Here is a 72089-nt window from a genome sequence, read left to right as displayed (position 1 = left end):
CATTCTGAACTACATAAATACATGCAGTTGTTTGTGCAGTTCAAGAGCTTGTCTTGTTAGACCATTTTACACAAGCATCGCCAAACATATTCAATCAGCCCCCTCAAACTGACACTGTCACCAAAATTCAATCAATACTTCTTGTGAGATGAGAATAAGTATTTTATCTAATAATCAACTTATCTGAGATTCGCAGTGCTGGTTGCTATTACCAAAAGGCATTTATAGATTATTTACATTTAACTGTGCATTACTTTGATCTTTTTATCAGTTGCATTGAGATAAAATATGAGCTTCTAATTTAATTTTGTTTCGGATTTCCTTTGACACGTCTATTGAGGCCAATTGCCCAGGAGGAAAATACCATCAAGTATAAGAACAGTTATGGAAAATACTTATTGAGTACTTTTACCATGCAGACTCTGGGCTCAAACCATCACCAGGATTGTCTAATCTTTGGGCAAGTCTACAAGGAAGTCGTGATCAGTATTCCTATTTTAGGGCTGACAAACCAGGGCTGAGACATTATGTGTCACATTCCTGGGGTTTGACCCAGGCAGTCTGTCTTGAGAGGCCTGCTCCTAACCACTGCACGGCTCTACTTCTTAGTGGGCTGAGTCATTCTAAAAGGAGATGCCCACGATTCCTTTCTTCTGTGAGTAATAATCAAATAAATAATCAGAGTCACACAGATGCCACACAACTGACAGATGACACAGGCCCTGAGTAAGGCCCAGGTCACTTGTTCACTGTTCTCTTGGCTGTGGTTTCCTTTAAAGTATTTGCCCCTTCCCTAGGAGTGCCGTACAAGAGATGGAGCAACAGTCCATTACATTCTTTAGACAAAGGGCATTTTCTGAGGGAGAATAAAAGGGGAGAAAAGGAACATGTGGATATGTACAGCATGTGGGTGAAGAATGCCTGTGCAAAAATCCCAGCCCATCATCTGTTAACTGATAAAGGTCCTGATAAGGGTCAAGCCTCTGTACCTCTGTTTTCCACTTGTAATATGGGGATCAGTATACTTATCACAAAGAACTGACTCATTTGAAAAGACCCTGATGCTGGGAAAGACTGAAGGCAGGAGGAGAAGGGGATGACAGAGGATAAGATGGTTGGATAGCATCACCGACTCAATGGACATGAGTTTGATCAAGTTTCAGGAGTTGGTGATGGACAGGGAAGGCTGGCGTGTTGCAGTCCATGGGGTCGCAAAGAGTCGGACACAGCTGTGACTAAATTGAACTGAAATATGGGGATTGGTCATCACTCCTCTGCAACATGAGGTTAGGGAGAGGGTTATAAGAAACAGTGCCTGTGACGACTTCCCTGGTGGTCCGGTGGCTAAGATTCCATGCTCCCAGTGCAGGGGGCCCATGTTCAATCACTGGTCAGGAAACTAGATCCCACATGCTGCAACTAAATGTCCACATGCCTAAAAGCCTACATGCTACAACTAAGACCTGGAGCAGACAAATAAATATATAAATAATTTTTTAATGAACATTTTTTTAAAAGTACATGTGAAGCACTTGCCACATGCCTGGTACAGAGTATGTGTTCGGTTCTGTTACATGAGTCATGATCACCTGCCAGGACCCACACCACTACACCCTGCGTGGCGCCTGCTCTGAGACTTTGTTTATATACACCTTCCTTCTCCACTGCATAGATTCCCTCATGCTGTGGATTGTCTTCATTCATCTCAGGACCCCTAGCCCTCAACAGAGTTTCCAGCCCAAGGCAGGCACTCATGGATGTCTGCTGAGCAAGTGAATGATTGCATACATGCACTTCCTCCAAGGCCAGTTCACTGAAAAGACAAAAGAACCGAAGCTCACAGTTTCCAAGCCACTAACTGAGGCCACAGAACTGGATGGTGGCAGAGCTGGAAGAGGGATCCAAGCCTCCTGACTTCCAGTCCAACATCTGCACCCCACAGCTGAGAGTCTTAACTTTGCATTTTCTTAAAAAGACCACGGCCAGGGACTTCCCCAGCTAATGCTCCCAATGAAGGGGGCCTGGGTTCAAACCCTGATTGGAGAACTAGACCCCACATGCTGCAATTAAAGATTTCACATGCCACAACAAAGATTGAAGATCCTGTGTGGCACAATTAAAACTTGGTGCAGCCAAATAAAAAAATAAATGTGCAAATAAATATTTTTTTAAAAAGACCAAAGTCAAACTGATAACCAGAACATCATTACTATTATCAAACTAGGGACACATTCAGAATCTATTTTTCCAACTTCCTATAACTTACATGTCAACAATCCATCACACAAAATTAAAAAAAAAAAACAGTTCTAAAAATATAGGTCTAAACACTTTTTGCGTCTTGCATCTTAAGTAATTACACAGCAATACTATGATAATCTAATAGCAATTGACAAGACAAATATGCATAGTAATCATGCATTGTACCTGACACAAGCAATATTACATCACCTAATATCCTGCCTTTTACACAACTATTTCATTACTTGGAAGCTCCCTGGTAATGAATATGCTATTAAGCAGGGTTTTTTTAATTTGCATGTTTCTCTTACTTCTCTACTTCTCTATTGAAGTAATTCTTCAATAAATTTTTCTGACTTCCTTCATAAATATGTTTCATTATTCCTCATTATAAAAAAAAAAAACAACCACATTCTCCTTTTCTGAAAGGATAACATATATTAGATGACCCTCCTATATAAAATCATAAGTGAAAAAGGGCCAGACAACTTGCTGGCAAACAAGTAATCAGACAATAGGGCACTAAATAGAGTTGGGCAGATTATAAGGCATTATGGTAGAGTTTAAAGTCTGCAAAAAGAATATTTTACAAAGCAAAAAATCAAGAGAATCTAGTTTTACTACAGTGAAAGACAAACCCCAGCTTTTGCACAATTAATCGCCAATTTCTTCATTTTGTTGTTTGAAACATTCTTTTAAGACAAACTGGCTAACTAGTAAAAATTGTATACAATGCAAATGACATTTCAGATAAGTTTTATTGACTTAATGCTCTGATAATAAAATTATAACAATCAGTATTATTCTGATTTATTGCAATTTTTACTTTCACTTTGTAATGGACTTGGTGCCTCACAGAATTGAATGTAATGTTGCTGCCACCTCAAGGTCACTCACTGAAAATGAGATGGCTCACTTCTATCTAATGCACTAAAGCACGTGAGTAACTGAGGGCTTTATGGATGAAAATATCACATTTGCGGTCATGTCGCAGTAAATCTAAACTTTTATTTGCTGTGAAACAATGGGTTTTATATGTGATTTGCAACGAAAACATACTCTAGTAACGCTAGGACAGCATGGTGAGTACCAGGTCTGCAAGAAGAAAGGCTCTTATTATCACAGTCCAGGGGAAGAAATGTCAATTCATCAAGCTGAAGAGCCATCTGTGCATAACTGGCATATTGACAGGGCATAATCCAGATACAGTGGTTTCTTTAGGAAAAGAAATAGTCCTTGAGTTTATTTTTCTTTCAAAAGCTCACTTGGCTTTTTTCCTCTCCTTCTTAAATCTTTCCCAGTTGGTGACCTCTCTGAACCTGACTCTCTTCCAAATGGATTTATCAAAACTACCCTTAACATGAACGAACAGTTTACAGAGGAGGAAATGCCAAGGCGCCGACTCACTCAGAGAGATACATGTTTTGCCTAACAGATTGTCAAAGATCAACTTTTGATCCCACTGGTTTGGCAAGGTGGTACTGTAAATTAGAAAAGAGGGGAATGTGGTGATATTTTTCAAATTTTAAAATGCACATACCCTCTGACCAGCAATCCCATTTCCAAAGATTTGTTTTTCAGATACATACATACATGTGCACCAAGATGTCTCTGCAAGGAAATTTATTACTGCCAAAGATTGGAAACAAACTAAATGTCCATCAACAGAAGACTTGTAAAGTAAATTACAGTAAATGCATAAAGTGGAATACTGTGCAGCCTTTGAAATCAACAAGGCAGCTCTCTACGTACCAATATGGCACAATTTCCAAGATCATGTGGGGAAGTAGGGGGGAAGAAAGCAATGTGCAAAAGAATGTATATAGTATGCTTTGTATATATGTATTTGCATAGAATCTCTTTGCAAAAAAAAAAAAAAACCACAATAAATTTAACAATGGTTCCTTTGTAGAACTGGGGGTAACAGAGGTGGGGGAGACAGTTTTCCCTGTATACCCTTTTTGTCCTGAATTTTATACTGTATATATGTGTTAACTACTTGAAATATATAAATAAAAATAAAACATCAGGCTGTAATTCAAGGTGAAAGCCAAAATTATGAAGAGGAGATAAAGAAGGTCCTGAAAGGAAGAGGGAGGAAGGTCAGAGGAAGGAGTAGGGTTAAGGGAAGGTGTGCTGGGGTCAGGGCCTGCTGGAGGTGCCACCTTCCCCTAGACTCTTCCTCTGCTCTGATCCAGCCTGAACTGGCATCTCTTTTCTTTATTGTTGTTATTGTTATTATTTAGTCACTAAGTCATGTCCCACTCTTTTGTGATCCCATGAACTGTAGCCTGCCAGGCTCCTCCATCCATGGAGAAAACTGGAGTGGGTTGCCATTTCCTTCTCTAGGGGATCTTCCCATCCCAGGGATCGAACCTGCATCTCCTGTATTGGCAGGCAGATTCTTCACCACCAGGGAAGCATTTTTTCTCTAGTCTCCCCATTCTGTTCATTCTCCTCTGATTCTTCTCCCAGCTGTCAATTCTCATTTCAATTTCTCTGCAATTCCTTGTGTTTGGTCTCTCTCTCTAGGGATCCTCACTCCCTATAGCCCCCAGTATGAGGAGGCCAAGAAGCAGCCCTCCTGCTCGTTGTGCCAGTATGTGGCCAGGCTTGCCAGGGACATTCCATGCTCACTCTGGACACACACAACGTGAAGCAGCAGCATGGCAGTGGACACCTCCATCGACCACCTGCCCTCAACTGGAACTCAAAGCACAGCAGAGACTGTGTGCATTTTGATTCTTCTCTAAGCCCAGACACCACGAGGATGACCACTATATCTGCCCACTGAACAGTACTCGCCAGGATGCAGACGAAATGCATTTGGAACAGAATCTAGGAACCTGGAGATGTCTCGCAGTTTAGGAGGAGGCATTGGGTAGGGAGTCCACCCACCATTTCTTGAACACAGATCAGGGTCACCGGGCACTCATTGGCTGTCTGTGAACTATCTCAGTCGAGGTGGTAAAGAGAACCCAGCAGAGAGAAAACAGAGATGAAGAAAGGAAGCGAGTGCCTCCACCTGCTCAGCTCCATTCATTTACTGGATTTCATTTGCCTTTCCCTTTTCCCTTTTAATAAAGCAAATCTTGTGCTATTTCTGTAGCTCCTTTCAATGACACATCATTAACAGTGAAGCCAAAATTCTGTTTGACATTGCTTAATAATTCAAATTCCATCAAATATCTACCAAAACACTAAGCCACTGATATACTGATAGGCAGCATCTTAAAAGCACATACATTTTGAAACTTTTGAAAACTCCAGAACACTGTAGTATTCAAAGAATCTTTCATCCAATTAAAAAAAATTAAGTAGATAAATAACTAAAAAATAAAAGCCCATGCATTTCCCACTGAACCCACACTTGGGCTGTGTGATTTTCTTTCAGTTATTAATCTGAAGTGTCACGGTTCAAAGGATTAGGAATGTTCCTGCACTGACCCATGAAATGTTGCAAAATGTATCCACTTTGAAAACACCATTATTTTTATTATATTTGAAGGTTACTGAAAAAGTTAGAGGCAAAACAATAAACTGGGACTATTTTAGCTTAGAGGGACTACCTTTGTAGATTGCTGGTATAGATAAATTCCTCTCCCTTTTTCTCAGAGAGAGGTGCCAAAGGAAGGTACCATACTAAACCCTGCCTCATCATGTGAGGGGGATCCCTCAGAAAGGAGGGTGGTGTAGAAACTGGGCCCATGGCAGGACCAGTGAGACCCCGCCTCTGTTCTCTGGGCCCCATGGTCACACGACCTCATTACTTGTCCCATCTTGGAGATCCTTCCAGCCCTAAAATCCTATACCATTCTTTCTGAAATTAACAGCGATGGAAGAGAAAGAAAACAGGGACTTCCCTGGTGGTCCAGTGGTTAAGAATCTACCTGCCAATGCAGAGAACACAGGTCTGATCCCTGGTCTGGGAATGGCCCACATGCTGTAGAGCAGCTAAGCCAGTGTGTTACAACTACTGAAGCCCACACACCCTAGAGCCGGTGCTCCTCAACAGGAGAAGCAACTTGCATCACAAGGAAAGAGTAGCCCCCGCTTGCTGCCACTAGAGAAAGCCTGTGCCCAGCAATGAAGACCCAGCGCAGCCAGAAATAAACAAACAAAAAAGAGAAAGAAAGCAAAAATCAGAAACAATGAAAATGGAGCTTTGAACATTTAAATCAAGACACACTTAAATCTGACTCCAGCCAGAGTCAGAAAATAAGTTTTCTTTGTCTTTCCTTTCCCTCACACAGGGTTTTACACAGATACAAATTACAAGAGACATTTTACTGAGTACTTTTGCCTCCAGGTCCCTTCTTCCACCTTCTGTGCAATCAACAGCAATCATCTCAAACATATAAATAGACACATTTAAAAATACCCCCACCTCATTAGGTGTTCCCAATTCGGTTTTGAGATGGCGCTCCAGAAATCCAAGTTCTCCTGAAGACATAGGAGTGCCATAAGTCAGAGGAAAAAGGACCAGATTTGGTCTCTGAAAGTAATGGCAGGAGGCTCAGAAATTCAAGCCCTTAGCTGAACTAGCCAACCCAGGAGGCTGCAGAATAATGGCCCACAGAAAGGGAAGGCTTCTGAAGACGGAACCTGAGGCTGGGGGGAGGAATTCTCTAGAAGAGAGGCCCTGAAGACAAGGACTCCATGGCGGGGTGCTGACCTCAACAGCAGGGATGCTGAGGTGAGGGCCTGCCATGAATAACACCGGTGATCACAGATCTGATGGGTGGTCTCCTGCTAACTACATCCCAGCATTATACAAAAGTGGGTCGGATGGCATTAATGAGTACAGCTGTTGACGTTATAGGGTTTCGAAGATTTTTATTCCGCATTTAAGAGATTTACAGGAAATCTCCAGGCAGTTAAGGCAAGGGGCTGAGCTTGTCTCTCAGCTGGCCCAAAGCCAATCATTCGGCGGGTAACTTTAATTCCTGGGATATGGAGTCATACAGTCAGGAAGCAGACCTGACCCCTGTAAGGTCAGTGTCATGGCCAACTACCCTGGGCTCAATTTAGAGACATAACTATGGCAACAACTGTGCCCAATCGGTTATTAGAGGAGATTTATTGACGGATATGCTTGAATAGCAGAGCCATTAATTGCAATTACCAGACAAGACACTTTGTTCATCTCAGGGAACTGGATGCCAAAATGCCCTAACAACTTTAAAATCCCATTTGCTCTTGGGCTCCCGGCTGGCGTCGCTGCACCTGCCTCAGCTTCCCAGTACTGGGAGGGAGAGGAGAAAGGGTTCAGATGGACCTGGCACCAGCTGCAGAAAATGGCAAGTGCTGGGCACTGGGGCATGAGCTCTAGGAACCTTAGAGTCCCAACAATGTCCTTCCCAGCAGTCAGGGAGGAATAAGCAGCACTGCCCTGAGGGAGCCCTTTGTCTGGGTCCCACCAACAGAATACAGAAATGCCTTCCTCCTTCACTCTGCTGGTCCATGCCTATCATTTTCTTCAAGATTGTCTGGGTCTCCTCTTGGCCTTCCTGTGCTTGGTGTAGCTCAGTCCAGGCTCTGTTCACTCTGTGGTCCCCCAAGCCTGAAACAATCAGTTCCCAGATTTCATCCCTCTGGTCTGCCTCTGGGCAGCCTCTTCTGAACACCTCATTTGTCTATAACAGTGACTGACTCGCACCTCCCCTGTACTTTCTAACCTCTCATTTCGCTTTTATTTCTTCTTAGATTGCAGCCATGCTATGCTTGGTCTGCCTGTTGACCTGTGTGTTCACTGGAAGGGCTGTTGTGGAAGCTGAAGCTCCGATACTTTGGCCACCTTATGCAAAGAGCTGACTCACTGGAAAAGACCCTGATGCTGGGAAAGATTAAAGCAGGAGGAGAAGGGGGCAACAGAGGATGAGATGGTTGGATGGCATCACTGACTCAATGGACATGAATTTGAGTAAACTCCAGGAGATAGTGCAGGACAGAGGATGCTGGTGTGCTGCCGTCCATGGGGTCGAAGAGTTGAACATAACTGAGAGACTGAGCAAAAACACTAGATTATAAGGTGCACAGAGGCAGAGACCTGGTCAGTCCTTTCCACGGCCATATTCCTCGTGCCTCAAATAACACCTGGCACACAGCAGATGCTCAAGAAATATTTGTATTTTATTTACTTATTTATTTATTGGCTGTGCGAGATCTTAGTTGAGGTACAGGTGAACTTTGTTGCAGGGTCTTTCCTTGTGGAGCTCAGGCTTCCTCTAGTTGTGGCATGCGGGCTCTAGAGCGTGCAGGTTCAGTAATCGCAGCTTGCAGGCTTAGTTGCTCCAGGGCATGTGGGATCTTAGTTCCTTGACCAGGGATCGAACTTGTGTCCCCAGCACTGGAAGGCAGATTCTTAACCACTACACCACTAGGGAAGTCCCAAGAAATATTTGTTGACTGAATAAATGGATTCAGTACATTCTGCAATTGTGCTTACAGGGCCCTTCTCTCCAATTAGGTGATAACTTCCCTGAAATACCATCTTATTTAGCACCACACATACCTTAGGTGCTTTAAAACAAAACAAGTGGGTGAGAAATTGCAAACCACAAATTCCATCCATGCATTGGAATAGGTAAAAGCACAACTCCCTCCACTTCTCATACAGAGTAGTAGCTAAGGCTGAAATATGTTTTCTACCGGGGCATGTTTAAAGCACTCTCCAGGGTATTCAGTCATAAAACCCACATGATATGACTGTGAGATCTGGAATGTTGTTCTTTGAATGTTGAAAGCTAGGAATCAGGACACAATGAGTCAACGTGATGTGCCCAAGATTAGAGAGCTAGTGAGTGATGGAGCCAGGAAATAGACGCAGGCATGGCCCAGACTCTGTGCCCTTAAACTCTACGCATGCCATTTTTCTTGACTTTGAAATCTAGGATAAATACACAAACAATTAGGAAAATACCCCGAGAAAAGCCTTTGGATGCTAACACTATGTCACCCTGAGTTTACTCTTATTTTTTCCAAAATAGATAACCAATGACAAATCTCCGCTCCAAATTAAGATGTTACCTGATCATCTTTCCCTTAGAGATAAAACATTAAGACTATACCAACCCGAGGCTAGTGAGATTCCAACCTGAGGTTAGTGAGGCAAAAGATTTTTAGAAAATTCTTTCCAAGAGAGAGTGGAAGGAGTTCTTCCCTCAGGATGTGAGAATGCAACTCCCATTCTTGGACTCCGCCTGGGTTTGGATCCCAAGAAATCTCAACTAACATCAATGAGACTGATGCTGAAGCTGAAGCTCCAGTACTTTGGCCATCTGATAACAAAAATGGCATCACTGACTCAATGGACATGAATTTGAGCAAACTCCAGGAGACGGTGAAGGCCAGGGAAGCCTGGTGTGCAGCAGTCCACAGGGTTGCAAAAAGTTGGACACATCTTAGTGACTGAACAACAAAACATCGATGAACTTCATCAAAGCAAAACTAGTTATACCAGGTGCCTCTTTAAAAAAAGATTTTTTTTTTTTTAAATTTATGGCTGTACTAGGTCTTCACTGCTGCAAGGACTTTCTCTAGCTGTAGCGAGCAGCAGTTACTCTCTAGGGGCAGTGTGCAGGCATCTCATTGTGATGGCTTCTCCTGTTGCAGAGCACGGGCTCTGGGCACAGGCTCTGTAGTCTGAGCACTTGGGCTCAGTAGTTGCAGTGTATGGGTTTAGTTGCTCCTTGGCATGTGGGATCTTCCCAGACCATGGATCAAACATGTGTCCCTTGCATTGGCAAGTGGATTCTTAACCTCTAGACCACCAAGGAAGCCCGGGGTGTCCCCTTTTAATATCTTTTTTTTTTTAACATGGACTATATTTAAAGTCTTTATTGAATTTGTTACAACACTGGTTCTGTTTTACATTTTGATTATTAGGCATGTGGGATCTTAGCTCGCTGACTAGGGACTGAACCCACTCCCTCTACATTGGAAGGTAAAGTATTAACCCCTGGGCCTCCAGGGAAGTCCTCAGTGCCTCTTTATTGTACAGCATCTCACTGATAATATTCAGGAGGACCTTTGATCAATGAGACGACTCAAGTGATTAGGATTTTCTATATCAGCACTGAGACATGGTGAAATATTCATTCAAATCAAATTTTCCTCAGTGGGTCTTAGGACTTACATACATACAACCCACATTATCTACCATCTAGTTTTCTATTTTGTACAATCAAATGGAGTGCTGTAGACTGAATGTTGTGCTCCCCCGAAATTCACATGTTGAAACCCATTCCCAGTGTGATGGTATTTGGAGGTGGGATTCTTGGGAGGAACTTAGACTATGTGGGTGGGACCCTTGTGGATGGAATTAGTGCCCTTATAAAAGAGATTCCAGAGAGCTTCCTGGCTCCTTCTGCCATGTGAGGACACAGCAAGAAGATAGCTGTCTATGAATCAGGAAGTGGGTCCTCACTGGTAACCAAATCTGCTGGCACCTTGATCTTTGACCTTCCAGTTTCCAGAACTGTGAGAAATAAATTTCTGTTGTTTATAAGTCCCTAGTCTATGGCTTTCTGTGATAGCAGCTGGAATGGGAATGGGCTAAATCAGAGTGATTTGACACTGGATTGATGAAACTGAAACACTATAAGAATCTCAGTCATTTACAACAAACTCCACCATATTCATCATTCATTCATTCATTCAGTTTATTTCTTCACTAGCATCTATTAGTGCCAGACACTACACTAACATAACACGTTGGCTGATGCCACAGAATACAATGTTTATGAAGGGGGATTGACATGGAGGCAACAGACATACGATAAACTCCAGCAATGCCAAGAGTTGTGATCAAAGGAAGGGCACAAGGCTCTGAGAGAGGGTAAAAGGACTTAACCTGGGTGTGAAAGTTAGGGAAGGCCTCCCTGAGAAAAAACGGCTGTTTGCTGAGACCAAAGAAGAGTAAGAGATAACCATGTGAAGAGCAGTGGGAAGAGGCTGGAGGACACCAGGTATAGCTGGGAGACCAGAAAGTACGCCTGAGGATGGGCAGGTGTGATGGGACTGTGGCTGGAGCAGTGGCCAGAGGCATCAGGCCAGACCTTGAAGACAGGAGAAAGGTCTGGATCTCTATCAGGAGCCACCAGAGACTTTGAGGCACCATCAGAAAGGGAACTATTCGAGGACTCTTGGGAACGTGAAACTGACAGCCTAACAGTCTGTTCTATACATTCTGCTGGCTATGGCAGGAAACTGGACAAATAAGCTAAAGAGACAAACGTTCAACAGCAAAGGTTGGTAAGAAAGGATTTCCCGGCCCATCTTAAGATAATCAGAAAGTTAAACAATCGGGGTGCGCATTTCCAGAGGGGTACACTTGGGCCAGGTCTCCCAACCCTCAGCTCACCCTGTCGTTGCATGCGTCCTCAGTCGTGTCTGACTCTTTGAGACCCCATGGACTGTTGCCTGCCAGGCTCCTCTGTCCATGCCAGGCAAGAATACTGGAGTGCGTTGCCATTTCCTACTCAGGAGATCTTCCTGACCCAAGGACTAAATCCACATTTCTTGCATCTCCTGCATTGGCAGGCAGATTCTTTACCACTGAGTCACCTGGGAAGCCTCAGTTCACTCTGTACAGGTCTGCAAATCAGAAGTGAGCCTCACAGCTTGATAATGATGAAGGTCAGCTCCAATTTTGCATTGCTTTCACTAGAACATAAAAAAAAATCTATAATTCTTGTGTTGCTACCAACATTATTATGCATCAGTGTCACAGGGTACTAATTTTAATCTGCACAAAATCACAGAATTTTCAGGCTGAGAGGAACTTTAAACATCATCTGAATGTTTGTGAATTTTTCCAGTATGTTCATAGATGTTTTCATGTATAATTTATTTCCTATTAACATGTATGCTTGGTGTCCTCTAAACAAACTATGTTTTTTAAGGACTTAATTTAGGAGGATTGCTTTTTGGGCCCCTATCAATCCCACGGGACATACACACACACACAAACACAGGTGTGCACACAGGTAAGACTACCCAGAAGGTGCTCAATCAACAGTTAGTTGACTGACTCCCTGAAAACAGACCAAAAGCTCCCTCTGAGTCTGACAGTCAAAGCCCCAAAGTCAACAGATTGATGCATTAAAAAGAATCTGGTAAAATCATAGGGTAGAAAGAGGTGAACAATCAAAGAATGGAAAAAACTGGAAGGAGCTAGAACCTGTGGTCCCAGCCCCTTTCCAAGCAGGAAAGGCAGTTCTGTCACTCCCAGGAAGAGTAGTCGAGACTCAAGCAGGAGAATGGAGAAGGATGCTATTATATCATTAGTTAAAAGGTCATGGGGGAAATGAGTATTTTCAGTAAGCTGAGAGGTGCTGCAGTTTTAGAAGGAACTGGTTTTCTTAGATGAAGCAGAAGCCACTTCTGGCTCTTTGCTTACTTTGATCCATCAGTGTCTCTCTGGCCACCGACCAAGTTCACACAGTCCAGACACTTTGGATGGAATCAATGTGTGAGCACCCCTTTTTTCCCCAAAATGTAGAGGACATATATCTAAGATTAAACCTGTACAAACCAACCCCTAGATGTCATTGTTGCTGCTGAAATATCAAATCTTGAGTCTTTGAAATTCTAAATCTGAAGAAATAGCAGTGTTAATCTGAATAAGCCACTTAAATAATGCAAATTCAATTCACTTTCAATTTTTCAAAGCCAAGTCCAAAGTCTTCTGGACTTCTTAACCATAATGTAACAAAATCTTAGGGTGTCAGCACACATTCTGTTGCCAATAAAATCTGCGTTTAGGAAAAACAGGCTGGAAACCCATGTAGTCGTATGTGACATGACAAACAGGGCTAACAACTGATGCGCTGATTGCAGAGTAGCTGGCTGATTCTGGCCTCTTCTTTTCCGCGTGTCCTCTGACTTCTGTGCTTGCTTCTGTCATGGGTCTTGGAGCCCAGAGCTGTCTGTCCTTCCCACCTCCCAAGAGGTAATCACTTGCCCGCCACTTCATACCCTAGTTGCAATTAACCTCAAATGCTACATGTTCTCTGATCAGAGTCCCACCTCCATCTCTTCCTGCATATTATTCTAGTCTAAACCTTTGCAATAATAATACTTGTTTATCCATTGAGCACATCAGTGGTTCCTATACATTATGTCCTTTAAAATTTTTCAACAACTTCGCCAGATAGGTGTCCCTATCCTCATTTTCCAAATGAGGTAGCAGAGGTAGAGAGGTTAAGTTCCTTGCCCCAGATCACACAGCCAGTGAGTGCCAATAGGTCTGGAAGCTCAGGATGATACCCAGTCCACAGCCCGGATTCTTAGAACCTCACTGAGGCCAACTAGTTCCTGGACCCTCCTAAGCCCCTAGTTCTCAATTGAATGCTCCCCAAACACAGCTTTCAAGTAGCTCCTCAAATAAATCTCAGGTCTGGGAGCACATCTGCTGAATGAAATCACTTTTTCATTCAATCAACGAGTGTTTACTGAGTATAACTACATTCAGGGTCTTATTCTAGGCCACAAGGAATATTGATGCACAAGACTGGCAAGCTCCCTGGGCTCTTGGAACTCATTCCCTGCCAAGGTAGACAGATGCTGAGGCAGAGATTATGTAAGTAATTAATGATCGCTGAGCCAAGTCCACAAAGACGTGTGAAACAAGACAAGCAGAGCCCCTAACACAGGGCCCTACACCACGAGATCCCCCGACAGATGCTCGCTGCTTGTCTTTGCCTACGTCAGCCTCAACCCCAGTGTGCCTTTCAGACCAAAGATCTCCCTACTCCCCACTCCAATCCCTCTATGTCAGGCAGAGGTGTCCTCACAATCCAGACAGATGCCTGATGTTCACCCTCACCTCACACTTCCATTCATGTTGGTTCATATCCTTCCACATACCAAGACCTTAGCTCAAGCTTCTCCCTTCCCATCATCTGGGCACGGGATCTCCCTCTCTGGGGCCCAGAGTTGTAAGCTGAGGGAGAGATGTTGGTGCAAGAGAGGTGGATGACATGGAAGCCTGGCTCATGATGCTCACCTGTGCCCTGCATGAAGATGACATGGAAACTTGCTCATGAAACTCACATGTGCCCTGCAATCTCACACCATGCCTGACCCTGGATATGCCACTCCCATCTCACAATAGACTTCTGGTGGGTCCTCCCAATCTTACAGCTTGCTGGAGCCATTGATGACCAGTTCTGGCCTCATTGCCAGAAAAGGCATGACAGTTACAGTGTAGAACATCTCTGAGTGCTATATACTCCTTCATCCTGGGTCGGTGCCTGCAGAATGAGGAGAGGGGGCTGACACTATATGCATTTTCCCTTCCCTTTCTCACCCATGTCTTTTTCTCAAAGAAAGAAACATCCCAGAAGATCAAATAACATTCCTTATGCCTGGTCTCCCATAGTATATGAAGAGCTCAGACTGGAGGACCGTAGAAGGAGGTCTACTTACTGTCTGTGGTTATCCAGTTACTAATGCCTTAAGGAAGCAAGAGGTGACACTCCCTGCCGGTTTCTCCCAGTCTATCACCTAGAGAGGACCTGTCAAAATAACAAATGACACATCTGGAGGTCATGGGATTATCCTTTAGCCAGGCTCTCTTGGTTTGATTAGCAGCTACTTTTCCTCTTAGTGTCCTTCTTCATCTCCTTCTCTTCATTTTCTTCCTCTACCCCTCTCATCAATAAAGGTCACTGCGTTAAGGAAACCGCTTCTGTGAGAAGAATTTAACGGTGCCCTATTAGAATCACACTGTCTCATTCAGAGGCAGGTGGTATTATCTGTCAACAGGGTTGTGGACACGGCAAATAGCTGCCACCCAACTCGGCTGAGGTTCCTGGGCAGATAAAGTGGCCAGAGGAGACAGCCCTCCAGAGGCCTCAAAATCTCATTTTCATTCCCCTGGTGGAAAAGACTTTATTGACAAAGACGACTGAAAATTGCCTGAGTGCTCCAATAACCAGTCTGCATTGAAGCAGAGAGACAGTCTGGTGGAAACCAGCTCCCTGCTCCTCCACGCAGCTCTGCCCAGCCCACAGTCCAAGGCGTATGCAGACCAGACTGAAGGGAGCCTCCTGACACCCTCCTGAACAGCCCCGCTCCACCTCCACTCTTAGCCTGCCTGTGCCTCTCCTGGACCCCAACCATAAATCAACATGAATGCAGGGCAGCTCTGTCAGAAAGCAAACTCTTAGACTGATTCAGAGCCCCAGGGGTCAGGCCTGGGTGAGCTGGAGAAGGCAAACTCCCTGCTTCCCACTGGAGGGCTCTGTGGCTTGACTGCAACATCCCAGGTAAGCCACTAGATGTCACCACCACTGATGCCTGTCCTCATTCACAGATGCTGGTATAAGACGGTCCAGGGTTAAGGGAGCTCCATACAGAATTCCATCACCATTTGCACCACAGTGCTGCTTCAGATGTTGTGACAGTCTGAGCTCTTCGGGGACCTCTTCTAAACCAGTTAACAGCTCAGACCCAAAATCGCTGAGTTGAAAGTTAAGCAAGAACAAAGCCCCACTCTCACAAACAGATGCCCCCTGCTCCTCCTCCGGTTCTTCCTGGTCATTATTAGTTGTGTATCCTTCTAGTTTAATCCAGTCCTCAATAAGAAATAAATTAATATGCGTGCCTCGTAGCACCAGAGATTTTAGATGTCAGTCTGCTATTGAAATGATGTAGGTCTGTGGCTTTTAGGAGTGAATGAATGACAGATGGATAATTTATGATGATTCTTGAGACCTGAACTATAATTATGAAGTATTTCTAGGTGTACATTCAGGATGCAAAGTGTAAGGAACCTAGTGCTAATGTTAATTTATTACTGACAGCTGTATATATAATAATATATCATGTCTTTTAATCTTACATTCCTTCTGACTTACATCAAGCAATCTTTTCATTCATTAATAAAATCAAGCCTTGCCATTTTTCTTAATGATGAAGTCCCATTTTGAACCCAAAGGACTCCTATAATTAAACTCTGTACTTCCATATAGCAGACATTTGAAGCTAAAGAAGAGGATAAATTGAACTTCTTTTACAGACAGGATGGAAACACCAGAAAGACACAGCCCACCTGCTCACAGCCCCACAATGGCTAAATAGAAAGTCAAGAAAAAATTTGTGTGTACCTTCTCCACTCACACCATCATATCTTTTTCCCCTCACATTTAGTCCCCTGCCATCTCTGACCCTCCCACAATCTTCCCTTTTTTTATTGGAGTATAGTTGATTGACAGTGTCGTGTTAGTTTCAGATGTACAGCACAGCTATTCAATTATATATATATATATGCATATGTATATTCTTTTTTCAGAATCTTTCCCTTATAAGTTATTATAAAATATTCAGTATAGCTCCCTGTGATATGCAATAGGTCCTTGTTGCTTCCCTGTTTTATATACAATAACATGCATATATTAATCCCATGCTCCTAATTTACCAGTCCCCCCACCTTCCCCTGACCTGGTGACTCAAATGGTAAAGAATCTGCCTGCAGTGCAGGACCACCTAGGTTTGATTCCTGGGTCGGGAAGATCCCCCAGAGAAGGGAATGGTAACCCACACCAGTAATCTTGCCTAGAAAATTCCATGGACAGAGGAACCTGGTACAGTCCATGGACTCAAAAAGAGTCGGACACAATTGAGCTGTTTAACACTTTCACTTTTTCACACCTTCCCCTTTGGGAACCATAAGTTTGTTTTCTATGTCTGTGGGTCTATTAATCTTTCCTTTTTTTGAGGCAGTTCATCCAAAGTATATTTTTTAAAGGTCATGATAAAAATGACAACTAAAAGAAACGCAGGCTAACATGTCTCCTGTAACTCTGTGCTGTGCCAAAGACTTAATCATCCCTTTAAAAGAAATCTAACCTAATCCTATTACACCAAAGACAAGGTGTCCTTCATGAACATCATGGCTGGAAACAAGTTGGTCTTCTCCTCAAGTTTCAACTGGTTCCACGTCTCATTCAGTTTACAACCAGACATCACCTTGGCAACGTGCTCACCGCACTGTTGTGAATGTTCCCCAAATTTAAACTGTGCTCTGGCTTAAGTTGTCAAGCACACACAATGTATTATCAGACAACCTATTCACTCTAAAAGATACAGACCCCTGACGATCGTAGAAGTGAAACCCTTAAGCTGATCAGCTAATTAATGACTCCAAAGTAGAATAATGAGATGTGTGGAGACAGGATTCAGTTATCTGGGTCATCTCTCGTCTGGAGACAACATAGGATTCCACTGAGTAGGTACTAGATAACTGGGTAAGCAAGTTTCCTATATATAACCCTAAATCTTTCTAGGATTGGTTAATTAAATCATAACAAATGATATTCTATGGCAAGTGGAAGGTGCCTAGAAGAGATTTCAGTGAGATGTCCACAAGTTCAGTTGAATTACACCTGAATGTCTTTGTGTTCCCAGACCTAAAAATGTTTACTGCAATTTTCTGGAGAGCTTTTTGGGTAGGAAAGCAAAACACTGAGTTTTGCTCCACTGAGTTTTTGAAGTTGCCTAGGTTTTTCTATTGGACTTTGTGTCAGAATATTCAAAAGCAGAGACATTACTTTGCCAACAAAGGTCCGTCTAGTCAAGGCTATGGTTTTCCCAGTAGTCATGTATGGATGTGAGAGTTGGACTGTGAAGAAAGCTGAGTGCCGAAGAATTGATGCTTTTGAACTGTGGTGTTGGAGAAGACGCTTGTGAGTCCCTTGGACTGCAAGGAGGTCCAACCAGTCCATTCTAAAGGAGATCAGTCCTGGGTGTTCTTTGGAAGGACTGATACTAAAGCTGAAACTCCAATACTTTGGCCACCTCATGCGAAGAGTTGACTCATTGGAAAAGACCCTGATGCTGGGAGGGACTAGGGGGCAGGAGGAGAAGGGGACGACAGAGGATGAGATGGCTAGATGGCATCACCAACTTGATGGACATGAGTCTGAGTGAACTCCAGGAGTTGGTGATGGACAGGGAGGCCTGGCGTGCTGCAGTTCATGGGGTCGCAAAGAGTCGGACATGACTGGAGCTACTGAACTGAACTGAACTTGTGTCTCATACCTTCTCTGCATTCAGGAATTAAGGTCCTAATTCTTTTATTAACATTCCTATCTGCCTGTAATGGTTTCTTCTTATTGATTCTGTCTCTTCCAGTTGCTTCAGTGTAGGGAAGAGGAGTGTCAATCAGCAGTGACCATGTGGTGCTGTGGTAACAAACAGCTCCAAAACCTCAGTGACTTCCTCATTCTACATTTACGCAGTGGGTCAACTAGAAGCTTAGCTCCTCACCACCACTCTAAAATGTGGACTGGGGGACTTCAATGGCAGTCCCCCAGTGGCTAAGACACCACATGTCCACTGCAGGGGGCAGTGGTTCTATCCCTGGTCAGGCAACTAAGGCCGTGCATACTGTGAGGCATGACCAAAAAACATAAAATGTGGGCTGACAGGGTGGCCACCATTTCAAACCATTTCATTATTTGGCTGGTCATAAAGCCAGCAGGGAGAGGGCACTCTGGAGGAAACTGCCGTGGCAATAAATGCCCCAGGACAGAAGAGGTGGCCCTCACTTCTGCAACACAATTCATTAGCCAACACTGGGCACAGGCCACACCTCTGAGCCAGGAAGTTTACTTTGTGCTGGAAGGGGAACATTGGGAAATAGCTTGTGAATATTAGAAAAGACAACCTCAGGAACTTTAACCTCTCACTTGTTTTAGAATTCCCTTATTTTCCCCTGTTTACAGTTTCTCCCCGTTTTTTCATACTCTGATAAAATAACGCTGATTTCTGTTCTGTCCATTTTTATATTCATGGACATTACAGTTAAGACAGTACTGAAGAAAAGCCTCTATTCCAATAGTTACAAACAAGGATTGTTCGTGTCAGTAGCTCTAGAAGAAAAAAAAGAAAGAAATTTGCCCATTAATTGTTCTCACTTTCTTCCTTTTATGCATTCTGGTTTTCCTCAATTATTTTTCCTTCCACCCTTCCATGCTAGTCTCCTGCTCAATCTCTTTTAGTGAAAAAATTACTCACCCCTTTATCTTTCCTTCTTCTTAGCTATTTAGTCCAACTGGCAAAGAATTCTGTGGACTAGCAGAATTCTCACTTTGCTGGTTTCCCAACCTCCCCCTGCCTCCCCCCCACCCCAATTCAGGTGAATTTGTATCCTCAGATACCTCATCTCAGGAATCACTGACCTGTCTGCACAATGACTAGGTTTTTCTGGACCTTTCTCCCACTTGATAATTGAGGGCCCAGCCGGTTGCAAAGGTCTCTGTATACACCTGGAAGTCCCCAAGAGATACAGACATAACTCATTTTATTGCACTTCATTTATTTTTTCCTTTTAATGAGCTTTGCAGATACTGCATCTTTTGCTAATTGAAAGTTTGTGGCAACCCTGCATCAAGTCAGTCTATCAGTGCCAATTTTTCAACAGTGTTTGCTCGATTGCAATGAAGGAGGTATGAGTTCCATCCCTGGGTTGGGAAGACTATCCCTCTCCTGCCAGAAGGAATCAGCAACCCACTCCAGTATTCTTGCCTAGGAAATGTTGTGGACAGAGAAGCCTGGTGGGGCGGGGGGATGGGGTATAGTCACAAAAGAATCAGACACAACTTAGCGACTAAACAACACAACACATAATGTTTTTTAGGTACAATGCTATTGCACACTTAATAGACCACAGTAGAGTATAAATATAACTTCTACATACTCTTAGAGTATAAATATAACTTCTACATACTCTGGGAAACCAATTCATGTCAAATTCATGTGACTCACTTTAGTGCAATGGTTAAATCCACACTGTCCTCCAGGTACACCTGTATCTCAATGAAAAAGTGCATTACTATGACTGGAATCTTCAGTTTCACTCCCTTCCTACTATTCATGGCCCTCCTTCTCAGTCCGGATCCAAGCACCCTGCTGTTGAGTTGCTAAGACACTCGACCTGCCCAGCACCCCTGAAGTTGGGCAGAAAGCTTCACTCACACTGCATTTTACTCTGTTAGCCAGGGACAAAACAGGATTGCTTATAAAGCTGGTGTGTATGCCATAAGACAGATCCAAATGACCAACACTATGTTGCCCTCAGAGGACTGCAGTTGTGCTACTGGTCAAGCAAGCTACCAAGTCTGGTCCTACAAGCCCAGGAATTTTCCTGAAAATCTTCAGTCTCACCAGCAAATAGATTTCCCAGGGCCAGCTCTACTCCTCACCAGGCACACCTCAAGTCCAGTCATGCACCTAGGTATGACCTCTACATTTTAGCCAAGAACACCACAAAAAAGTATAGCCCAGCCAAAAGCAGTAGCAAACTCAGAAGGATAGGGCTGAAAGAATGTCAAGGCCCACTGCTGAAAGCCAGTGAGGGAGAGGATGGGGTGATAAAGACAGCCCACAGAGGGTTTGGGCGACGTGTGGAGACTCCAAAGTGACGAGTCACTGACTTCAAGAACCAAAGACCGCTGACAAGGCCTCGCCATGGGACCTTAGGAGTCCGACAACTCGCGCCTTAAACCCATCCAAAAGCCGGGATGGCAATGAGCGGGAGTGGCATCGCCTTCGCGCCCGCCCAGCCCCAGGACCCGGGATGCCCATGGGCGGAGCCTGAGCATCGCCCCGCCCTCGCCGCCCGCCACTCGGGTCACCTGACCTACCCGCAGCTCACGTGATCCGTACCCAGCGCCGCCATTTTGGAGCTCCTGATGAGGATGGGGAAAGCGGCGTAAAAGAGGGAAAAGAGCCGTGAGAGAGTTGGGCAAGGACGAGGGCGAGGGCACGGCCGGCTCCTGGCCGGCAAAGGAGGCTCGCGGAAGCAGCAGCCGCCGCCCGACCGCAGGTACCGCGTCCCCGGGCCGTCCCTCCGCCCGCTGTTAGCGCCACCGCCGGCCATGTGCGTCCTCCCCTCAGGCCTCTACCGGCGCCGGCTTCCTGCTCAGCCTGTCGACACTCCCGGTGCTCGCCACATGCCCCAAGTTCCGTGTCCTTTTTCAATCCTTTGTCCCGTCCACAGCAAGGGCTGTGGAGGCCCCGGGCTTGCCCTGCAGCTGCGGGTGGGGGGAACCTGCTGCTCCCGGCTTAACTCTCACCAGCCTGGCCCGCAGGCAGGCTCGCCGGCCGTCGCGTCCTTCCCGTTGCACAGGTGAAACCGCTTCGCCTAGGCGGGATGAAGCGAAAACGGTGTCTTCCCCACGTCTCTTGATTACTTTTCTCAATCCATATCTATCGCCCCTGCCCTTCAGCCACTGCTTGATGTAGGAGGAGCTAGTGGTAAAGCAATTCTTGTCTCTGCACCTATTTCGAACCACTTCGATGAAGTAAGTGGTCTCTCTAATGATCAGTCACTGAAATCACTGGGAAAAGCTCCCCACCGTTAAGACCTGGGGGCATCCGGAGTGAACAGTTTGTGTGTGGAAGGCCTGGATGATTAATTAGGCCGAGGTCACCATCCCAACCCGCAGGCGATCTTTTTAGTTACCGCAGTGGGCTGTAATTTGCTTTCGGTCTGCATCTCTCTTATCCGGCAATTACTGGATTTATCACCTCTTTCAGTCTGTACTTTCTTTGCTGTGACTCAGTGTATGGGTTGTATTATTGATTAAAAGAGAAAGTCTGGTCCTGCGTTCCTTTACCCCACTAACTCGTTTAAAATTAATTTCAGGGGAGAGCCAAATATGTGCTTTTTGCCCTGGCGATGAACGGTTTACTTAACCATAGTCGATAAAGTTGCATTATAGGTGAAATGAATACTATTCTTTGATCTTTTAAATTCATTCTGGCTGGTATAAGAAATAGCAAAGAAATGTAGGACCGGGGCAAGAAAGTGCCTTAGATGATATACGTAGTACAGTCGACTGTGACTTATCAGTTCATGCTGCCTTTCAGTTGTAGAACTATTCGAAGTTTGCAGAATCAACCATTTAGACTGTATTTTTGATTAAGATTAAAATGGCAGTGTACAACTTACTGCTTTTTATTCATTAGAAAGTTATATCAGTAAAGCCAATAGTATTTTGAGTCAATTAGATAAATTTTGAGCTAAAATATGAAATATACGATTATTGGAGAAATTGCCAGAGCTGTTTTTTTCCAACTTGTGCCAAATCCTGAAGTCTGCTTGTTAGGTAAATTTTGTAAATTTGCATCACATAATTGGGTTCAATGAACATTCCTCTGAATTTCTTTACATGAAATATTGGGTAATTTTTCACTGTCCTCCCCCACAAAAAAAAAAAACTACTACTTGGTTTCACCAAGAAAGAGAAATGTTTGATACTATATACTTTCATTCTTGGCTACAGCTGGATTTTGAAGATTGATCCAAGGGACTGTATTAATTTCAGGAATTGATTTGAAAGACACTGGCTCTGCCACTTAACAGCCATGTAACCTTGGGTAAGTCACTTAAACTGCACTGAGTGTTTCCTTATTTGTAGAATTATGTAACACCCAGGTAACCTGTCCCAGAGACTTAATGAAGCTCAAACATACATGTTTGATACTGCCTAGCTGTAAGGGGCTATTGCTCTTTTCAATATTTATACTTTGTACATTTTTTTGTTCACGCTGAGAATTAAGAGGAAAATTGGTATGTTGAGAGGCCTGGCGTGCTGCAGTCCATGGGTCGCAAAGAGTCAGGCAAGACTGAGCGACTGAACTGAGAAACAATGGATTTAGAATAAGATAGACCTGTATTCTAATTCTTAAGCTAGCTATAACTTTACATCTGTGAGCCTCAGTTTCCTCATCTGCAAGTAAAGAGGCCACTATTCCCAAGTACATTAGTAATACAAGAATCTGTACTGGCACTGTTCTCTGGTCTATGAGCACCTCAAGGGCACAGATTCCCTCTTACTTACTTTGGTAGTCTCCAGCACACTGCTTGGCATTTTATAGGTGCTCAGTGAATGTTAAATCTGAATATTGGTTAACATTAGTTTCGCCTTATGTCTTAATTGCAGCTGCCAACTTTGAATATTCTCCCAGGCTAGATGCCAGCTAAGGAATATTAGACATACTTTAATATTTACAGTCATTTTTTTTCTTGGTGGGCAGTTAATTACATTAAGCTAAGGAGATTTTAACTCAAGTATGTTAGAGGCATTAGTAAGTTAAATCTACAAATAACATGTAAGCATTTTCAAAGTAACTTTTCAGTTTATAGCCCAGAAACATGAAAATTTGTCGAGCACAACTCTGGAGTTTTACAGCTGCAGAATGTAAAACGCTCGGAAACAGTGACTTGCCTAAGGTCACACAACTGAGGTTCCTCTAGGAGAGGAACCCATGAGCTATGCCCCCTGCCACCTTTTGGCTAGAGCAAAATAAATATTATTCTCTTTCAGAATTACAATAATGTGGAAAAATGAGGAATTGACCATTACTTCTATAACACAATTTTTTTTCTAATTGGAAGAACAATCTTAGTCTGAAAGAAAAGATGCTTTATATAACATACTGAACTGCCTTTTCGTCCACAGAAAATTACAGCTTTTATCCAGTCCCACCCAGGCCCACATGAATTGTTCAACTTGATTTTACTTATGATAACCATACTGCTATAAGTAAAAGGAACTAATTAGATGTACAAATAAGCCAAATAGCAAATTGTAAGGAAATAAAGACAGCTGATATAAGTTGGCTCTTTTCTTGGGAAAGACATTAATAACAAGCTTTTGCCTGTGGGAGTCTATTGTTTAGGAAAAGTGGAGAAGGTTGTAGAACATTTCTGGTTTGGGATACAACATTTATTTACTTATAACAATTTGATATATTTGGTCGAATGTTATGTCTAAAGATTTCAAATGAGAAACACCCTGTTTTGCTGTGCCTGTAGTAGTAGTTTGCTCATCCTAGTAAACCTTACTGTTCAGCCATACTGGTCTTTTCTCTAATCTCTAGATAGCATGCTTATTCTGTCTTCTGAAAATCTACTGATGTTACGGTTGCTTTCTTGTCACCAAATTCCAAGAAAGCAAATGGCAGGCACACTCAGATTAGGACAATTCAGGGAGGATATATTTTAAAAGATACTTATAAAGATGGAGGACCTATATAGTCAAGCCCCAGGAATCATTCAGTTATCTGGAGCTAGCAGCATCAGGAGAAAAGAGAGTCCTGTAGAACAGCCTGCCTGGAGATAATAGCCTTCTGTTGAGGATCACAGCCAGTTCAAGGTGACCTCGAGGGAGGGAACCAAAAAAATGAGTGTCTTGATCTCCCTTTGCTGCCTCTTCCTGATTTCCTCTTACGGCTCCCCGTTGGCATAACTCAGCCAGAGGGCATGGGAGCCTAATGATGTAATTCCTCCTGGAATAGAGAGCAGAGTGGAGAATCAGTCAGTGAGCCCACAGGGGCAGATGGGTGACATCCAGAAGGCTCTTCTGTCAGAATGCAGTATGCATCTTACCTCTTCAGGGAGCCTTTGTTTCCCTTCCTGACCGAAATGAGTTCAGTCTGTTAGGATTTGGCCATAGGCTGTTGCCTTCTAACTATTTCGCCTTGGGTGATTGTTGTTCAATCACTAAAGTCATGTCTGACTCTTTGCGACCCCATGGACTACAGCACGCCAGGCTCCTCATCCTCCACTGTCTCCTGGAATTTGCTCAGATTCATGTCCATTGAGTTGGTGATGCTATCTAACCATCTCATGCTCTGCCACCTCCTTCTCTCTTTGCCTTCAATCTTTCCCAGCATCAGGGTCTTTTCCAATGAATCGGCTCCTCACATTAGGTGGCCAAAGTATTGGAGCTTCAGCTCCAGTCCTTCTAATGAATATTCGGGACTGGTCTCCTTTAGGATGGACTGGTTGGATCTCCTTGCAGTCCAAGGGACTCTCAAGAGTCTTCTCCAACACCACAGTTCAAAAGCATCAATTCTTCAGCATGCAGCTTTCTTCACAGTCCAACTCTCACATCCATACACGACCACTGGAAAAAGCACAGCTTTGACTATACAGACCTCTGCTTTTTAATACACTGTCTAGGTTTGTCATAGCTTTTCCTTTCAAGGAGCAAGCGTCTTTTAACTTCATGGCTGTGGTCACTGTCCATAGTGATTTTGTGGCCCAGGAAAATAAAATCAGTCACTGCTTCCACTTTTCCCCTTCTGTTTACTGTGAAGTGATTGGGACTGGATACCATGATCTTAGTGTTTTGAATGTTAAGTTTCAGGCCAGCTTTGTCACTCTCTTCATTCTCCCTCATCAAGAGGCTCTCTAATTCTTTACTCTCTGCCATTAGAGTGCTATCATCTACATATCTGAGGTTTTTGGTATTTTTCCCAGCGGTCTTAATTCCAGCTTGTGATTCATCCAGCCCAGTATTTCGCATAGTATATTCTGAATAGATGTTAAATAAGCAGGGTGACAATATACAGTCTTGTATTGCTTTCCCAATTTTGAACAGTTACTCCATGTGTAGTTCTAAATGTTGCTTATTGACCCACATACAGGTTTCTCAGGAGACAGGTAGGGTGGTCTGGTACTCCCATCTCTAAGAGTTTTTCAGTTTGTCGTGATCCACACAGTTAAAGGCTTTACTGTAGTCAGTGAGGCAAAAGTAGATGTTTCTCTGGAATTCTCTTGCTTTCTCCAGATTCAGGGAATGCTGGCAATTTGATCTCCTGTTCCTCTGCCTTTTTTCAACCCAGCTTGTACACCTACTGCTGAAGCCTGTCTTGAAGGATTTTTAACATAGCTTTGCTAACATGTGAAATGAGCACAGTTGTACAGTAGTTTGAACTTTCTTTGGGATGGGAATGAAAACTGACCTTCTCACATTGGGTACTGCTGGGTTATTTAAAAGTGGTTAATTGTTTTTAACTTCTAAGTATGTGAGTCTTTCCCACTCAACTCAGTTTTAAACTGTGTGAGTAAAATTTTTTCCCTTTTTTCTTGATACCTAGCTTGATGCCTTGTGCATAACTTTTAAAATTCTTTGAAGTTTACACATGTAGAAAGAATAATATAATGAATTCCAGGGTACTCATCATTGCAGTTGGGAAATTTGCTGTTCTGGCTTGATTTGTCACCTCTCTGAGCGCCCCAACCCCTCCACCCTTGGTGATGTTTTTTTAAAGTTGCATTTACCTTGATCTCTTGGAGGCCATGGATAGTATGCAGATTATCTTAATCCAGGTTGTCAGCATTCTTGAGCCACTGGGATTGTATTTGTCCTCCTTATTTTTATCTCCTTTATTATGCAGATTTTATCTTAGGACTTGTGATCTCAAATGCACATGCACATTGGTGGCCTAAGTGAAATTTTTGTGAAAATTTTAAGAGTTGGCCAGTATTCAACTTAACTTCCTCTCTTAGTATACTTTATTATGAGCTGTTTATCTAACCTTTTTTAACAGAGGCTTTTGTTATAATGAGACTTGTGCATCAACTTTGCCATGTGGACCCAAACTGGTTTTTCAGGTGTTTCCTGATGTATTTTATGTTGTGATATCTGTTTTATAGGTGCCATTTCTGTACTTATCCCCAAATGTATGCAGTCTCTAAAATGAGATACTTGCATAAATGTTCAGGGAAAATTGGAGCATCTGCTGCAAATTTCCATTAGCTCTTAATGCCTGAGCAGACACAGCTTTAAAATCTGAATGTTTTGTCAGATTCTTTTGTATTAGTCTTTTTCTTGCGATGAGATGAGCTCCTGCTCTTCTTCATTTCACTTTCTTTTAAGGTACATGCTGAAATATCCTCAGGGAGCAATTTGCACTGCTCTGTCTCCCTCCTATTGTGTCATTAAATAGTACAAGGATAATATGAGTCACCTTTGTAACCCTGTGGGTGTGCAGAGTCTGTGAGCAAATATTCACTTGTTAACCTCCAGATTATCAATCAGCCTACGTAGCTGTCTCATTTCTTGGGAAGGAGACCTTCCATCTGTAGTAGGGCACCAAATCTTATGTAAGAAATGGAATGTTCAAGGAGTCCTAGTAACTATTATTTAAGAAATTTGCATTAATCAATTGAACTGAAAGAAATAAAACCGTAAGTGAATGACCCTAGAGGGAATCAGCAATCACTTGAAGAGCCAAAGCTCCCCTGGCCTACACATGTGGACTTGTCAGGCAGCGCAGGCTTCCCGGGTGGTGCTAGTGTGAAGAACCCACCTGCCAATACAGGAGACAAGATTCAGGTTCGAGCCCTGGGTGGGGAAGATTCCCCTGGAGGAGGGCATGGCAACCCATTCCAGTATTCTTGCCTTGAGAATCCCATGGACAGAGGAGCCTGGTGGGCTGCAGTCCATGGGGGTCACAAAAACGCTGGACACGACTGAGCGACTAACACTTTCATTTTCACTGTGAAGCCACAAAGGATTTTTCTAAAGAAACAAATTGTTCTCCCAATGGTCCCTTCTTTAGTGACTTAAGATTGACTGTAGAGATTTAAAAACATCCCTGTTCTTCCTGCTTGAGAGAAATATAAGGGAAATAGTCTTTTGAGAGGTAATGCCCTCAGATTGTTTAGGGGGACAGTGACCCAAGGGCCACTGGCCTTGGGGAACTGGCATAGCTGTCCTTGCTGTAATGGCTGTGGAATGCATACCCTGCTGGGAGTGCAGCTAGAAGTAGAAGAGAGAAAAACCCCATCGTGCAAGGCAGAGTGTCAGGACGGAGGGGAGAAGTGGTACTAAAGAAACAGAGTAGAATGCTTGCCTTTTTGCATGATGTGGATCTGGCTTTAGAAAGTTAGTGTGCCACAAAGAGTAGAAAATAAGAGCAGGAAAGCCATAACTGCTGTCAGCTGATGGGGGAGGAAAGGGCCTGAAACTGCTCAGAGGACTGGTGAGGTCTTACAGGAATTCAGGTACCATCTTGGCAGCAGCTAATGGGCCCCTAAAAGTTGATTCAGCCACCTGCAGGAAGAGGAGCCTTGCTTCACCTTCCGAAATGAATTCAGAGCCTGTACGGAGGTTTAAGAATATGATCTTTGGCCCTGTAGCTAGTTCTAGTAATTTTGCTGGCATTTACTGAATGTTGTGAGTAAGATTCCAGAATGCACCTAAAATGTGGAAAAACAAAACTTGGTGCTGGAAAAAAGCCTAAACTTAAAAATGTGTTCCAAGTCAACAAGTTAATCTCACTTTAAGCCAAAGGAAATGCTTGAAAGTTCTGCCAGAAAATAAAGTATTCAAGATTTAGGCTAAAAGATAAAGCATTTCATGTTGAATGCCTTCCTTGGCCATGACACATTACTTGAACCTACAGATAACCCCTTTTAAGGCCTCTGTGCTTTTTTAGACCTAAAACACAACTGGGATATCAATTTTTGCCTTCTCTGCTGCCCCTTTCCCTTTCAGAAAAAAACCATATATATAATGTATATGTATCTGAGTGTGTGTGTGTATGAGTAATAGTTGACCACTAATATGACCTCTAAAAAAACCACAGCGTAGTTTGTGGTTTATCGTCAGGAAAATAAATAAAAGGAGGAACTGGATCATTGCTTTTATTTAGTTTCAATTGTATAATACTTCTCAAAATTCTCTAAGCCCTTTACATAAAGTTACATGCCCATACTTTCACAGTTGTAAAGATCTGGGGAGGCAAAAAAAGTTTATGGTTTTAGTAATAAATCACAATTATACTTGGTGCAAGAAATTGTGTCCTGAGAATTGCATCATTCATGTGTTGAATTTACAGAATGGTGTTTCATAATACTTGAGGTGGTTGCATATGCCCTGAGAATGACTGTAGCCCTTTAATAATGGAATAGCAGTCTTTTTTTTCTCTGGCATTGTACAAAAGGAGTACTGATTAGGTCCAACTAGATGTTTGAGGGAAAGAAAGTCAAGAAAAAAGGAGATGTCGTTAGCTCACTTCCAAAGAAAGAAATGAAGGATTGAAAGACCTTGATCATCCGTCTCAATAGGGGACAACACTCCAAAGAAAATTTCTAAGCAATTTAAGTCTCTACTGAGGATGGCCAAGTATATCAGTATGGAGCTCCCAGGTTAGAAAATACTTAGATCAGCTTAAACTCCTAAGAGTAGTTTAGATTTCCTGAATTATATGCCTATAATGATCCTGTAACCTGGTGTTTCTGTCATATATTCTGTTTTTTTAGATATGGAAGAAGGCAGCAGTGTTGCCATGTTGGTGCCAGATATTGGGGAACAGGAAGCTATGTTGACTGCCAAAACTGTCATCAGTTCATCACTGGAAATTGATGAACAAAGAAAAGCTAAAACAGATCCATTAATCCATGTTATCCAGAAGTTAAGCAAGATAGTGGAACATGAAAAGTCACAAAAATGTCTTTTAATTGGCAAAAAACGGCCACGTTCTAGTGCTGCAGCACACTCTCTTCTTGAAAGTCAAGAATCTTGTGAGATTCCAGCTAAAGTAACCCAGTCACCTGCTACTGATATTAGAAGCGCTGAGATGTCTCAAATATATTTTACCCCTGACTCTCCTGCCCAGAGTGATGGGAAGGCTATGTCTTACCAGTGTAGCCTTTGTAAGTTTCTGTCATCATCTTTTTCTGTGTTAAAAGATCATATCAAGCAGCATGGTCAGCAGAATGAAGTGATATTAATGTGCGCAGAGTGCCATATTACATCAAAAAGCCAAGAGGAACTTGAAGCTCACGTGGTAAATGACCATGAAAATGATGCCAACAGCCACACTCAATCCAAAGCCCAACAGTGCATAAGCCCCACCAACCCCTTGTGTCACCAAACCTCAGAAAGAAAGAATGAAACCATTCCTGACATCCCAGCAAGTGTGGACAACCTACAGACTCATACTGTCCAAACAGCGTCCGTGGCAGAAATAGGTAAGAGGAAATGGTATGCCTATGAACAGTATGGCATGTATCGATGCTTGTTTTGTAGTTACACTTGTGGGCAGCAGAGAATGTTGAAAACACATGCTTGGAAACATGCCGGGGAGGTCGACTGCTCCTATCCAATCTTTGAAAATGAGAACGAGCCCCTAGGCCTACTGGACTCTTCAGTGGCTGCTGCACCCAGCGGTGTCCACGCAGTAGTCATTGCCATCGGAGACAACGAACTGAGTATCCACAACGGGCCGTCAGTGCAGGTGCAGATTTGCAGCTCAGAGCCATTGTCGTCTTCCTCTCCTTTGGAGCAGAGTGCAGAAGGTGGGGTTCATCTCAGTCAGTCAGTTACCCTTGACCCTAATGAGGAAGAAATGCTTGAGGTGATTTCTGATGCCGAGGAGAGCCTGGTTGGTGACAGCCTGCTTTCATCAGCACAGAAAATCATCAGCAGCAGCCCAAATAAAAAAGGCCATGTTAATGTGATAGTGGAGCGTCTGCCAAGTGCCGAAGAAACGCTTTCACAGAAACATTTCCTCATGAACGCCGAAATCGAGGAGGGGAAAAGCCTGAGCCCAACAGAAGCCAAGCTTGTGTGTGAAGGAAGAGGTGAAGTCTATCACGCTGATAAATGCACTGTTGATATCGGGGGGCTGATCATAGGCTGGGGCAACTCAGAGAAGAAAGACAGCGAGCTAATAAACAAAGGACTGGCTACTGATGAGAATGCTCCACCAGGCCGAAGAAGGACAAATTCTGAGTCTCTTAGACTACACTCCCTAGCTGCGGAAGCCCTGGTTACAATGCCCATAAGAGCTGCAGAACTAACACGAACCAACCTTGGGCACTATGGGAACATAAACCTTTTAGACCCGGACACCGGACAAAGGCAAGTAGACGGGGCAGTGGCAGCATATTCTAAAATGATGTCCCCACTGAAAAACTCTCCTGAGGGGTTAGCTAGTTTCAACCAAAGCAACTCTACCTTAGTAGCACTCCCAGAGGGTAGGCAGGAGCTGGCAGACGGGCAGGTTAAGACGGGCATCAGCATGTCCCTACTCACTGTGATTGAAAAGTTACGGGAAAGGACAGACCAAAATGCTTCCGATGATGACATTTTGAAAGAGTTGCAGGATAACGCCCAATGCCAACCCAACAGCGATGCGAGTTTGTCAGGAAGCAGCGTGGTGGAGTACATCCCTAACGCCGAGCGGCCCTACCGCTGCCGACTGTGTCACTACAGCAGCGGTAACAAGGGTTACATCAAGCAGCACCTGCGAGTCCATCGTCAGAGACAGCCCTACCAGTGTCCCATCTGTGAGCACATTGCCGACAACAGCAAAGACCTGGAGAGCCACATGATCAACCACTGCAAAACAAGAATATACCAGTGCAAGCAGTGTGAAGACTCCTTCCATTATAAGGTAAGCATGGGCTCATGAAGTCCTTCAGAAAGCCGTAGAGTTTTAGAGCAAAGAGGGAGCTTTCTAGGTACAGTCCACCCACCTCATTTTATAGATAGGGAAACTGAGGCCCAGAATAGTTTGGTAATGTGCCCAGGGCATGCCTATTAATTAATGTTAAAGTTGGGACTGGAATCTGGGTCGTCAGGATGTCTGGCATAGGATTCTTTTTCCCCGCATGCCCCGTCTTTAACAGATCCTGTGTTTATTGCTTTAGTGTTTTCATGTGTATATCTTTTTAAAATTGTGTTGATTTTAAAGTGCAAGGAAATTGCAAGGGGATGTACTGTGGAGGGACATTGTACACACATCTGACTCACATTTAGCCTTATGTCATCAATGCAAAAAAATACCTATTTTTAATCTTACGTGGCCCCTAAATGCAAGTCATTCACTTCAGCTGCCACACGACAAGCCAAGGGTGATTTATACCATTGCACAGGGAGAAATGGACTGTATGAGATATAATGAAAGATAGTGCAGTGGAAACAGAGCCATGTGTGTTATATTTTATGGGAAGTTTACAGGACTTTCAAGGATTACCTTGACTGATTTTCATTTTATGTGCCACCTAAAACCAGCAACCAGTATGAAGTACTGTTTTTGTAAAGGAAATTTGCATCCACCGAATCACTGGTTTAGAACTTTCCTTCAGTGTGCCAGTTGACTGGTGAGGGGGTGGGGCAGGGAATGTATCCCTAAAGGGGTAACTGAGATGTAGAATTTTGCTCTTGTATTAGCCAGTGTTGGGGTCCAGGTCCACTGGTAATTAATAGGTAATCAAGAGTTTTAAAAAAAGCCTCTGAGTCAGAGATAGTTACTCTCACTTGGATTGCTCTCATGTAATTCTGAAGTGGCCTCTGGCCATTGGACAAGCAGCCCATACAGATGCGCTGCAGAGGCAAGTTCCAGTTTCTTCTGCTGATACACTTGATTCATGGGGGTGGGGATGAGGAGGAAGAGGTCCTTGGAGTCACAGTTCAGTGAAGTCTTTTTTACACATTTAGTTGATATTTAAAGGCAGAAGTGCAAAAGTTAACTGATTGGATTGATTTTCGTGAAGGTATTGAGTTACTCTGAAGACTCTGCTTGTTCCTCCTCTGGGCTCAGCAGTGGTTCAGGAAGCGCACACACACTCTGCACAAGCGCCCCTAAGACAGCAGTGGCTTCCTTTCAGAGACCGTGGAAAGAGGAACTAACTTGCCTTTTTGATAAGATTGTGTTTTCGCTAGTGTATTTCTTCCTGTAAGTTGTCAAATGTGTCAAGTTATCTTTTAGTGCATTTGGTTTTTAAATACTGGTAATGAAAGCAGTTCACTCCTTTCTGTAGCCTCCTAATAACTGTGCAACTGTGTTTATTGAAAACTACATATTAATTTCTCTCAATTTTTTAGAGTCAACTGAGGAACCATGAGAGGGAGCAACACAGTCTTCCAGATACCTTGTCAATAGCAACTTCTAATGAGTCCAGAATTTCCAGTGATAAAACTGATGGAAAATGTGTTCAGGAAGGTATCTGTGCATTTTTTTTTAATGTATATATAGATGAGATTGACTAGTGTACGAAGTGAAAAAAAATGCCCTTTGTTGTCATGTGAGTTATTTTCAGGACTAAGGCTGCGTCTCTTCTCCTCTGTTTTTATACTATGTGAGTGAATCTTATCTCTTATCTCTTGAGTACTAAGTGAATATTGTTAGGAAGTACTCAGCTTCAACTGTAGGTAGATGTACTCTGAAATTCATGCTGTCCTGTAAGAGCCAGGTACAGCAGAAACCCTGAGGTAACACGCCAGCAAGCCAGGGAAGCTGCAGCGCGGAAGGAAAGCCTCCTCCCTCTCTCAGCACCGGTTGACCCACTGAGAACGGAGCTTTTGCAGATGGTAGGCCCCCACCTCAAACTTTAACTGAGGCTTCCTGCTGTGATCTTATTCTTATCCAAGTGTGACTGCCAGATTTCATCTGCATTATTTAAAAAAAAACAACACAGGCTCTTTTTATGTACCAGTTAGGTGCCAGTCGGCCGAGTTTCTGCTAATAGGAATATTAGAATCAAAAGATTTAATTAGAGTTCCATGAAAAGGCGGATGCCACATCCGGAGAATTAGGGATAAAGTGTAATAAGCTGTGCTTCCTTGCATCAGCTCACTTAAATTGATATCCTTTAAATGTCTCAATTGTGGTACATAGCGTTTATGGGAAATAAAACATATTGGGGTGACTTTCCTTTTTAGATTTCCTCAGAATTAAAGTTAGAAACAACTGCAGAGTAAAATGTTTTACCATAATGTTTCATTAAATTATACCCCAGAAAGCATAACTGATTCTAGAATGTTTCTGAAAGAACTGATTTTGACACCACTGTAGCACCAAAATTCCCTTGTCAAACAGATGTCATCCCTGTAAAACTATCCAAAACAAAAGGAGTTTATGACATAGCATCTGTTCCCGCAATAGATGGCTGAGCTGAAACTGTTTTGTTTCCTTTGTACAAAATAGCCCTAACTGCCTCCTTTTATTTTAATTCATTATGTTTCCATATCCCCTTTAAAGGAGACATTAAAACATTTGATATCTTTGGACCATAAATCCCTAATGAAGGAATAAAGTAAGTACTACTCACTGGTACCACCTGCGGTTACTACCAGCGGTGGAATATGTCTTTTCTAGCCCCATCTCCAAAAGCAATAATTTAAAACTGTCCAAATGAGTTAACAAATTAAAACCCACAATTTGAATTAAAAAGATTGAAATGTCAGCTCAGAATTAAAATAACCAGTTTGGGCTTCATAGCATTACATCTCTCCACCACATTCCATTTTGCAGCAGCTTTCCTTTGTGGCTCAAACTCTGGTTTCTTAGGGTTACATGTATAGATTTTAAATTGCTTCTTCATGCCCCACCCCCCCACCCCCTATTTAACTCTATTTGCTGGTAGGATAACAATTCAGATGACTGAGAATTCCTGCTTGCTTAATCTGCACTGATGCTTTATTGATTCAGTATTAGATATTTCAGAATCTGGTGGTTGGGCTGAAGAACAAGCTTTGAGCTCGCAAAGAAGGTGAAAATGATTCACATTTTATCCAAACACTTTTAACCATTTAATAAACTTATTAAACAAGAGGGGAGATGTATATTTCTGTGGCTTCGAGTCTCTGTCACGATAGCCCAGGTAACTTGTAGCTCATTTTTGACTCAGAGGCCCAGTGTAATAGCACCTCAGACATTTGTCCTGCCAGAAGGTAAGGAGTGCCCATCGTGAGCTGGATTCTGTGCTAAGTGCTTGAAGTGCAGTCGAGGTGTCAGTGCCCTTGAGGGGCCCAGCCCAGTGAGGAACACACAATGGTATTAACGAGTACATTAACAAACACCACAGATACTCAGAGAGCGGTAGACAGAGCACTTTCATATGGAGTTTCTTAACGAAACTTAATTCTTCTTTATTGTAAACCTGTGATTTGCCAAGCCCTGGGGATTTTATGTAAGCAGAACAGGCAGATCCCTGCCCTCAGGGAGGCTCCAGCTAGTGACGGGTCAGACTGACACCAGCACACAGGTAACGTACAGACTGCGGTGAAGTAAAGCATACTCCTGGGCTTACAAACCATGCAGGAGGTTCCAGTATTTCCATTTTGTAGATGAGGAAACCAAGTCCTCAAGAGGGGAAATAATTTGCCCGTGATCACACTCATACTAAGTGGCAGAGCAGGGACTGAGCCCAAGTTTTTGAAATTTAAATCTAGTATTCTTTCCGTTGGAAACAGTTGCTTGAAGTAACACAGCCTCTCATTCTGTGCTATATTAAGTTTTCCCATCTGTCATTTTTATTAGTTGTCATTGATCTGTAATATTTCTCACACAGAACCATTATACAATATTTCACACTTCTTTTTTTCGGGTTTTTTTTTTTTTTAAACTATATCTGGAGTAGTGCCACTTATAATCAAGTCCAACTTTTTAACCCACCAATTAAGAGCAGTACTTAGATTATAATTATGATTAGTGTGTATATTAATGTTACAGATTTATACCAGGAAATTGGGACATTTTTGTTCTGCCTGGCAAAAGTAGTTATTAGCCAAAGAAAATTGCAATTTTAGAAAGCTTAAATTTAACCTAAGGATTTTCTTTGTTTTGTTAAAATTTCCATATGGGAGTTCTTTTGTATCACCAATTTTACTTTTCTGCAGCGGGTGCTGGTGTTCTACCTAAGCTTTCTTCCTGTTCTGCCTTGTTCTGCAATTTCTATGCTCGCTCTGTTTCTGAATATAAAGCATTCAGGCTATGAATGGCCTATGAACTTTGTGCTGACAGAAGAGTAAATAAATTGTTGAATATCTTCAGGAATAGTTTTCTATGATCAAGTCATTCTGCTTGTATTGCCTCAAGCTTACCCTGATTTGAATCCTGCCCAACCCTCACACCCAGCGCCTTGTTGCAGAGTGAGTTTAGTAACAGGGCCTAATTCCATGGATCTGTGATTCCTGGATTTCAGAGAGCTGCATGTTTACCTTAGTCCTTGTTAAACTGTCCGTTTATGGGGTATAATTATACTGCATTACATAGCACTTAATTTGCCTTTCCTTTTCCTTCTGTTGTAAGTTACAAACAAAGGAAACCTACAGAGTGAAAAGGCTTTGGACTTTGTATATTGAGTTTGTTGTAGATGCTTTGTAGCTGTACTTTACAGTACTGGATTATAGTATTAAATTACAGCTGGTTGGCAATCAGTGTTTCCTGAAGGCTATATCCTATATGGGCTATATAAGCTATATCCTATAAACCAACACCTTTCAGATTCACAGTTTATCTCTGGTTAAATCAGTTGCAACTCAGTCAGCAGGGCAGCTGGCATCAGGTTCATTATAGTTTAGAATTTTGTACAAGGTTATGTAGAAGCTAACCCAATGTATTTTTACAGATCAGATGATCCTCACTTTATATCCACAGAAAGTGCAGGTTCAGGAGAACCTGTAAAGCTTGTTGACTTTATTAACCAGTGAGAAAACCTGCATTGAAATGTTAATACTGTGTGGTATAAATTCTCATTTACAGTGGAATGTAAATATTCTTGTTTTAATCTAATCCAATCACATCACTAAAACTGAAATGCTTTGTCCAGGGAATAAGTCTTCAGTCCAGAAACAGTATAGATGTGATGTATGTGATTATACAAGTACAACATACGTTGGTGTCAGAAACCACAGACGAATCCATAACTCTGACAAGCCTTACAGGTAAGTGTGAAGATCCTGGAGTTTTAATACTTGTATTACAATACTGTAAAGGAAAAAGTGGAAGTAATTAAAAATTCGAAACAGTTGTTTAAGCATAGGTTAAGCTCTAAGAAACTTTCACTTCCTGGTTTCACGAGTATTGTGTAGTTTGTTAAAGAACTTGAATTTTAAGCTTTAGTCTCAGGATGATAGGCTTATTTTTGACTAGATTTTGCCTAGTAGCAATAAAGGAAGATGTCTATATCTGTCAGTTTCATGTGGGTATAAATTATCATAGCAATTTTCATTGCTTAGAGTACATTTCAATAATTCGGTAGTTAAGTATTCAATAGTCCAGCAAAAGACTCTTAAAACTTAAAAGCAATAAAATTCCCTGTGAAAGATTCTATTTTTGAAAATAAATCTTACCATGTATAGAGTAAGATCATTTAATTTTGTTACTTGGTTTTTTACAAAAGCTCATTCTAATATGTATTCAGAAAATATAGGTGTTCTCAGTTGATTAAGATAGGCTGATAAATAGAAATAATTACTGCTTAAACTTTGCCTCTGGAGAATAAACTACCTGTTGTTTATGTATAGTAAAGATACAGATATTTTTGCAAAGGTTGTCCAGCTGTCACAGGGCAGTGTGTTCTACTGGTAGCCATCAGGGAACATTGAGTTTCCAGTCAAAGCCAAGCCAAGTCACTGTGACCGATCGTGCTCAGCAGTGCCCTGAGCTTTTCTATCCCCTTGACAAAACTTGGTTCCTGTTTTAACTCTCTTCCCAGGTTTTATAGGTGTGACCCAGGTCACTGTGGGAAAGTTACTATATTAATATCTAAATGAGGACCTGGCAGACTGTACCTTAAATTGCCGTTGCTTGATCCCATACTGTGGCACACTCTCTCTCTCTATATATATATATATGTGGTTTTAATATAGAGTATATGTGTATGGGTTTAAATAATTATATATGGTTTTAAATAATACATACAGTGAGAATCTTCTTCCTGTTACATCAGAGAAGTCTTAGTAGGTTATTTTCCAAATTTTTTCACACTGTACTTTTTCACTGTGTTTGACCTGAGTGCCTTAGAAAAAATGTCATGCCAACCTCTCCATGTAATTATTACCTTTCATGTAACACTTGTTTTCCAACTTTCAAATCCTGTGATTCTTCTTTTAATCTTCTTTAAATACTTCCCCTTTGTCTTCATGAGATTTGCACTCTACAGAGCATTATGGGTTACCATATTCTTTTCCAATATGTTTCTAGGACTTTCTGATAGAAAGCATAGCCTTCTTGATATCTGATTTAATATTGAGTTATCATAGTTTTTCTGGCTTATTTCATGTATGCTTCATTCGGTTTTGCTGCCTAGCACACTTATGGTCAGAATTGAGGCTTGCTTTCTCAGAGCACGTACACTGTGCATTTCTGATAGCGTGTTTCTTGGACAACTGAAGGGCCTGGCTCATGAGGACATCTCAGAAACCCTGTCCTCACTGCAGAAGGAAGAGAGCTATTTTCCATTCCCATGTTAGGACAGGGAAAGATTAAAAAGACCTCATCCTGTGTCAGATCTACCAAATGTAGCAAACTTTGTTCTTTTCAGTGCTTTATTAAGGAACATTCTAAGTAAACCACATACCACTTACGGTAATTATAACATTGACCCCAAAATTAGTTAAAGGTGCATTCAAAATTTTCAGATATTAGATTGTCTCTGGTTTGGCTTAATATTGCGGTACTAGAGTTACTGCTGGTTTCCTTCCTATGATACCACTTTTATGAATGACTAGCTAGAGATGGAACAACAAAACACTTTGCTCTTGGTTCCTCCTGATTGTGGCTTTGAGCCCATTTTCCCTTAGAAACATAATTATATAAGTACTTGGGTTCCAAAACTACATGGCAAAACGGAAGGCAGGAGGAACAACATGACAGACAGGGACATACGTGGGCTTTGGACTGAAGCACTCAGCACGCTGCCTGTACATACTAGGTACTCAGTAAATGACTGATGTGCTTGTGTGCTAAGTCACTTTAGTCGTGTCCGACTCTTTGCAGCTGTATGGACTGTAGCCCTCCAGGCTCCTCTGTCCATAGGATTCTCCAGGCAAGGAAACTGGAGTGGGTTGCCATTCCCTCCTCCAGGGTATCTTCCCGACTCAGGGATCGAACCTGCATCTCTTAGGTCTCCTGCATTGGCAGGTAGGTTTTTTTACCACTAGCACCACTCGGGAAGTCCAGTGTTGGGCTCAAATGACTGATAGTTATCTGTATACTTTAGTTTTTCTCATCTATAAAATGGCTCTGGTTCTATATATTTATTGTGTTTTGAAAATAAATATGTGGTAATATACTTCCTTAAGTAGAAGAGTCGCCCAGATATATTACTATATGTTGATTTTTTAGTACCAATCCTATTTTAATACCCAGTCTAAAAATACCCAGTATTTCCTTAAATGTTTCAGAAGTATCTTTTATTAGAGTTATTTTGTTTATATCAGGAGGTCCAAACATTGCATTTGATTGATGTGTTTCTTAAGTCTCTCTTTTTTAAAATTTTGAAATAGACTTTATAACTTAATGCAGCATATATCCTGAAAATTACATAAATCAAAAGCATACAGCTTGATGAATGGTCACAAATTAAACCCATCATTGTAATTCCTCAGACCAAGAAATAAACCATTGCCAGTTTCTCAGCAGCACCCTCTTCTTAGCCCTTCCACTCACTACCCCATCCCCCACCAGGTAACCACCATCTTGACTTCTAACATCATAAATTAGTTTTGCCTGTTTTTGAACTTAATGTGAATAAAGTCATACAGCACATATTCTTTTACATCTAGCTTCTTTCATTCAGCACCATTGTGTGTAATTCAGTGTAGGATTAATGTGTTCCTTTTTGTTACTGTATAGTATTCCATTTTAAGATTATGCCACAATTTATTTTTTATTTACTCTTGATGGGTATTTAGATTATTGGCCAGACTTTCCCCCATTATGAATAATGCCAATATTCTTTTACATATTTTTTCATGAAACGGGTTCTTTTCCATTGGTGTATACCTAGGAATGGAATATGGGGGTAATAGAACATGCTACTTGGAGAAGGAAATGGCAACCCACTCCAATATTCTTGCCTGGAAAATCCCAGGGATGGGGGAGCCTGGTGGGCTGCCGTCTATGGGGTCACACAGAGTCGGACACGACTGAAGCGACTTAGCAGCAGCAGCAGTAGAACATGCTACATTGAGGTGTGGTGGATATTGTCAACAGTTATCCAAAATGGTTATGCCAGTTTACAGTGGTTGTACCAGTTCAGACCCTCATCCATACTTTGTTTTATCAGTCTTGAATTTTGATCCTTCTTGTAGGTACATATGTTGTGGTGGTTCTCATTTGCATTTCCTGATGATTTATGTAGTTGAGCATCTTTTCACGTGTTAACTGCGCATTTCTTTATTGGTGGTCTGCTTTTTTCTGACTGATTTTGCAGCAGTTCTTTATGTGTTCTGAATGCAAGGGTTTTTGTTTGTTTTTTGGTCTATTATGTGTATTGCACATATCTTCTATACTTAAAGCTACTCTCAGTGGTATCTTTTGAAAAAAAGAAATTTCTAGTTTTAATGTAATCAGATGTATTAATCTTTTTCTTTGTGCTTAGGCCTTATATATCTTTATACTCTGAAACTGATGCTGATTTTTCTGAATAGTCATGCAATTAAGGTAGATGATGAAAGGAGAGGTAAAATGTGTGCTTATAAAATAATGATGCTTATTTTCAGGGATTCACATTAACTGAGTCAAAAATTCTGTGTGCTTATGTATTAATGACCCTAGTTTTATAATATGACACAAAAAGTAAAAGAAAAATCTCAAAAAAAAAAAAAAAAAACCAGAAAGGGTTTAAGCAATGGAAATGACATTTGGAATGACAGAGTTGCCTCCTATATGTGGTCAGTCATTGTAAAAAGTCTGGTCTTTATACAGCTATATTACAGATGGTAATGGCTACAGAATGAAATGGCAACCCACTCCAGTATTCTTGCTTGGAGAATTCCATGGGCAGAGGAGCCTGACAGGCTGCAGTCCTTGGGATCACACAGAATCAGACACAACTGAGTGACTAACACACAAGAATAATAGCTAACATTTTTCATGGGCCAGGCAATGTGCTGAGTACTCAGTCTGTGTCAGCTGTCTTGATCCTCATAACAGCCCCGTTCTTAGGAATGTTACTACTATTAATGTTGTATTAATAGATATGGAGAGGAGGCTGGGTAGATGAAACCATCTCCCACGATCTCCCCAGGTAGCAGAGCCAGGCCTTGAACCCTTGCTCCTGTTAGCTGTGCCACTCCGCCTGTATCTGCTTTGCAAGAGAGAACTCTTCATGAGACGTGCTGCCAAACCACCCCCAACTTAGTGGTGTAAAACAGCAGCTCTTCTATTCAACTCAGGGATTCTGCAGCTCAGGAATTCAGAAAGGGCATTATAGGGGTGGCCTGTCTCTGTTCCATGAGGTCTGGGACTCAAGCGGGAAGACTTGAAGTCTGGAGGTAACTGCGATGACAGGGGTTGCAGGCATCTGAGGGCTCCCTCACCAGTTGAACTGTCGACTAGGGCCTCAGCTGGAGCACGTACACGATTTCTCCACGTGGCCTTTTCCAAGTGTGCTGGTTCCACAAGTGAATGCTTAGGTAAGAAGCAGATGAAAGCAGTATTACCTTTTATGACATACCCATGGAAGTCACATGTCATCACTTCCACCAACTTAGACTTCATTTTTTTTAATTTATTTATTTTTAATTGGAGGATAATTGTTTTACAATATTGTGTTGGCTTCTGCCATGCATCAACACGAATCAGCCATAGGTGTATATTAATATATGTCCCATCATTCTTGAACCTCCCTCCCTCCTCCCACCCTGTGCTTACTCGCTTCAGTTGTGTTCAACTCTGTGTGACCCTATGAATTACAGCCTGCTGGGCTTCTCTCTCCATGGGATTCTCCAGGCAAGAACACTGGAGTAGGTTGCCATGCCCTCCTCCAGGGGATCTTCCTGACCCAGGGATCGAACCCGTGTCTCTTATGTCTCCTATGTTGGCAGGCAGGTTCTTTACCACTGGTACCATCTGGGAAGCCTGCCTTCCACTGTACAGATTTCTTAAATCTCTTTTAATCTGAAAGCATGTTGAATTATCAGTTGCATTAGCTTGGGAAAAATCTCAAGTCTTTGAAAACCCTGAATTTGTTTTAAGGAAAACAGTTTAGCTTACAGTTTAATTTGGAGGGAAAAGAAATGTGTTTTGTTTAGAAGGAATGAACTGATGGACTTTGATTCTTACAGTGGCACAAAGAGTTCTTAGATTCATCACAAAATTTGAAGTGAATCTTCTCTGGGCCTTAGTTTATGTATTCCTTTAAAAGCACAGAAAACTAATTGAATGTGGTAAGACAAATCCTATTGCAAGGTTTCTACTTCAGTCTTTTCACATATGTTCAAGTCATACCTCCAGTACTGCAGGACATCTGGTTTTGCTTTCCTCTACCTAACCCCTCAAGACAATTGTTCCTAATTAAATCAGATCTGGAGTAAAGCCCCAGGCCAGGGAAATAGGGTAGTGTAACCACATTCTTAGCTCTGTGGGGATTAAAGTAACTGACCTATTAGCAATGGGAAAAAGCCTATAGAAAAATTCAGTTCAAGTTTTTAGCCAGATTCAGAAACCTTGGATTTTCTGATGTCGAATGTTTTCCATACCACTGAGCAACTCAGTTCTCAGCAGCATTAGCTGAGTGTCCTGCAAATTTAATTCAATCTTGACATTGTCTACCCAGAGACAGCATCAGATCCCACCAGTGAAGGGCTCAGTCCCACAAGACTGCCCTCACTTCAGATGCCAATCGCAAATCTAGTTTGTTACCTGTGCTTCTACTGGCTGGCCATAAGTCAGGTAAGTAAGGTTCTTGTGACTCCCTCCTCAGGTTTGATTAATTGGCTAGAAAGGATACAGGTGTACAATCAGATGAAGAGACACAGGGCAAAGCCAGGAGAGGTGGAGTTTCCGTGCTTTCTGGGTGTGCCGCTCTCCCAGCCCTTCACGTGTTCACCAACCTGGGAACTCTCTGAACCATCCTTCAAGTTTTTATGGAGGCTTCATTCCATAAGCACGATTGATTAAATCATTGGCCATTGATGGCTGAACTGAATCTCAGTAGTCTGTCCTCTGAGACTGGAAGTTCCAACCCTCTAATCACATGGTTGGTTCCTCTGGCAATCAGTTTCCATCCTTAGGTTACCTAGGGCAGGGATCCCCAACCTCTGAGATCTAATGCCTGATGATCTAATGTAATGATAATAGAAATAAAGTGTACAATAAATATAATGCCCTTGAATCATCTGGAAACCATCTCCCTCACCCCCTATCCATGTAATAATTGTCTTTCATGAAACCAGTCCCTGCTGCCAAAAAAGCTGGGGACCACTGACCTAGAAACTTTCCCCCAAATCACCTCATTAACATACAGAAGATCTTTATCACTCTATCTCTTGGGGAATTCAAGGGTTATAGGAGCTCTGTGCCAAGAACTGGGATGAAGACCAAATATATATTGTTAAAAATCATGATATCACAGATTTCTATTGAATCATTAACGTTCTGTTTTTCTGACTCAGCAAAACGCATAGTCATGGAATTTACACCTTCATGAAAGAACACAGATAATAAAAAAGTAAAACTAGAATTTCAGAAAATAAGTGCAGTGAAGTGAATAAAACAAGACAGTAATTAATAGTGGTTCATTCTAATTTTTTTTTTTAACTAAGAGAATTTGGTTTGCCCCATGAAATTATACAGGAAAAGCAGAGAAGGAATGAAAATAAGAAACTATTTTAGCTGATAGAAATATTTTCTTTAAAAGGGAGTAAAAATAGATTTAAGCTACCTTTACGTAACTTTGAAGTTAAGGTTCTCTTATCGTATTCTTTCTCCTCTAATCAGTTAAAAATCATTTTAGTAAATGCTTACCATTTTCAGATTGTTCCTGCATTTTTTTTTTATACTTAGATCTTTAAATGAATATTCACCATTGTAAGTGTTCCTTCAGAATAACCTTTGTGCCAGGCTAAGGTAGGTATTCATAGAATTAGGACTTAGTTGTTCAGCACATTGCTCTTGCTTTATCTCTTCTCTTCTTAAAAAAGATTTTAAGGACCTCATATTAAGGGATATTGAACAGCAGCAAAATTTACAGAAATAAATCTTTATCCAGTAGAATGAGAAAGAAATTTGAAAAGTAAAAAAGGCTTCATCTATATGCCTTGTTTACATAGGAAAGCTAATGAAAGTGATAGACCCTGAATTGTTAGAAAAGAGCATTTCTGACCATGAGTAATATTTCACAGTAAATTTTAGCTTTTCTCCAGTTCTGAGAGATACTCATCCTCAACTGAACAACAACAACAGTGTAAAGGATATAGATTATATAATCAGGGAAATGTTTAAATAAAGACCACATTTGCTGACCAGTTGAGTTAGAACAGAAATTGGCTTTGCAATTCTAACTAAACATCCAAAAGCAGAGACTCTGATTTCAGACAGTATAGTGAACTAGATAAAATTGAACAACTATCCCAATGAAGATGACTAAAATGCTGGGTAAATATTTAAAACAATGTTTATGTGTATATTTTATCTATCAGGGAAACTGGGAAACTACAGAGATAAAAATCAAAGTAAAGCACATAACCTTTAAGGTAAATAAATGATCCTGTCAGCATGAATGAATCTCAGACACATTGAGCTAAGACAAAGAAGCAAGTCACACAAGAATACATAAAGTGTGATTATATTTATATGCTCAAAAAATATGTGAATAAACAATATTTTGGGATTGCTGTTGTTCATTTGCTGAGTCGTGTCTGACTCTGCGACCTCACGGACTGCAGCACGCCAGGCTCCTGTCCTCCATTATCTCCTGGAGTTTGCTCAAACTCATGTCCATGGAGTGAGTGATGCCATCTAACCATCTCATTCTCTGCTGCCCGCTTATCCTTTTGTCTTCAATCTTTGCCAGCTTCAAGGTGTTTTCCAGGAAGTTGGCTCTTGGCATCAGGTGGCCAAAGTATTGGAACTTCAGCATCGGTCCTTCCAATGAAGATTCAGGGTTGATTTAGGATTGACTGGTTTGATCTCCTTGCAGTCCAGAGGACTCTCAGGAGTCTTCTCTAGCACCACAGTTCAAAGGCATCAATTCTTCGGTGCTCAGCCTTCTTTATGGTCCAACTTCACATCTGTACATAACTACTAGAAAAACCATAGCTTTGACTCTATGAACTTTTGTCAGCAAAGTGATGTTTCTGCTTTTTAATATGCTGCCTAGAATTGTCGTAGCTTTTCTTCCAAGGAGCAAGCATCTTTTAATTTCATGGCTGCAGTCACCATCCACAGTGACTTTGGAGCCCAGGAAAATGCATCCACTTTTTCCTCTTCTATTTGCCATGAAGTGATGGGACCGGATGCCATGATCTTAGTTTTTTGAATGTTGACATTCAAGCCAGGTTTTTGACTCTTCTCTTTCACCCTCATCAAGAGGCTCGTCAGTTCCTCTTTAAAAAAAAAAGTCTTTTTATTTCGTATTGGAGTATAGCGGAGTAACAGTGCTGTGAAAGTTTCAGGTGAACAGGGAAGGGACTCAGCCATATGTATACATGTATCCGTTCTCCCCCATATTGCCCTTCCATCCAGGATGCCGCATAACATTGAACAGAGCTCCATGTGCTAGACAGTAGGTCCTTATTGGTTATCCATGTTAAATACAGCAGTGTGTACATGTCCATCCCAAACTCCAAAACTATCCCTTCCCTCCATCCTTCCCCCTGACAGCCGTAAACTTCTGGAATTCTGTGAGTCTGATTCTGTTTTGTAAGTTCATTTGTGTCATTTCTTTTTAGATTTTAGGGATACGTAAAGATAAAACTAAGAAAGTAAACAAATCATATACACAATTCAGAGAGGTAATGCCTCTTTTGAGGAGGAACAGGTATGAGATCTTGGAGGAACCCACAAAGAGGTCTTAAGATAAAGGTAGTCTTCTCCTTAAGCAATTATTGTGAACCCAGGGTTTATCATTTTGTAAAATTGCATGGACACTTTATACCACTCTTTTTCATTTCGCAAAACAAAAAATCATTTTTCCAATTGTATATGCAAACTATTCCAAATTCTTTGGGAGAAATGGTGATAAGGAAGTGAAGTATGTAGATTTTGTGGATAATTCAGTTTCTTGTTTGAGGTTTTGATTGGGTAATACATACGTGCACAGATGAACTTTAGAATCAGCTTGTCATAGTTTCCTCTTAAAAATAATTCTGTTGCTATTTGTAATGGGATCGTGGTAAGCTTCTAGATTAATTTAGAAGGAATTGACAACTTTATGCAAACAAGGTTTGAGCTCTTCCATTTTTTTCAAGTCATCTGTTGTCCTTCATAAGCATGCAGAGTTTTCTCCATTTGTTATTGTGAACATTTCTTGTTTTGTATGTGCACATATCCATGCATACATATATGTATGCATTAAGTATACAGGTAGTTCTCAGTTTGTGCAATAGTATGGGACCGTAAACATGATTGGCAAGCTGAAATTATGTAAAGCCATCTTAATTGTGAAACCTACAGTTCTGTGATTTTTTAAATTAAAAATTTAAGCTCTTTTACTGTTAGTTACAGATGTATAAGGAAATGAAAAATAGTAAAAGTAATATTAACTTAGTACACGGTAGCTTAAAACTTAGAAACACTGAAAATGAGTGTTCTACTCAAGCATAGTTTGCACAGTGCTTGTGTTCTCACTGTTTGCCTTACAGCACAGGGTGAGCAGTTTTTCTGTGCCCTGGCCAATGGCCATACTCCTTTCTAACTAGGGATCAACTTTGAACATTTTATCCTTTGCTCTTTAAATGTCATGAAACATCTCCAAGAGTTTCTGTTATATGAAGTTTTTCTCTGGCGTAACTTTCCCTGGGAACAGCTTTCCTTATTTATGTCATGGAGATCCTCTGGCTGCATACCTAGAGCTGCTTCAGCAGTGGCAGCATCAGCTTTCCTCTGGTCAGCTGTTTGTTCTCTAAGTCCATTTACGTTTGTGTCTAATTTCACTTCCAGCATTACCACTTTGGGGTTTCTTGCTGTGTGTTCTTCCATTTTGTTGGCCAGTTCTCTTTTTGGATCATCAATTTTTGTAAATTGTTACATGAATTTATCACTGGGATACAAGGAGGCGACATAACTACACGCTTTGCTGTCTGTGACTGAATTAATAGAAGCAACTGACTAATCACTGACAGACTTTGAAAGAAATCACATAAATTAGTCGCTGATTATATTTTGTTTTATTGTTTTCAGAGTGGACCAAAGAGCTCCTGGTGAAGTTTGTACACTACAGTTACTCACAGTTAATAATACTTTGAAATTTGAACAGTGGTGTTAGGAGACTCATCTAACTATATGCCATAGTAACGAAAATCCATTCATGTCAGAAATACTCAGGGCAAGGACTGCTTACACACACACTTGCTGTTAGGCTTTTTCCTTTTTTTTTTTTTTTTCTATTGCTCTCATAACTTGGATCCTTTCCTAGTTTTCAGTATTGTTATGTGGGGAAACTTGATGTATACAGCATGTTAGCTTTATACGCTTATTGAATTATCTTATTACTTGTAATTAATTTCCTGTTGGATTGCCAGGTTCATAATTGTATTATCTGCAAATACTTTTCTCAACTATACCTTTATGATATTTACACATATTCTTTCTGTTATCTAATTGTACTGACTAGTAACTGAAAGGAAAGTCAGAAGCTGTAAAGAACAATATTGCAATATTCTTGGAATGTTAGGTCCATAAATCAAGGTAAATTGGAAGTGGTCAAACAGGATATGGAAAGAATGAACATCAACATCTTAGGAATCAGTGAAATAAATTGGACGGGAATGGGCAAATTTAATTCAGATGACCATATTATCTATTACTATGGGCAAGAATCCCTTAGAAGAAATGGAGTAGTCCTCATAGTCAACCAGAGTCCGAAATGAAGTACTTGAGTGCAATCTCAAAAAGGACAGAATGATCTCAGTTCGTTTCCAAGGCCGACCATTCAGTATCACAATGATCCAAGTCTATGCCCCAACCACTAATACCAAAGAAGATGAAGTTGAACAGTTCTGTAAAGACCTACAAGGCCTTCTAGAACTAACACCAAAAAAAGATGTCGTTTGCATCATAGAGGGTTGGAATGCAAAAGTAGGAAGTCAAGGAATACCTGGAGTAACAGGCAAGTTTGGCCTTGGAGTACAAAATGAAGCAGGCAAAAACTAACAGAATTTGCCAAGAGAACACACTGGTCATAGCAAACACTCTTTTCCAACAACACAAGAGACAACTCTACACATGAACATCACCAGATGGTCAATATTGAAATCAGATTGGTTATATTCTTTGCAGCTGAAGATGGAGAAGCTCTATACAGTCAGCAAAAACAAGACCAGGAGCTGATCAGATGATAAACTCCTTATTGCCAAATTCAGACTTAAAGTAGGGAAAACCACTTGACCATTCAGGTATAACCTAATGGTCATACAGTGGAAGTGACAAATAGATTCAAGGGATTAGATCTGATGGAGTGCCTAAAGAACTATCAACAGAGGTTCATAGTATTGTACAGGAGGTGGTGACTAAAACCATCACCAAGAAAAAGAAATGCAAGAAAGCAAGATGGTTGTCTTACAAATAGCTGAGAAGAGAAGCAAAAGGCAAAGGAATAAAGGAAAGATAAACCCATCTGTATGCAGAGTTCCAAAGAATATCAAGGAGAAATAAGAAAGCCTTTTTAAGTGAACAAAGAAATAGAGGAAAACAATAGAATGGGAAAGACTAGAAATCTCTTCAAGAAAATTATAAATATCAAGGAAACATTTCTTACAAAGATGGACACAATAAAGGGCAGAAGTGGTATGAACCTAAAGAAGCAGAAGAGATAAAGAAGAGGTGGCAAGAATACACAGAAGAACTGTACAAAAAAGGTCTTAATGACCCGGATAACCATGATGGTGTGATCACTCACCTAGAGCCAGACATCCTGGAGTGTGAAGTCAAGTGTGCCTTAAGAAGCATTACTACAAACAAAGCTAGTGCAGGTGATGGAATTCCAGCTAAGCTATTTTAAATCCTAAAAGATGATGCTGTTAAAGTGCTGCACTCAGTATGTCAGTGCTGAGATCTTCCAGAGGTATAAGCTGGATTCGAAGAGGCAGAGGAACCAGAGGTCAAATTGCCAACATCTGTTGAATCATAGAAAAAGCAAGGGAATTCCAGAAAAATACTACTTCTGCTTCATTGACTATGTGGATCACAACAAACTGTGGAAAATTCTTCAAGAGATGGGAATACCAGGCCATCTTACCTCCCTCCTGAGAAACCTGTATGCAGGTCAAGAAGTAACAGAACCGGACATGAAACAATGGACTGGTTCAAAATTGGGAAAGGAGTATGTCAAGGCTGTGTATTGTCACCCTGCTTGTTTAACTTCTATGCAGAGTACATCATGTGAAATGCCCAGCTGGATGAAGCACAAGCTGGAATCAAGATTGCCGGGAGAAATATCAGTAACCTCAGTTATGCAGATGACATCACACTAATGGCAAAAAACAAAGAGGAACTGAAGAGCCTCTTGATGAAGGTGAAAGAGGAAAAACTGGCTTAGAATTCAGCTTTCAAAACACTAAGATCATGGCCTCTGGTCCCATCACTTTGTGGCAAATAGAAGGGGAAAAGATGAAAACAGTGACAGACTATTTTCTTGGGCTCCAGAGTCACTGCAGACAGTGACTGCAGCCATAAAATTAAAAGACACTAGGTGCTTAGAAGAAAAACTATGACAAACCTAAACAACATATTGAAAAGTAGAGACATCCCTTTGCCGACCAGAGTCCATATGGGCAGAGCTATGGTTTTTCCAGTAGTCATATACGGATGTGAGAGTTGCACTATAAAGAAGGCTGAGTGCCAAACAGTTGATACTTTCCAACTGTGGTGCTGGAGAAGATTTTAGAGAGTTCCCTTGGACAGCAAGGAGATCAAACCGGTCAATCCTAAAGAAAACCAGCCCTAAGTATTCTATTGGAAAGACTGATGCTGAAGCTGAATCTCCAATACTTTGGCTACCTGATGCGAAGAACTGACCCATTGGAAAAGACCCTGATTCTGGGAAAGATTGAAGGCAAGAGGAGCCAACAGAGGATAAGGGGCCAACAGAGGATAAGATGATTGGATGGCATCATCGACTCAATGGACCTGACTTTGAGCAAACGCCTGGAGATTGTGATGGACAGGGAAGCCTGGCGTGCTGCAGTCCATGGGGTTGCAGAGAGTCAGACATGACTGAGTGACCAAACAACAGCAACAGAGTACCTCCACAATTCTAAATAACAGTGGGGATAGTGACCATCCTTACTTTGTTCTTGGGCTTAATGGGAAAGTTTCTGATGTTTCTGCTTTAAGCTTTATGCTAGTTTTGGGGGTTTAGGTAGATACATTTTTTCATGTTGAAGCATTATTTGCCTAGCATATTTTGGTGAGAAAATTTATTGAGTGTTAATTGGGTTCAGGTGTTATCAGCCTGATTCAAGTGCCTCCTAAAATGTGGTAGGGAACACAACTGTACCCATCAAGTTATGTTTGAAAAAGAATAGAAATGGAAAAAACTAACCCTGAATCTGATAAAACCTCTACATCATAGTTCCCAGATGAGACATTTGGCAGTGTCTGGAGACATTGTTGGTTTTCACAAGAGGAAGAGAAGATGCTAGCAGCACCTAGTGGGTAGAGGAAAGTGATGCTCTGATGCACTGATGCACTCAGTGCTCAGAGCAGCCCCCACAATAAAGAATTGTCTAGCCCAAATGTCAAGTGCAAAGGCTTAGAAACTTTTCTAGATCTCTCACTGCTACTGCTGCTAAGTCGCTTCAGTCATGTCCAACTCTGTGCGACCCCATAGATGGCAGCCCACCAGGCTCCCCCGTCCCTGGGATTCTCCAGGCAAGAACACTGGAGTGGGTTGCCATTTCCTTCTCCAATGGGTGAAAGTGAAGTCGCTCGGCCATGTCCGACTCTTAGCGACCCCATGGACTGTAGCCCACCAGGCTCCTCCATCTATGGGATTTTCCAGGCAAGAGTACTGGAGTGGGGTACCATTGCCTTCTGACTGCTTACAAAAAAAAAAAAAAGATGTGGGGAATATAGAAACGTGACATTAACAGAAAGTAATCAGTACAGCTTGTGAAATGTTCTAGGAGCCAGATGACCTGGAGTCTTCAGCATACGAATGGCATGAGGGGGATGGGGGAAAAAAAGAATTATTACATATTAAAAGAGTTCAAGATGTGTGCTAACCAAACCATTTCACATGAGCGACTTGAGCATCTTCAGATTTCGATATCTATGGGAGGTCCTAGAACCAGTTCCCTGCATATACCCAGGGATAACTCTATAGATCTTATTTGGATCCTCATTCAAATAAACCATTTCTGCAGAAATCAGGCAAATTTGAGGGATTACATGAAACAAGATGAGCAAAATGTCAGTAATTACTGGAGTTGAGAAATGGAGATTCATTATACTTTCCTACTTAGTTTTTGCTTCAGTTGTCCATAATAAAAATTTTTCTTAAGATGGATATTGAATTTCTTTGGATTAAGTTACAGTAACATCAGTGAAAATGACTTGTCTCTTTCTGATCCTTTCAAATAATGATTTATTATAATATATTTCCTAATATTAAGTTCTCTGTGTTCCTAAAATAAGCCTCCCATGAAGAACATGGCAATGCCTGCTAAGTCGCTTTAGTTATGTCCGACTCTTGAGAGACCCTGTGGACTGTAGCCCTCCAGTCTCCTCTGTCCATGGGATTCTCTAGCTAAGAATACTGGAGTGGGTTGCCATGCCCTCCTCCAGAGGATCTTCCCGACCCAGGGATTGAACCTGTGCCTCGTATGTCTCCTGCATTGGAAGGCGGGTTCTTTACCACTAGTGCCACCTGGGAAGCCCTTCACCATTTTATAGAAGTTTTTTTCTTTTTTCTTTAATATAAAGCCTTTATAAAAAGGCTTTCAAAGTCTTTTTATAAAATTAGAATAATATTGATACTAAATTTTGGCAAGGGCAACAGAAAACTATATATATATACACCAATCTCACTTAGGACTATCAGTGCAGGTATACTGAATAAAGTGCTGGAAAACAGACTTCTATAGTAGATTAAAAGAATAATAGTAAATAATGCCATGTATATTATTTTTATAAAAACTTCATATTTAAAAAAAACTTTTATATAAAGGTCTCTGGAACTTTAAAGGTATAAACTAAGTTAAATACGAAGAAGCTGGCTAGGCTATTTAGTCACTGGAATAGTAAGCCTTTAGAGAAAAAAATTAATATCTCATCATTTCTGCTTTATTGACTGTGCCAAAGCCTTTGACTGTGTGGATCACAATAAACTGTGGAAAATTCTGAAAGAGATGGGAATACCAGACCACCTGACCTACCTCTTGAGAAACCTGTATGCAGGTCAGGAAGCAGCAGTTAGAACTGGACATGGAACAACAGACTGGTTCCAAATAGGGAAAGGAGTACGTCAAGGCTGTATATTGTCACCCTGCTTATTTAACTCACATGCAGAGGACATCATGAGAAACGCTGGACTGAAGGAAGCACAAGCTGGAATCAAGATTGCCGGGAGAAATATCAATAACCTCAGACATGCAGATGACACCACCCTTATGGCAGAAAGTGAAGAAGAACTAAAGAGCTTCTTGATGAAAGTGAAAGAGGAGAGTGAAAAGCTCTCCTTAAAGCTCAACATTCAGAAAACTAAGATCATGGCATCTGGTCCCATCACTTCATGGCAAATAGATGGAGAAACGGTGGCTGACTTTATTTTTCTGGGCTCCAGAATCACTGCAGATGGTGATTGCAGCCATGAAATTAAAAGACACTTACTCCTTGGAAAGTTATGACCAACCTAGACAGCATATTGAAAAGCAGAGACATTACTTTGTCAACAAAGGTCCGTCTAGTCAAGGCTATGGTTTTTCCACTGGTCATGTATGGATGTGAGAGTTGGACTGTGAAGAAGGCTGAGTGCCGAAAAATTGATGCTTTTGAACAGTGGTGTTGGAGAAGACTCTTGAGAGTCCCTTGGACTGCTGCTGCTGCTGCTAAGTCGCTTCAGTTGTGTCCGACTCTATGCGACCCCAGAGACGGCAGCCCACCAGGCTCCCCTGTCCTTGGGATTCTCCAGGCAAGGACACTGGAGTGGGTTGCCATTTCCTTCTCCAATGCATGAAAGTGAAGTCACTCAGTCGTGTCCGACTCCTAGCAACCCCATGGACTGCAGCCTACCAGGCTCCTCCGTCCATGGGATTTTCCAGGCAAGAGTACTGGAGTGGGGTGCCATTGCCTTCTCCGCCTTGGACTGCAAGGAGATCCAACCAGTCCACCCTAAAGGAGGTCAGTCCGGGTGTTCATTGAAAGGACTGATGTTGAAGCTGAAAATCCAGTACTTTGGCCACCTGATGCGAAGAGCTGACTCATTTGAAAAGACCTTGATGCTGGAAAGATTGAGGGCAGGAGGAGAAGGGGACGACAGAGGATGAGATGATTGGATGGCATCACCGACTCGATGGACATGGGTTTGGGTGGACTCCGGGAGTTGGTGATGGACAGGGAGGCCTGGCGTGCTGCAGTTCATGGGATTGCAAAGAGTTGGACACAACTAAGCGACTGAACTAAACTGATGCCCCCTGCAATGGAAATGCAGAGCTTTAACCACTGGACCGTCAGGGAAGCCCCACTGTCAGCTTATTTTTAATAGGTTAATTTTTAGAGGCGGTTTCGGTTCACTGCAGTATCAAGCAGAAGCACAAAGATTTCCCATATACTCTGTGCCCCACACATTCATAGCTTCCCCCGTTATCAGCATCCCCCACCAGAGTAGTATATTTGTGAGAATTGATGAGCCGATATTGACCCGTCATTGTAATGCTGTCTGTAGTTTATAATTGGGTTCACTCTTGATACTGCGCACTCTATGCATTTGAGCAAATGTATAATGACATGTATCTACCATTACAGTATCATACAGAGGAGTTTCACTGCCCTAAAAAAGTCAGCTGAACCCCACCTATCTATTCCCCCTCAGTGACTCAGACCTTGGTGACTACTCATCTTTTATTGATTCCATGGATGTGGGTGGCACACTCCCAACTTTGTCCTTCTCCTTCCACATTGTGTTGGCTCTTCTGGATCTTTTGCCTTCCATGTCAACTTTAGAGTCAGTTTGTCAGTATCCACAAAATAACTTGCTGGGGTTTTTATTGGAATAATATTGAATCTGTAGATCAAGTTGGGAAGAACTAACATCTTGACAGTATTGAATCTTCCTATCCATGAATATAGACACTCTCTACATTTATAACTGTTTGATTTATCAGAGTTTTGTAGTTTTCTTCATAAAGGCAGACCTTGTACATATTTTGTTAGTTTTATACCTAAGTATTTTGTCTTCAGTACTGCTAAGGTAAGTGGGATTAAATGTTCTTAATTTCAAATGCTGCTTGTTTATGGCTGGAATATAGGAAAGCAATTGACTTTTTTTATATATTAACCTTGTTTCCTGCAATCTTGATATAATTACTTCCTAGCTCTAGGAGTTTTTTGGCATGTGCTTTAAGATTTTCTGTGTAGACAATCAGATGACACATGAACAAACTGTATACATGTATACACACACACACATGTATTGCATTAACTAGGACTTCAGTTATGATGCTGAACAGGCATGGTGAGACAAGACATCTGTGCTTTGTTCTTAAACTTACCAGGAAAGCTTTTAGTTTCTTATTAAGTATGATGTTACCTATAGGCTTACTGTAGATATTCTTTATGCATTTGATGTGTGTCTTTATAAAGAGAGTTTCTTATAGACAACATATAGTTGGGTCTTGTTTTTGATCCAGCCTGACAATCTCTGTCTTTTTCTGTATTTTTAGTTGTGCTGGGTCTTCGCTGGGCTCTGCACTGGGACTGCATGCGGGCTTTCTCTAGTTGCACCAAGTGGGAGCTACTCTTCATTGTGTGGTGTGGGCTTCTCGTTGTAGTGGAGTCTCTTCACAGAACAGGGATTGAACCCTTGTCCTCTGCATTGGCAGGCAATTCTTATCCCCTGAGCCACTAGGACAGAGAAGGCAGTGGCACCCCACTCCAGTACTCTTACCTGGAAAATCCCATGGACGGAGGAGCCTGGTAGGCTGCAGTCCATGGGGTCGCTAAGAGTCGGACAAGACTGAGCGACTTCACTTTCACTTTTCACTTTCATGCATTGGAGAAGGAAATGGCAACCCACTCCAGTGTTCTTGGCTGGAGAATCCCAGGGACTGGGGAGCCTGGTGGGCTGCCGTCTCTGGGGTCGCACAGAGTCGGACACGACTGAAGTGACTTAGAGCCACTAGGAAAGTCCCAATCTCCATTTTTTAATTGGTGTATTTAGACCATTGACGTTTAAATGATGATTGATAATAGTTGAAATTATAGTTGCATATTTGTTACCGTTTTCTGTTTGCTGTGCTTGTTCTATTTTTTTCTTTTACTCTTTTTCTGCCTTTTGTGGTTTTCATTGAGCATGTTATGTGATTCCATTTTCTCCTTTCTTAGCATATCAGTTGTACTTAATTTTTTTTACTTTTCATTAATGGATTCCTAGGGTTTGGCATACACATTTACAGCTAATCCAAATCCACCTTCAACTAACATTACTGGCTTCATGGGTATCCCAGGTACATTATAATAAAATAACCTCATTCTTCTGTTCCATTATCTGCATTACTTCTTTCATTTCACTTATACATAGAGAGTGTGTGTGTGTGTGTGTGCGCGTGCACACACGTGGTGCACACATACATAAGCATACATAATCGAATATATTGTTGCTATTATTATTTTAAACAAACTTATCTCTCAGATCAATTAAAATTAAAAACTTTTATTTTACCCTCTCTTACACCTTATCTGGGACTTCCCTGGTGGCTCAGTGGTAAAGAATCCTCCTCCCTATGCAGGAAACACTGGTTTGATCCCTGGATCAGGAAGATCCCCAGGAGGGAGCAAGGACAACCCCCTCCAGTATTCTTGCCTAGGGAATTTCATGGACGGAGGAGCCTGGCGGGCTACAGTTCACGGCATGGCAAAAATTCAGACTCAACTTAGCAACTGAACAGCAGCGGCAGTGTGACGTTTCTCCTTTGTTTGTGTAGATCCACATTTCTGAACTTGATCATTTTCCTTCTTTCTAAAGAACTTCTTTAACCTTTCTTGCAAGACAGATTTACCAGCAACAGATTACTTCAACTTTGTTTGTTGGAGAAAGTCTTTATTTCTGCTCACTTTTGAAGAGTAAGTTTGCTGGTACAGAACTCTACCTTGGTTGATTTTTCTCTCAACACTTTGAATAGTTCACTCTACTTTCTTGCATTGTTTCTGAGAAGTTTAATTCTTCTTTGCTTATGTTTCCCTCTGGCTCCTTTTTTCTTTTTCTTTTATTTTCTGTAGTTCAAAACTGATAGGCTTACGTGTAGTCTTTCTGCCGTTTATCCTGTTTGGTGTTCTCTGAGAGGCTTGTATCTGTGGTTTGATATCTGATGTTAATTTAGGGAACTTCTCAGTCATTACTGTTTAAAATAAATTTCTTCTGTTCCTTTCTCTCTTCTAGTATTCCCATTACACATAGATTACACCTTTTGTAGTTATGTATTCTGTTTTTTCCAGTCCTTTTATTTATTTATTTTTTGCTTTTTGGTTTGGAGGTTTCTATCTGTTGTGATATCCTCAGGCTCAGAGATTCTTTCCTCAGGTGTATCCAGTCCACTAATAAGCCCATTATAGGACTCCGAATTTCTATTATCTATTTTTTTCATCTCATTTTATAGGGTTCTGACCTCTTTGATTTCCCTCTGGTTCTTTTTTGGAATTTCCGTCTCTCATCTTTGTTACTCATCTGTTTTCCCATGCTGTGTATTTTATTCATTGGCGCTCTTATAATTATTCTTCATAGTTGTTTTAAATCAGCGGTCTAATAATTCCAGCATCCTGCTATATCTGACTCTTGTTCATGTGCTTGCTCTGTCTCTTCAGCTTTGGTTTTTGCCTTTTAGTATGTCTTATAATTTTTTCGTGATAATCAGGCATGATGTACTGGGTAAAAGGCTCTGCTGTCAGTAGGAGTGTGATGGTTAAAAGTAAAGGGAGGGAAAATGTTCTGTAGTCCATGCCTAGGTCTCAATTTTTTAGTGAGCCTGTGCCTCTGGGCTGTCAACTGTGCTTCTCAGCCCCCTCCCTCCCCAGCCCCTGGTTGACAAGATAGCTGGAATGTCCTGGAGTTGAGTATTTCTTTCCCTCAGGTCAGTTATGCTCTGATAAAACTCCAGTAGGTTAGGCTCTGGTTAAATAATTTATCCTGAGAGCAGACCTTGTTAAGAACAGAATGTTCTGGCATGTCTCAAAGTGGTCCTTTTACCCCTCTGCTGACTCTCTTGTTGTGGTGGTGAAGAGTTCAGGTAAGTTACCTGATTTGTTAGATTGGTAATTAAGTATTTAATAAAAATGACTGTTTAAAAGTATGTTTGCAGTTTCCTAAAAAGATAAACATTCTGCTCTTAACTATTTACACAAATGATGAAAACTAATATTCACAGAAAACCCTGCACATGAATGTTTAATAAAAGCTTTTTTCATAATTGACAAAACTTGGGAGCAACTAGATGTCTTTATTTGATCATAATGTACCTGAGCTATCCATGAAGCCAGTATAGTGTTACTTGAAGGTGGATTTGGGTTAGCTGTAAATGTATTTGCCAAACACTAGGGAAACCAATAATATAAAGTAAAAAAATAAGTATAACTGACATGTTAAGAAAGGAGAAAAATTGAATCATATAGTATGCTGAGTGAAAACCACAAAAGGCAGAAAAAGAGTAGAAGAAAATAATAGAACAAGAACAACAAATGGAAAACAGTAACAAATGTGGTAGCTTGGTGGAATATTATTCAGCGATGGAGAGAGGGGCCTCTCAAGCTCTGAAAAGACATGGAAGAACTTACATGCAAATGGCTAAGGGAGAGAAACCAGTCTGAAGAGGCTGCATACAGTATGATTCCAAATGTACAACATGCTTGAAAAGGCAGAACTGTGGAGACAATATAAGGATTGGTGACTGCCAGTGGTTAGGGCGGGAGGGCTAAGTAGGCGGAGTGCCAGAAGGTGTTTAAGGTTGAGAAGTTATTCAGCATGATGTTATGATGGATTCATGGCATTATGCATTTATCAAAATACATCGAACTGTACAACATAGAGAACCCTAATATAAACTGTAGACACTAGTTAATAATAATGTATCAATATTGGTTCATCAGTTGTAGCAAATATTCCATACTGATGCGAGACGTCAATGATAGGAGGAACTGGGTACAGAAGGAAAAGAGGAGTTTATTCAGTTCAGATTTTACTGAATGTGCCCAATTATGTCAAACAGTTGTTACTTGGACTAGAAACTTTAAGATAAGTATCTGTTTTACTTATGAAATCTACATTGTTGAAGCATTTCAGGACTACTGCTTACATTTCCTGTGAATTTATAAGTAAGCACAGAGTTAATGTTGAAAATTATTTAATTCCTTTTTGCTTTCTTAAGAAATAAAGTGGTATAGAGAATTGATTTTGTGTATTTGTGTATGTGTGTGGTTAAATAATTTAGTGCAAAGATTTAGCATGTTAGTATGTTAGAAAATCTTTCCAAATACTTAATAGCTAAAGTAATTTGAGATGTTTGTGTCCTGACTCTTATCATTTCTTTATAATGTAAAATACTTTTATTTCACTGATTCTGAGAGATCCGTACTAGGACATTTTAGCCTCTGATATCAATATGTCTCTTATAATCAGTGGTATCTTAGATTCAGTGAAATGTGATATCTAGTAAGTCCTCAGGAGAACAAATTTAACAGTTGTTATGAAATTGTGGGGTCATCTGATTTCCTTCTCGGTTTTTCAGATGCTCATTGTGTGGGTATGTGTGCAGCCATCCTCCTTCTTTGAAGTCTCACATGTGGAAGCATGCCAGTGACCAAAATTACAACTACGAACAAGTGAACAAGGCTATTAATGATGCAATTTCACAAAGTGGCAGGTATTTGATCTTACTGTTACATATAAATAAATTACTGTTGCATATCTATATATTTTCTGTAAAGTTAGAGTTAAATCTACTAGTCTACATTATAACCAACTCAGTATTTGATGTGTTTTAAGGATTCGGGGGAAATCCTCTGGAAAGACGGTATTAAACAGCAATGAAGAAAGAGCTGATTCTCTCACTTCTGGAAGTTCAGAAAATTTGATGTCATCCTCAGAGCTGATTCCCCAGGCTCCCAATGAAGTCAGAGGTCCCAACGAGAATGAGAAGCTAAGCCCTGCAAGTAATACCTCAAAAAACTCCAGTCTGGCCCCTCCTGGCGTGGAGTACTGCGTTCTACTCTTCTGTTGTTGTATATGTGGTTTTGAATCTACCAGCAAAGAGAATCTCTTGGATCATATGAAAGAGCATGAGGGTGAAATTGTAAACATCATCCTGAATAAGGACCACAACACAACTCTAAACACAAATTAGATGGAATTGTTATCCAAAGAGGAAACCAGCCGAGGAAGACTCCTTTAAACTGCAGTCTGCCCTTCGTGCTGTCCAGCAACTTACTAGACACAGAAGAAATAGTTGGTGTGATTCTTGAGGAAATGACAGATGGTACTTTGGAACCAAATTTGTAATGTAATAAAAGAAATTCCAAATAGATAAGGGGTAATAATATTTAAGCATTTGAGTGAGGGGAAGTGGGTTGAGGAGGCAGCAAAGATATAACCTTATAATAACCTTCTGTTACCTCTTAGTTTGAGTGTATTTATTATTAAAAGCTTATTATAGTGTAGAAATGCAAGCAAAAGAGTTAAGAAGGGGCTTTTCAGGAACTATTCCAAAACATACTGTTAACTAAAGTGTCACAGTCTTAAGCAGACCTTAGTTTTCTTTATTCTCAATTTTGACATGAATGACAGGCCTCTTGTGAGAAATGGGAGGCAAGTGTCTGAGGGTTTGTGGTATCAACAAGAAAAAAAAGATTATTACAGGGCTTTGAGATGATCGATCCAAATCTTTCGCCAGATTGATAGGAATAAATCTACACTCAACCTGAGATATATTAATACTTTACTCTTTAGAAAGAAAAGAGATCTCTAAATCCAAATCTAGATTATAAGTAACCATTTACAAAGTAAATTATTGTCTTAAATTTACAGTGAATGTCTTGTGAGCAAAAGAGGAGAAAGGTGAATTCCTACCGACCTCAAATCAAAACTCAAGGTTCATAAAAACGTGGAGCACAGTGCACTTCTCAGAGATTCTTTTCAGAGTGTGGATAGAAACCCCAGTTTCCTCAGTAGTTACCTAGGCCTTCTAGTCCGCTCTTCTAAACTAGGCCAAGTTTGCTGTCTAAAAAAGTCTGTTAAAACAACGAAGTAGGCAACTGCGTCTAGCCATGAGACCTTGGAAATAGTTTAAACTGTTAAATAAAAATCATTTAGGGGAAGTGGGATGAAATTCAGAAGCCCCTTCAAATGAGTACTACTATTGAGATTTTATTTCCTTTAGTTTTTTATTTAGTTACACTTAGCATACGAAGTATAACCAAATGTGGCTAAAATATAGTAAAAAAATCCAAGTTTTTCTAAAACTTTTAATAACAAAAAACATTTGGGTTTCTCCTATCCAGGAAATTGCTTTTTTTTTTTGGTGTGCAATAGGACACATGGGAAGCCAGTGAAAATGCGCCATCAGATAGATGAAATCTTCTCATTAATTACACATTTTGTATTCGAGCGTATTTCAAAGGGTGAAGATAGCAGTTGTTGGTTTGCTCTTGTAGCCCTGATCATTGTGTGTGCATTGTTCTGCTAATGTCAGTTCTGCCTACAAATCAGAAAGCGGCGGTGCACCATGCCCTGAGCCATCTTCATGGTGCTCTTTCTGAACCTGACTCTTCATCCTCTAGAGCTAAGGCTGTGACTCTCATAAGCTTAGAAAACAGTGAAACGGAAGTTTTTGAGTAGGATACTCAATGGACACATTTTAGGAAAGAATTCTCTTCCCAAAGTCCAGGTTTGAGTCAAATGAATTAACATTTTTCAGATAGCCTTAGGAACTACTTAAGCGGGGCCAGGCACTTGAAATATTGTCTGATTTTTTTTTTTTTTTAATCTCATTTGATGGTGATATTTGAACAAACAGAATTGATTGTAACTTTGCAGCTGTTTAATTTAGGTAGCTTTAATTTATTTGTGAAAGTTAATCCATTTCTGATATCTGGTTTTTAAAGAGAAGATGAATTCTTATATACTAAACTGCATTACTCAAGACCCCATACAGGCCATCCAAGTTTCCCTCTTCTTCCCCCATAAAGAGGTCTCCCTCAGAGCTTCCTGAGGAAGGCCTCTGAAAAAAAAAAAAAAAAAAGACCCCATACAGTCGGTTTTCTCATTTTCTCCTGTTTTCAGGATTAAAACACAGTGAAATTTTATTTCAAATTCAAATGATACATTTTAAATGGTTCCATTATTATTATATTGTTTTCACTCAGATTTTTCATTACTGGTGGCTCTGGCTCAGTGTTTCTGTATAAAAATCTATTACTCTGAAAACTGACAACCTTAGAAGAGTTTTTTTGTTTCATAAATTTTCCTTGGCTTTAATTTTACATAATCATTTGGAAAATATTAATAACTAAAAAACATTCCCAAAATTTCAACAATGAATTTTTGAATTAACTTTCTTCATTTCCTTAAACCACTTCCATTGGTTGTTAAATTTTCCATTTGGAATCACAAATTTAAATTTTACCTAGCTCATGGGAAAAAAATTAACCCAGAAGTTCAAAAGTCTTTAAATATTCATCTGACTCTAGCCTAAAATATCTCCAAAAGCTTTCTCCTGGCCTGTAGGAGGAACCATACACCAAAAATGTTTTGTACTTTCCCATAATGGTTTTGTGACAAGCCTTAAGTTAACTGTCTCCACCAAGAACAATTGAGTATTTCTAAAAGTACTGATGAAGACTAAATATGCAATTTTAATTCTAGAAGAGATAGGTATTAAAATAATCAGCAGGAATTCTCTTTATATAGGAATAACATTTACTGGCACTCGATCTTTTGTTATAGAAAACTCAGTATGTGTTTTCCATGCTGAACACTTAAATTCTAAGATTTGATAGTGAGCATAGTTTTTAAAACAAACTTACTGGATAAGGCAAAGGTGGGGAGGGGGAAGATGATGCATTCTGATCATTATAAATAATATTTTATCAGGGCTCTATCATTTTCTCTTTCTCTAGTAATCCCGAATATGGTTGGTATCCCCAGTGTTCTAACAGTACCATGCCTGTATTCCAGTTGACCTGTAGACTTCAAGCTCTGAGTCCAACCAGCGCAGTGTAGTGACACTGACTGAAGCCTTTATTCTAGATCTTTGGTCCTTTGAGGTAGCTATCAGTGGCTTTGCTACTATTTCTTTTTTTTTTGTCTCTTCTCACAAAGCGAATGGTGGGCACCTACGTTTACATTGTATCTTCCTGCAATGTACTTGGCTTGACAGAGACAAGCAGGCTTCTCTTTGAGACTTACTATATTTTTAGTTTTCATAGACACTTATTTAATCTTTTTTTATTGTACAGCAAGGTGCTCTAAGTAATATTCTATAAAATATATTTAATAGAAATTTGAGTTTGATATTCATGGACATGAATACATGTATTTTTTTAAGAAATAAGTATTGTGTAACACTACGGCATTGCTTCTATAGCCAAAGTCTGAAAATTTCCGAAACACTGACATGTAAAGACTACAGTTAATTCTGACACTGTATCTTATTAAAATAGGATGATTTGCATTTTGTAAAATTATCCTGCACATCAAGCTGCATGCCTTAACGCCTAAAACTCTAGGATTGTGTTCATGGTAGAACAGTTTATCTGTTCAATAAACAGCGAAGCAAGGTCTTAGCGCTTCTTTAACTACCTTTGGAAATACTGTACAATGTTAGAATAATTTATTTTGCTTTACAGGAGTTTGTCATGTATTGACTTTAATATTGTATTTTGGTAATAAATTTTTTGTTAAAAACACTTGCCTCTAAGTTTTATTAACAAAAAGTTATGTCCATTCTTAATTTGGAAATGTTGATTTAATCACTTAGAAATTTGGGCTTAAATAATGAAGAATTTCCCCAGGCTTAAAATAAGGGTTATGATTGCCTGTTAGTAACATGTTAAACTATTGGTGACTAGCATTATACTGTGTTGGACAGAGGTAACTGAAAAAGCATTTAGATTGTTTTAATCTTTTTAAAAATTCAATTTAATTTTTGAGGCTTTTTTTTCCTTGCTACCCAGCTATCTTTCACATCCATATATGCTTTAAATTCTGATACAGTCTAAGTGCTAAAGACTAGCTCTCTTAACGGCAGTTACATTTTGCATGTGCATTGATTCATTGCACTGGCAGTGGAGCTAGTCTGACTGTATCATTGGTCTAGTTACATTGCCCTAGAATCATGGGCTACCTCAGCTGCTAGTGTCCGAGGCCACATATTTCTTCCCAAAAGCTTTAATCCCTTGTCCTGTCTCCCAGAGGCAGCATAATTATATCCCCTATCTTTTCAAGAGCCAAATCCCAATTCTGTTGCCAACCTCCAGATAGCTGTAGAAATCCCAGCACAGAAGATCCAGAACATACGGTGCAGTTTGGTAGCCACCAGCCACATGTGGCTGCTGAGCACTTGTAATGACGAGGATGCTAAGTGTACAATATACAACAGCTCTGAAGACGTATTTTTTTAATGTATCTCATTGATAGCTTTTTATATTGATTACTTGTTGAAATGATATTTGGGATATTTTGGATTAAATAAAATATTAAAATGAATTTCACCTGCTTATTTTTTTGTGTAGCTGCCATAAAATTTTAAATTGCACATGGGGCTCACCTTGTTTTTCTGTGGTAATTTATTTAGAAGAGGGATTAGTAAACTGACAGCTCTTGCTTGGAATCTGGCCTGACACCCATATTTGTAAAAATAAAGTTTTATTGGAACACAGCCATACCCAGTCATTTGCATATTGTATACGGCTAATTTTGAGGTACAACAGCAGCACTAAATAGTTGTTAGAAAATACATGCACCATGAAACCCAACTTACGATCTGTTTAATAGTAAATCATTTGGCAGAGTTTGCTGACCTCTGACATAGAACTGTGGTATGATCTGTGCTTTAAAGCTCTGAAAAAGAAAAAAGGCTTCTTATAAAGAAAACTTTATTATATAGCACTATTTTATAATGATATTATCTCTCCCTCTATAATATTTATAGTCTTCTTCTACAGCCCTACCCATACTTTACAACTTCAACCTAAGTGTTTCATCATCCCTACTTAAAGCCAAACATCATTTGTTTAAAATAACATAATTAAATAATAATGCCATTTTAAAAAGTACCCTTTTCCTCCTGACAACCTTATGGTGCTGATGTACCCTCCCTACTTCACCCCTTCAGTGATGTAACTGTGGTGGGAGTTAACTGTGGCAGCTAATCCACTCAACCGTGGTGACCAGTTGACTTGCATAATCCAGGATATAAAGAAGAGCCTCAGATACACTTCTTTATAATGAATAGCTTCTCTGAGCCTAGAACCAGATTCAGGTCGGGTATGGTTGTGGTTGGCCTTGATGTAGAACTGTTGATTAAACTGGCAGACCTAAGAAAAAGTCACAGTGTTCACCTACATAGATTCTTCTGTATCAAGCAGCAAAGATGTAAAATAAACATTCTTGGCCCTGTAAATTCTTAGAGACGTTTCTGTTTTTAATTGGTGCCACACAATAGATAGTATGTTTTGATTTATATCATAGAATCCAAATGACTAAGATGCTTAAACCATTTCCAGAGTCCTAAATGTGCAGCAGAATCCAGTGTGTGTTGTGTTGGGGAACTGTAGACCTCATTTTTCTGGTGATATATTAATATACTGTATCCAGTTTTCTCAGTTGAACCATAAAATGCTATGACATTGATTTTTATCTCTTACTTTTCCAGTATGAGTAAGTCCTGTTTAAATTGTTTGCCTTAAAAAAAAGTTGATTATAGTAGATCATCCTTTGAATTAAAGCTTAATTTTAGGCATCTAATATAAATTCTTACCATTATAGAAAAAAACCATCAGATGTTGGTATTGTTTTGCTTCCTAACTCAACTACATTTACACCAGTTGTGTCACTTAATCCAGACAGTAAAGGAACCATTTGGGACAGTTGCAAACCTGAATGTAAGACATATATACCCTCACGGCAATTCAGAGGCACATGGGGCCGTTGTTTGAAAAGGACAAGACAGGTGGGTGGGTTTTTATTTATTCTTTAACCATGCAGTCAGATCCATCTATTTCCATCTTTCTAATTTTTCAGCTTTGTCGTCGTTTAGTTGCTAAGTCGTGTCCAACTGTTGTGACTCCATGGACTGTAGCCCACCAAGCTCCTCTGTCCATGGGATTTCCCAGGCAAGAATACTGGAGTGGGTTACCATTTCTTCCTCCACAGGATCTTCCTGACCCAAGGATCAAACCCGGGTTTTCTGCATTGCAGGCAGACTCTTTACTGACTGAACCACAAGGTAAGCCCCAATTTCTCAGCTTTATCCTCTTAAAAATTGAAAGAATAATTATGCATGTCATTGCCACTGCTATCAGCAATAGTAACATGTTTTTAAAATTAGTTTTTAAAGATTTATTTATTTAGGTTGTGCTGGGTCTTCGTTGCTGCGCATGGGACTACTCTAGTTGCGGTACACAGGCTTCTCATTGTGGGGGCTTCTCTTGTTGTGGAGCTCAGGCTATCGAGCCCTTGGGGTTCAGTAGGTGTGGAACACTGGCTTAGCTGCCTGGCAGCATGTGGAGTCTTCCCAGACCAGGTATCATACCCATACGCCTCACACTGGCAGGCGGATTCTTAATCACCAGACCACCAGGGAACCCCTGTTGACTTATCAATAAAGTGTATCATCTTAAATAGGTACACAACAGAAAATTGTGACCTGAAGAGTCCCTCAACAAAATAAAACAAGTTACTCATTTTTCACATCTTTTATTAGCACCTAACGTTATGTAAAGGCTTATTGTCACTACAGTGCCTATCTCCAGATTTGGGGTTGTTTTTTTTTTCTACTTGTCATTTTATTAATTTTAGTATCCATACTTCACCAATATGGTGGCTGCATTTTATGGAAATAGACACATCAATCTACATGTTTGTATCTGCAATCCTATTTAAATTCAGTATTTCCAACCACAAAAGGTGTTAGAAAATTCTATTTCAGGCTTCTAAGAAAAAGTACAGCAGGATACGGTTCAAATCTGAAGCTGTATTTATTTCTGGTCCTCTACAGCTAACATTCTACAAAAAATAGTTGTGCAGAGATAATTAAATAATTGTGGGAAACCAGTGGTTTCGAGGTTCTTTATTTTCTAAGCCCTTCTCCATAGGAAGCATGAGAAGGCAGACGGTATGGTCGTGATGCTGAGATGAGTCCATGCAGGGTGTCACCTTGTAGGTTAACAAACCCTTCAGAATCTGCCCAGCTGGAGCCACCCCTGTGCTCTGTGCTCCAGTGCTGATAAAAAGGCCCCAGTTTACTGTGTGACTCTGTATTTACTTTAATTGGAGGATAATTAACTTTACAATATTGTGATGGTTTTTGCCATACATCAGTATGAATCAGCCATAGGCATACATGTGTCCCCTCCATCCTAAAGCCCCATGTGTGACATTTTTAAAAACCTGCTTTGTAATCACAGGGGGGAAAAAAAGTGAATCCTCCTAATGGGGAAGGAGTCATCGTGTCCCTGGACAGCCCACTAGGCTGTACTCAAAATGAGTATTGCTACCTTAACTGGCACAAAATATAGTTTGCTTTTACCTGTTTTAAACTCTTGTAAGTTCAGTTATTGCTTTTATTTTCTGAAATGTCAAATTGATGTTATAATACCTACCTCAGAGTTATGTGGACTAAAGGAGAAGATCATCTGTAAGATACCTACTCAAGTTCTGACAGTTCTGGATGGTCCTTGGGTCTAAGCTATGTAACCTTGAGTAAGGCTTTCAACCTTTTTTTGAGCCTTGGTTTCTTCATCAGTAAAACAGTGATACTTAAACCTTGTAGAGTTGTTGTGAAGATCAGGAACCATGGGTATAAAGGGTCTGGCCATCTGTGAGCTCAAACAGTGGCTCCTATCATTGTTTGAGTATTCAGTGTATGTGTTGGGGACAGGGAGACATTAAATGTCCTTATAAATCATGGTATCAAAGCTTCTGTTACAGCCTTGGAAAGGAATCTAAGAACCATACTGGTTTGTGTTTTGAGGAAGGATACATCATGAGAAATGTCGGACTGGATCAGTTACAAGCTGGAATCAAGATAGGCAGGAGAAACATCAACAACCCCAGATACGCAGATGATACCACTCTAGTGGCAGAAAGCAAACAGGAACTAGAGAGCCTATTGATGAGGGTGAAGGAGGAGAGTGAAAGAGTTGGCTTAAAACTAAGATCATGGCATCCAACCCCATGGCAAATAGAAGGGGAAAAGGTGTAAGTAGTGACAGATTTCCTCTTGGGCTCTAAAATCACTGTGGAGGGTGACTACAGCCATGAAATCAGAAAACGATTGCTTCTCGGCAGAAAACTATGACAAACATAGACAGTGTGTTGAAAAGCAGAGACATTACTCTGAAAACAAATGTCCGTATAGTCAAGGCTATGGTCTTCCCAGCGGTCACACACAGTTGTGAGAGCTGGACCGTAAAGAAGGCAGAGCACGGAAGAATTGATGCCTTCGAACTGTGGTGCTGGAGAAGAATCCTGATAGTCCCCTGGACAGCAAGGAGATCAAACCAGTCGATCTTAAGGGAAATCAACCCTGAATACTCATTGGAAGGACTGATGCTAAAGCTGAAGTTCCAGTATTTTGGTCACCTAATGAGAACAGCTGACTCGTTGGAAAAGTCCCTGATGCTGGGAGAGATTGAGGGCAGAAGGAAAAGAGGGTATCAGAGGATGGCATCACTGATGCAGTGGACATGAACTTGGACAAATTTCAGAAGATGGTGAGGGACAGAGAGGCCTGGAGTGCTGCAATCCATGGGGTCGCAAAGAGTCGGACATGACAGAGTGACTGAACAATAACTCAAAATAATCCTCTCTCTTAAAATAGACCCAAAAAAGACAAACTTGGTCCTTGGACTATATTGCATACAACTCATGTCACATCTCAAAAGACAATGGTCTGGGATAAAGTATCAGAACATTACCCTGATACCATTATATCAGTCCCTCTCTCACATCCATAAACCACCATTAAGGACTATGTAAGAATGCCTCTTTTGTTAAATAAGCTGGTAACCTGGCAGAATGGCCCAAGGAAACAGAATGGTACTTTAAATTGTACGCATTCAGTATAACCAACTGCTGACTATACAGGAGTGCAGTGGACCATTAGCAAAGGGTGGAAGTTCTTGAAAACAGGAGAAATGTCCTTAGACCATGCAGGGCTCTGACACGAAAGTCAGTCTTCTAACCATCACACAGGATAGTTTGACCTGCAGGACTCTGGTTGCAGAGCAATCCTAATTCTGAAGTACACCTGCAGGCCAGCCCCAAAGCCAGCCTCGTTCTGTGGGGTACTGTCCTGTGGGCCTGGGGCGTAGCTCTCATAGTTCCACTAAGAAGAATTAGGACCAGGTGGGAGAAAGGGCTTCCCTGTGGCTCAGGCAGTAAAGAATCCACCAGCAATGCAGGAGACCTACCTGCGTTCAATCCCTGGATTGGGAAGATCCCCTGGAGAAGGAAATGCCTACCCACTCCAGTATTCTTGCCTGGAGAATTCCCTGGACAGAGGAGCCTGGCAGGCTACACAGTCTATGGGATCACAGAGTCAGACATGACTCAGTGACTAATACTTTCTTTTTTTTTTTTTTTGTCCAAAGGAAAAAGGCAGAAGGGGCAAAGATAAAACCCAAAGCAGCACCTGTATTTAACCATTATCTGTTGATGTAACCTAACATTATTTCCCGTCTTCCTCCCTGCCCCCTGCCACACACTCAGGCATAGTGAAAATTCACTAAAGAAAAAAGTTTACTGCTAGGATTTAGTCAGGGTTCCAACCCCCAAGACTTAATCTATATCAGCATTTCAACCTTTTTCTCATTATCACCTCCTTAAGGAAACTTTTGCCAACAAAGGTCCATCTAGGCAAGGCTATGGTTTTTCCTGTGGTCATGTATGGATATGAGAGTTGGACCGTGAAGAAAGCTGAGCCCCGAAGAATTGATGCTTTTGAACTGTGGTGTTGGAGAAGACTCTTGAGAGTCCCTTGGACTGCAAGGAGATCCAACCAGTCCATTCTGAAGGAGATCAGCCCTAGGATTTCTTTGGAAGGAATGATGCTAAAGCTGAAACTCCAGTACTTTGGCCACCTCATGCGAAGAGTTGACTCATTGGAAAAGACTCTGATGCTGGGAGGGATTGGGGGCAGGAGGAGAAGGGGACAACAGAGGATGAGATGGCTGGATGGCATCACTGACTCAGTGGACGTGAGTCTGAGTGAACTCTGGGAGTTGGTGATGGACAGGGAGGCCTGGCGTGCTGCGATTCATGGGGTCGCGAAGAGTCGGACATGACTGAGCGACTGAACTGAACCGAACTGAAGGAAACTTTTCTAGACTTTTTTTTCCTGATCACCCCTCCTCCATGAAATTTGAATACCTTAGATATACTGTATATCTGCATTTGATACTGGGTTGGCAAAAAAATTCATTTGGATTTTTCTGTAACATATTATGCAAAAATTCAAATGACCTTTTTGACCAACCCAATACATAACACTAATTCTTTTTTCAACTCCTAAGAACCAATTTTCTCCCCATTGGGAGTGGAGGGAATAGTGTCACCATGGAGAAGTCATGCTCATACAAATGAGCTGGTTGGTGACAGTGGTCAGAAGAAACAGGCTTTGTTTCCCAGTATCTTGACTGAAAACATTTTAAGCCATCAAGAGAGGGTGATTAAAAACCTCTGAGTTAGCTGTGTTCTTTCCTCCATCACGTGGGGAACACAACAGACAAAGCCTGCCCACTCCAGTCTCCACACAGCTATGGAGGTCATTTGAGTCCTAGCAGCTTTCAGGTCTGATGAGATGCAATCAGTCCTCTGAATTCTTAAGCAAGTTTATCAACATCCATGGGTGGACTCAGGAAGGTTTGGGGACCAGGATTGGATAAGTGTTAGTGAAAATTCAACCCAGTGCTAGATTAGCCATAATTTAAGAAATGATAGAAGGAAATGCAACCCACTCCAGTATTCTTGCTTGGGAAATCCCATGGACAGAGGAGCCTGGCAGACCACAGTCCTTGGGGTCAAAAGAGAATCACGCAGGACTTAGCAACTCAACAGCAACAGCAACCACACCACCACCTTTGTTTTCTCTGGAATCCGACTCCGTTATTACAGCCACTGTATTGTAACTAACCCTGCTTACCTGCTTTCTACTCTACTGCTGCTCTCATCAGTGGTATTTCTAATGCTGATTCTCTTAAGTGGCATGTTTAAACAAGTATGTGGTCAAAGTTCCCTGGTATAATGCCTATAGGCAAATATTTGGCCAGATCTTTTTTCTGGGCTCCAGGTGACTAAGGCGTGTATCCCTAAAGCAAGATCCCTTCCAACAACCAATCATCAATTCCATTGTGTGAGTTGGTTAAAAAATATTTTAGGGGGACTTGGTGGTCCAGTGGCTGACACTCCTTATTCCCAATGCAGGGGGCCTGGGTCTGATCCCTAGTCAGGGAATTAACTCCCACGTGCTGCAACTAAGAGTTTGCATGGGGCAAGTAAGCCACAGCACAGTCAATAAATAAATAATATATACTTGGACATATTCTGAACCCATCGGAAACCTGGAACTAATAAAATATATACAAAAAGGAAATGATAAAATATCTGAATTTGAGGGTTTTAGAAACACATACATTTATGGCTAAAAGTCCTACTTCTTCCTATTAAAAAAAAATACTGAAGCCAGAAATACCTGCTTCTAGGGTCTCCAGACACTGTTGTGTACACCCTGTTTTGCAGGGAATTATACTAGTGCAGTCTAGGAGAACAAACTGGAAAGCCTAGCCAAGGCCACTCATCTGTGGATTTGAAAAGCCAACATCTAGGAATCATCACATTTGGCCTAGAGCTTGAGTGATAAAGCACTAGCATTTTGTTTCCTCATTCGAAAATACACAAGTACAATAGTTAATCTAACCACAGAATCAGAAAAGAAAGGTGTAGGTGGAAACTAACACAGAGTGGGGGTAAGAAGAGTAGCAGGTATTGAGGAAAATAAAAGAACACTCACAATGTGTAAATAAGAGAGTCCTTGGATAACTATGCACCTATGCTAATCTGCCTATAAGTTTCACTGTTTAAACCATCACAAATCCAGTTGATCAAAGGAAGAGAGAAAAAGTTATGAATGATATTACCTAATGCCTACTCTTAGCAAGGAACCAAATATTTTAAATGGGGGTGGAGGGTGAGAAGGAGAGGGAGTACTGAGGGAGGAGGACTTGGGGGTAACGTTGATTCCTGTGCGACTCCGGAATGATCTCTGAGCACTGAAGTCCTCCTTAGGACTCAGCATGGGGTGCTTAAGATGACGTATGCCAAATCAGGCTTGAAAGAATGCGGTAGACACAGCTGATCTCTGAGGTCTATGACATGGGTCATACACAAGCAGTATGTAAAACCACACACGGGATGCCAGAAGAACATACTAGCATTTCCATATACATATGTAGTGTGTGTCTGTGTGTGTATATATGTACACAGACATACACAGGCTCCCCTGGTGGCTCAGTGGTAAAGAATCCCCCTGCCAGTGAAGGAGACACAGGTTTGATCCCTGGTTTGGAATGATCCTCCAGAGAAGGAAGTGGCAACCCACTGCAGTATTAAATCCCATGGACAGAGGAGCCTAGTGGGCTACAGTCCATGGGGTCACAAGAGTCAGACATGACTTAGTGACTAAACAATATATACATACACACATATATTTATCTGT

General features: G+C 41.1%; 1 protein-coding gene across 3 annotated transcripts; it reads left to right on the top strand.

Annotated features, from left to right (window-relative positions):
• Window positions 1-20911: 20911 nt before the first annotated feature.
• On the top strand, window positions 20912-63060 carry ZNF507 (zinc finger protein 507). 3 transcript variants are annotated; one of them, XM_005897751.2, is made up of 7 exons: window positions 20912-21076; window positions 22539-22632; window positions 29315-31452; window positions 32886-33003; window positions 36614-36728; window positions 58887-59021; window positions 59144-63060. In XM_005897751.2, the coding sequence occupies exons 3-7, from the start codon at window positions 29317-29319 to the stop codon at window positions 59499-59501; spliced, it is 2862 nt and encodes a 953-aa protein (XP_005897813.1). In that variant the 5' UTR covers window positions 20912-21076; window positions 22539-22632; window positions 29315-29316; the 3' UTR covers window positions 59502-63060. The 3 variants fall into 3 exon arrangements, 2 of the variants coding, with proteins under 2 accessions (XP_005897813.1, XP_005897812.1); XR_011467698.1 differs by lacking the exon at window positions 36614-36728 and having other exon boundaries at window positions 59144-59282; XM_005897750.3 differs by lacking the exon at window positions 22539-22632.
• The last annotated feature ends 9029 nt before the right edge of the window (window positions 63061-72089 follow it).

This window comes from Bos mutus, chromosome 18, assembly GCF_027580195.1.
Source record: "Bos mutus isolate GX-2022 chromosome 18, NWIPB_WYAK_1.1, whole genome shotgun sequence".
In the NCBI taxonomy this organism is placed as follows: domain Eukaryota; kingdom Metazoa; phylum Chordata; class Mammalia; order Artiodactyla; family Bovidae; genus Bos; species Bos mutus.
This window is presented reverse-complemented; position numbering and strand designations above follow the sequence as displayed.

Coding starts and splice junctions, on each gene's coding strand:
- ZNF507 (XM_005897750.3), top strand. CDS start 29,317: ATGGAAGAAGGCAGCAGTGTTGCCATGTTGGTGCCAGATATTGGGGAA. Junction 31,453..32,885: donor AAGACTCCTTCCATTATAAG/GTAAGCATGGGC, acceptor TCAATTTTTTAG/AGTCAACTGAGGAACCATGA. Junction 33,004..36,613: donor TGGAAAATGTGTTCAGGAAG/GTATCTGTGCAT, acceptor TGCTTTGTCCAG/GGAATAAGTCTTCAGTCCAG.